Source organism: Tympanuchus pallidicinctus, unplaced genomic scaffold (genome assembly GCF_026119805.1).
Source record: "Tympanuchus pallidicinctus isolate F22 unplaced genomic scaffold, pur_lepc_1.0 scaffold12, whole genome shotgun sequence".
Lineage (NCBI taxonomy): Eukaryota > Metazoa > Chordata > Aves > Galliformes > Phasianidae > Tympanuchus > Tympanuchus pallidicinctus.
In genome coordinates, this window is record NW_026294637.1 from 7,489,019 (window position 1) to 7,555,834 (window position 66,816).

The 66,816-nt window shown below is 50.3% G+C and overlaps 6 protein-coding genes across 8 annotated transcripts; 2 read left to right on the top strand and 4 right to left on the bottom strand.

Moving 5' to 3' along the window:
* Positions 1-5,718: 5,718 nt before the first annotated feature.
* RHCG (Rh family C glycoprotein) lies at positions 5,719-13,692 on the bottom strand. The gene is made up of 10 exons (XM_052672272.1): positions 13,259-13,692; positions 9,737-9,923; positions 9,128-9,278; positions 8,831-8,978; positions 8,274-8,440; positions 7,442-7,579; positions 6,941-7,077; positions 6,293-6,417; positions 6,012-6,085; positions 5,719-5,918 (listed from the first exon to the last, which is right to left on the bottom strand). The coding sequence occupies exons 1-10, from the start codon at positions 13,467-13,469 to the stop codon at positions 5,853-5,855; spliced, it is 1,404 nt and encodes a 467-aa protein (XP_052528232.1). The 5' UTR covers positions 13,470-13,692; the 3' UTR covers positions 5,719-5,852.
* A 4,736-nt stretch (positions 13,693-18,428) lies between these two features.
* Positions 18,429-34,980, top strand: TICRR (TOPBP1 interacting checkpoint and replication regulator). Of its 2 annotated transcripts, none has more exons than XM_052671813.1 (22): positions 18,429-19,158; positions 19,816-20,101; positions 20,666-20,898; positions 21,109-21,352; positions 21,871-22,003; positions 22,258-22,394; positions 23,055-23,264; positions 23,566-23,714; positions 24,427-24,521; positions 24,829-24,922; positions 25,071-25,150; positions 25,434-25,676; positions 26,274-26,370; positions 26,534-26,606; positions 27,300-27,440; positions 27,932-28,022; positions 28,520-28,581; positions 29,236-29,388; positions 30,113-30,261; positions 30,466-32,737; positions 34,108-34,221; positions 34,554-34,980. In XM_052671813.1, exons 1-22 carry the CDS (start codon positions 18,532-18,534, stop codon positions 34,670-34,672), a joined length of 5,802 nt encoding a protein of 1,933 aa, XP_052527773.1. In that variant the 5' UTR covers positions 18,429-18,531; the 3' UTR covers positions 34,673-34,980. The 2 variants fall into 2 exon arrangements, with proteins under 2 accessions (XP_052527773.1, XP_052527772.1); XM_052671812.1 differs by having other exon boundaries at positions 18,430-19,158; positions 29,233-29,388.
* A 943-nt stretch (positions 34,981-35,923) lies between these two features.
* On the bottom strand, positions 35,924-44,982 carry KIF7 (kinesin family member 7). Its single transcript, XM_052671816.1, has 18 exons — positions 44,663-44,982; positions 43,778-43,978; positions 43,267-43,684; positions 41,523-42,054; positions 41,295-41,438; positions 40,981-41,166; positions 40,675-40,859; positions 40,448-40,557; positions 40,190-40,324; positions 39,771-39,973; positions 39,481-39,678; positions 39,153-39,278; positions 38,662-38,838; positions 37,984-38,199; positions 37,614-37,820; positions 37,106-37,304; positions 36,862-37,011; positions 35,924-36,681 (listed from the first exon to the last, which is right to left on the bottom strand). The coding sequence occupies exons 1-18, from the start codon at positions 44,964-44,966 to the stop codon at positions 36,371-36,373; spliced, it is 4,002 nt and encodes a 1,333-aa protein (XP_052527776.1). The 5' UTR covers positions 44,967-44,982; the 3' UTR covers positions 35,924-36,370.
* A 63-nt stretch (positions 44,983-45,045) lies between these two features.
* Positions 45,046-47,863, top strand: LOC128075253 (ras-related and estrogen-regulated growth inhibitor-like protein). 2 transcript variants are annotated; one of them, XM_052671814.1, is made up of 4 exons: positions 45,046-45,994; positions 46,278-46,331; positions 46,639-46,715; positions 46,792-47,863. In XM_052671814.1, the coding sequence occupies exons 1-4, from the start codon at positions 45,643-45,645 to the stop codon at positions 47,203-47,205; spliced, it is 897 nt and encodes a 298-aa protein (XP_052527774.1). In that variant the 5' UTR covers positions 45,046-45,642; the 3' UTR covers positions 47,206-47,863. The 2 variants fall into 2 exon arrangements, with proteins under 2 accessions (XP_052527774.1, XP_052527775.1); XM_052671815.1 differs by having other exon boundaries at positions 46,798-47,863.
* A 190-nt stretch (positions 47,864-48,053) lies between these two features.
* PLIN1 (perilipin 1) lies at positions 48,054-52,497 on the bottom strand. The gene is made up of 9 exons (XM_052672149.1): positions 52,402-52,497; positions 52,197-52,255; positions 51,622-51,820; positions 51,424-51,506; positions 50,824-51,076; positions 50,398-50,615; positions 50,184-50,324; positions 49,423-49,656; positions 48,054-49,153 (listed from the first exon to the last, which is right to left on the bottom strand). Exons 2-9 carry the CDS (start codon positions 52,239-52,241, stop codon positions 48,785-48,787), a joined length of 1,542 nt encoding a protein of 513 aa, XP_052528109.1. The 5' UTR covers positions 52,242-52,255; positions 52,402-52,497; the 3' UTR covers positions 48,054-48,784.
* A 1,593-nt stretch (positions 52,498-54,090) lies between these two features.
* Positions 54,091-58,615, bottom strand: PEX11A (peroxisomal biogenesis factor 11 alpha). The gene is made up of 3 exons (XM_052672150.1): positions 58,501-58,615; positions 58,186-58,301; positions 54,091-57,296 (listed from the first exon to the last, which is right to left on the bottom strand). Exons 1-3 carry the CDS (start codon positions 58,554-58,556, stop codon positions 56,740-56,742), a joined length of 729 nt encoding a protein of 242 aa, XP_052528110.1. The 5' UTR covers positions 58,557-58,615; the 3' UTR covers positions 54,091-56,739.
* Between the last annotated feature and the right edge of the window lie 8,201 nt (positions 58,616-66,816).

The following is a 66,816-nucleotide window of genomic DNA, read 5'->3' on the forward strand; positions in this document are numbered from 1 at the left end:
GGGTTAATCCCAGAGGTGCTGTTAGTGGGAGAGGTTGGAGCACACAAATGCCTCCTACCAGCACCCTGGGGACAATGCAGCCTGTGCCCCCCCGGCTCTGTTTGGCTGTGCTCTCACTGCTCCTCTGCTCAGCACTCACTGGATCCAAACACTGCTACGCTTATTCCTGAAAGCCCAGACAGGAGTCTGGTGGGAGTGAAGAGGGGCAGTGCAAAGGTGGTGCCTTTGGCTGGGAATTGAATACACTTTGGCCCAAACCACGGAATTTACAATCTTTGATCCAAAATGCAGAATTTTAAAATTCAAACACGCCGTTCTGCCTCTCCCTAAGTGCTATGTGTGCCTGAGCATCTTGCCCACATGCCCTGCTCTGCTCCCTAGCTCTCTCACTACCTTGCCCTGCTGCAAGGACTGCCAGCCCAGAACTAAGCCAAAATCTTCCCGTTTGGCTCAGCACTAACCGTGGTTGTCTTGCAGACCATCAGAGGGACAGCTTTGCCTGTGACAGAAAGGAAAACTCCCTTAAGTGACCTGAGCTAATGGAATCCGTTGGCTGGGACACAGGGTACCCAGCGAGCCTAGGGACAGGCTCACGCCCCAGCAAGCTCCTCTTGGTCAGGAATAATTAATTACCTTCTTGAGGATCTTAGCTTCAGCCCTTCCCTGCTCATACACAAGCTCTGGAGAGGAGGGAGGGAGGAGACGGCAGTGAAGAGGGTAGAGAATTAATTGGACATTGTGTTGGGAATCGCCTCCTGGTTGCTGTCAATCTTGGGAGTGAACAGCCTCTTGTCTCACTCAATAGGAACTTTATATGCTCCTTTAATCCTTCAGTCTGCATTGTCAGGGTTTCCCCCCTCCTCCTGTCTCTCCTTCCCACCGCAGGACTTTTGATGACCCCAGCTGTCTGAGGCAATACAAAGAAGTCCCTTAACAAACACCCTGTGATCTATACAGGCAATAAAGAGGCTCCCCTTGACAAGGATTTGCGGGCAGAATGTATGCAAATGCTGGGAGTGGGTGGGGAGGTGTGTCGGAGGAGCTTCTGTGCAGCTTGGCACAGCTCCCGGCCCTGCGACGGGGTGAGGAGGGGACGTGGTGCAGGTGAGGGAGGTGACACAAGCAGGAGCCAGCAGGAGAGGGCCCCGGTCTTCTGGGCTGCATGAGAAGGCATCCAGGGGCATGCAGAGGGGACTCCCAGGGGCACATATGTAATTTACTCCCTGCTGTCCCCAGGCAGGGCGGGGAAAGGTGGCCTTGGGTGGCAGTGGTGTGACTGAGAGCCTTGTGTATGTCTGTCACAGCAGCATCTGACAGCTCATGGATGCCTGCAGCGTAGGTTCCTGTCACTGTCACCTTTTCCTCTATGTCCCCATAGGCTCAGGACAACTGGCAGTGCCAGCAGGCAGCTCAGGGTGTGCATGCCCTCTGCCTGCTCACAAGGTACGAGAGATGTAGGCAGCATCTCTCCTTGTCCATCAATGGTGATACCATCTCTCCCTGCCATCATTCACCACCTCTCTGTCCATGCTGGTCTTGAGGTTTTGTTCCCTCTCCAGAGTCAGAGAGGTGAATCCCTTGGCATGGTAGAGCCCTGCAATGAGATGAGAAGCTCAAGAAGCAGCAACACTATGTCTTCATGTCCATCAGCATGCAGAGACCAGAAGTTCTCGCTGAGGCATGGGGGAGGCAGCAGCCTGTGGACACGGGGCTGGGTGCGGGCACCGCGTGCTGCTCCTCGAGAGGCCACGGCCACCTCCTGAAGTCAGGAGGCCATGCTCCTTCCCACATTAGCACATGAATGGGGCCGGGGGTGGGGGGAAGGCGGGAAGGGGGGCAAGCCCCCACTGTCCACTCAAGCAAACAATTTGGCTAGCAAATTGACATAATTACAAGGGACAGAGAGAAAAGAAAGGCAAGCCCCCTCCCCTGCGCTCCAGAGGGCCCGACCCCTGCCGAGTTACTTAGACCCTTTGTGAGACTCAATGCTAGGTACTGATTAGGGAACGTATGCCCTTTTCAAGGGCCCTAAGTGATTGGCTGCCTTAATCTGATTACAATTTACAGCACTCCTGAAGAAGGGGCTGGAGAGTCTTTTCACACAGGCGTGGACGCACCAGGTCCGACACGCACGCACTCGCACCAGCACAAAGGTGCGCGGATGGCCACGGCCACGATGCGGCCAGACAGCTGGCACGTGTCCCTGCGGGTGTGGTGAAGGGCACACGCACGTGCAATGCCAGCACGCACCCGGAGATGTGCCAACACTTGGCACAGGGCGCTCGTTGTGCCGGGGAGTGTGTGCATGTGCTCAGAAAAAGTGTGTGCCGGGGGTACGGGCATGGGAGATTGCACCCACACACGGCAGCGTGGGCACCGGGACGACTTTGGGCGTGCGGTGAGCCCACAGCAGCCCCAACCTGGGGTGACATCGTGTACCCACACCTACACAGGCACACACACAAGCACAGACATAAGCACGTGTCCTCTTGCTGCAGAAGGGGATCCTTTGCAAGGATGTGGAGGTCCCTGCCAGTCCGCACGGCCGTTCTCCAAAATCTCTGCAGCAGCTTGCAGGAGCGGGAGTGTGATCTAAGCCCACCACCTGCCTATTAAAAGCAGGATTAAATGGTGCCGTTCCCCCCTTTCCCGCCCCCTTCCCTCTCTCTCTATCATCCCCTTGGGGAAACCACCATCTTTACACGAGATTTTCTCTCTTTTTTTTTTTTTAACCTCTTTTCTGCTTCGTGTTCCATAGCTCCCAGGGGATTAGCAGCCAGGCCGGCCCTTCCAGCCTCCTTGAAGGAGGGTTGTTTCAGGCAGCCCCCCCATGGGAACCTGCCCCAGGACAGCTCTGGTCAATGCCTCCGGTGCTTCCCAGCCAATTTGTACCACCTAATCCCCATGGGTATCAACAGCTCCTTTCTCACACCTCCTCTGCCTGCCTGCCAAAGCAGGCCAATCCTCCACTCCCCGTTGAGAAACCCTCTGTCCACCGCTGGGGCCGTGACCACACTTCAAACGCGCTGGCCCGACCCCGGCATTGTTCCTTAGGGAATTAAAACTGCAAGGCCGGCCCCAGAGAGTGATTTAGGTACTGAGACCAGACTGAGCCCCGCGAGAGCACGGGCAATAAAACGCTTCACTGCCCAGGAGTCTGGGCAATTCAGGTGTCTTCCCACGAGGAGGAGGCAGAGCCCAGAGGACAAGGAGTGGGGTTGGGGCTCCCCTCCACATCAGCACACCGGGCAGGACTGTGTCCTGGTGCTCAGAGAGGAATGAGATGGGGGCTAACAGCCTTGCTAAAGCAATGAAGGCTGCTTGGTTTTTTGGTTACTGAATCCTGAGATTGTTTTCAAGCTTTTGGGAAGACAGACCAGAGGCTCTGAAGCCAGATCTGGCAGCCTCCCCACAGTGGGACATTGCCTCCCCAAAATGCGTGGGCTGATGTGTCCAAAAACTCAAAGCTCCTCATTTTCTTGTCCCCGCACCGGTTCAAAGTGGAAAGAGTGATCCAGCTGGACAGTCCAGGGCAGGAGCAAAACTATTCCGGCCAAAGCCTTCTGAGTTACAGACAACATCAGTGCCAGGCATGAGATGGGGAGATTCATAGCTCGCATCTATTACTTAGGGATGCTGAACTGCTACACTGAGTGACGCCCCAAGCTCATCCCACAGGGGGCACAGCCAAGGAACCAGGAATGCCCCGTTAAATCAGCAATTTAGCTGAACATCCTCTTAGACTACAAAGCTGTCTCCCTGCATCCTACGCTGCTGCTGTGCTGGTGATGATTCCTGTGGAGGATTTTAGGCCTTTTCCTTTTTTGTTACTCCTCTTTTTTTCACCAGTGAGGTTGTCTCAGGCTAAGCAAAGACAACCGTGGTTCAGAACAGTGCATTTCCTATGCCTTGCTGTCCCCATCCCCTCGACATGGCGGGGGAACACAGTGTTTCGGCACCTCCTCCTCTGTCACAATGTTTTTCAGCTCCACCAAGCAAAGTGTCCAATTAGAGCAGAGCCTCTTGCTTCCATCTTTGCCGACATTTAATTAACATGCTGCTGCTGGCAGCCGCTGACAAATTCCAGAAACATGTTGTAAAGGGTTTTTGTCTTTACCCAGCATGGAAAATGAGGGTGTCATATCCCAAGGGGATGTGAATAGCTACTTTTGACTCCCCCCCTCAGGTGTGAGAATTACAGCTAGACACGGTGAAGAGACCTATCAGCCCTCCCACCTCCTTTTTTTTCCTTTTTTTTCCCCCCCCCTCTTTTCCTCTCCTGCTCCTCACATATCATGCTGGCAAACACACAGGTTTTAGGCCTGATTTTTACTCCTGTCTCCTTCGACTCTGGTTGAAACCTGATGTTTTTCCTGGCTGGAAGATGGTCCAGTTAACAGATGGAGGCAGTGATCTGTTGTTGGGCCGTTCCCACCAGAATAGCACCATAAAGTGGAAAGAATGGTGTGATCATAGAATCATAGAACAGCTTGGGTTGGAAGGGACCCTAAAGATCACCCAGCTCCAACCCCCTGCCATGGCTTGTGTCCCCCACCAGACTAGGCTGCCCAGATCCCCATCCAGTCTGGCCTTGAGCACCTCCAAGGATGGGGAATCCACAGATTCTCTGGCAGCCTGTGCCAGGACCTCACCACCACCTCAGTATAGAATTTTTTCCTAATATCTAACCCAAATTTCCCCTTTTAGTTTAAAGCCATTTCCCCTTGTCCTATCATTACCAGACCATGCAAAAAGTCAGTCGCCTTCCTGCTTATAAACACTCTTCAAGTACTGGGAAGCCACAATGAGGTCTCCCCAGTCTTCTCCAAGCTGAACAAACACAACTCTCTCAGCTTTTCTTCACAGGAGAGGTGCTTCTGCCCTCTCAGGATTGTTGTGCCCCTCCTCTGGACCTGCTCCCACAGCTCCACATCCTTTTTGTTCTGGAGGGCCCAGACCTGGATGCAGTACTCCAGATGGGGCCTCACAAGGGCAGAACAGAGGGGGACAATCCCCTCTCTCTGGCTACCTCTCTGTTGATGTAACCCAGGATACTATCAGCCTTCCAGGCTGCAGGCACACACTGTGGGCACATGTGCAGCTTTTCATCCACCAGGACCCCCAGGTCCTTTTCTGCAGGGCTGCTCTCAGTGGGTTCTTCTCCCAGTCTGTAGGCATACCTGGAATTGCCTGGAGCCAAGTGCAGCATCCTGCACACGGCCTTGCTGATTCCTCATCAGGTTTTGGTGGGTACTGATAACAAAAGCATGACACTGAAGAAGAGGAAAGGGCCTTGCTGGTCTGCACGCCACACATGAACAAGGCTCACAGAGAGCTGGCGGAGGTCTCAGTAAAGAAGCCAAGACAAAATGATGACGGGCAGCACAAGAATATGGTCTGATTTTTAGGTGGTTCTTTGTGGAGCCAGAAGCTGGCCTTGATGATCCATCTGGTTTCCCCCCCATCTCGGGACATTCTGTGACTCTACAAGCAGGCCTAGGGCAGCACTGTGAGCTCCCACACCCCACGCCATCAACCCCACATCACAGGACAGGGGCTCAGCCCCATCCTGGATGCCGTGCCCCACTGCCCTCCGCTTTCACCAGAGGCCTATACTACGAAAAAGAGCCATGCTTTTATTTTGTTCACAGGAACTAATTACAGAAGTGAGCCAGTGGGGAAGCGGGTGTTCCCCCTCCCCCTCCCCGACCCCTCACCCTCCCCACGCTTTCCCCACGACGCTTTCTCCTCACAGGCAGGGCGGTGCGCCTGACATGGCGGCCGCCATCTTCCCGCCCCCGGGGGCAGCCCCGCCGTCCCGCTGAGGCGCGGCAGCCCGGCAGCATGGCGGCTCAGGGCGAGGCGGCCTTGTCGGGGTTGTGCATGTGGTACACGTCGCTCTCCTCGTCCTCGGGCACCTGCAGCACGGCGCGGCCCGCTCAGCTCCGCCGCCGGCCCTCATGCGGAGGGCGGCAGCGCCATCTTGTGCCGCCCGCCACCCCCGGTCTCACCTCCCAGTAGATGTCATCCTCGAAGCAGTTCTCGTCGGCCGCGTCGCCCCAGATGGGCAGCTTCAGGATGGCTCCTAGAGCGGGGCCGATTGGGGCTGGTTTTTGGGGCTTGTCTCCCACAAACTCCCACCCCATCTCCCTGCGAGCAGAAGTGGAGGCTGTGGTCTGACCCACGCTTGCAACACAAGCGGCAAGGACCCATCCAGCCAAGGCAGAAAAGCGTGTGAATGTCTCCATTTCGGCTGCAGGCTCTCGCCTCTCCATGCTGCCCCCCTGCTTACCCACAAGGGTTCCCCCAGCGAAAGCCATCAGCAGAGAAACGACGATGCCGGCCGCCTGGAACCCTCCTTGAATGCTGGGCGTTCGTGTCTTGTAGCTGCCAGTGAAGTCAAATGCCTTGATAAACCTGCATAGGGTAGAAATTGTGAGGTCTGATTCTGACAGAAGATCTTCAGCAGTCAGAAGAAGGTTGTGCTGTGCCAGGGTACAGGAGCTCTGTTGCCCTGAGCCCTTGTGGACTCCTCCTTAAAATCCCATCCGCCTTCTGCAATGGATTAGGAGAGTGTTGTAAGACATAAAACACTGCTCTTTTCCTTCTTTTATGGTTCATGACAAGGTTTTACCCAGGAAGAGTTCAAAATACAAACACTTATTTTGTATTTCAGAACTTCAGCCTTACCTGAGCCCCAGAGCAAGGCAGAGCTAAAAGGAGCATTTTTGCATCCTGTGTGCCCCAGAATATTACCAAGGAGTAGGGCTACGATTCACTTTCTGAAGACACCAGAAGTCACTAAGCCCAACATAGCGCACTCCATGTGAAAGAGATAACAGTGAACATAGAGCAAATGCTATTAATTGCTTCTCTCTTCCACCCCGAAGAGCCCCAGAAGTCCCAGAAAAAAACTTGTGAAAGTTTCAAGCTGTCTTACCCTTCCTTTCCATATACATCCTCTGTGGCTGCAGCTGCAGTGATGGCTCCCACAATGCCCCCTATAAGGCCTGGCATGCCATGGAGGTTGTGGATGCCACATGTGTCCTGGATGTGCAACTTGGACTCCAAAATAGGCTGAAGGAAAGGGAGGTAGAGAGAAATCAGAAGAATGAGTGTAGTTCTGGGAACAATTAGTTCCTTTCATGGAGGACTGGGATAAGTAGAGAAAGAAGAGTGGTATTATGGGTCCCATTGTCTTCCCATGCTAAGGAGGGGGAATATGTAGAAAAATATGTGAAATGAGCTCAGGACAAAATAAGAGCTCTTCTGTAATCTCTTGCTAGGAGACTGAGCCTTACTTAGCATTTTGAGACAGAAAATGGAGTCAGAAGTGCATCTTCATAGGGGACAATGGAAATCAAGAACCCTCAAAGGGAGGTGAATCCATTCCTGGTCTCCTCAACAGAACAGGGCTGCAGACCTCCAGAGCAGCACTCACCGTGAGGTAGACAAACCCCACTGTGGACACAATGCCACAGATGAACCCAACAATGAGGGAGCCATATGGGGTCAACATCATCTCCGCGCTGGTGCCCACAGCCACTCCACCAGCCAGCGTTGCATTCTGGATGTGGACCTGCAGGAGTAACCATTCTGTCTTGGCATCTCAGAGAAATCTCAGTTGTTCAAAGTGTGTGCAAATGGTAAAGCAGGAGAATCAGCTCTGAAAATACTTTCAGGGGAAATATCGGGGCCCACTTTCCTGCTTGCTGGTGAAAAACAAGAGGAAAAGAACAGGCAGCCTCTGTCTGTAGCACAGGCACACATAGACTCCCACTCTCCATACCACACACATTCTTTGCTTCCACCAATCTGGCTGGGGAGTTGTGATGAGATGGAAATTGTCTCACCCATGTGTCATGCCAGCTCTGCTGTCACACACTGTGCACCCACACACATAACACGTACAAGTCAGCCCCCCGATTGCTCACAAGCTGCTGCACAGGCCCTGCTCAGCTTGCTGGAGAGTGCTGCCAAACACAGCTCTGAATTATGCCCATCAGTAGCTCTCCTGGGAGAGTAAATGCAGCCCTTGCTGTGCCATCAGCACATCACATGCAGGGACAGCACCAGCTTGCACTGCAAAAACATCAGGATTCACTTCCCATCTGCTTTTTCAGTGCAGCCTGAGTTTCTGGCTGGAGGCCGGTTGCACCAACACTCTGTGAAACCCAGTGCAGCAAAGGACGAATGTCACCCAATTCCTGGGCCCTTGGTCAGCTTCACTGTGAGTTCCCTGGCTTGTGTAGGGCTCTCTGCTCCCTGCTTACCATATCAAGCTTGCCTTTCTTTTGCAGCATGCTGGAGAAGGCCATTGTGGTGAGGACACAAGCAGCCAGGGAACAGTATGTGTTAATGGCAGCCCGATGCTGGGCATCCCCATGTTCAGAAATGGCTGAGTTGAAGCTGGGCCAGTACATCCACAGGTATAGGGTACCTGGTGGGATGGGGAGGAGTGAGCATAAAAGAAGAAGGGGAAAGAAATAACATAGACATTGAAAAAAGAACTCTACAGGAGGTTTCTGCAGAGTGAAGTTAAATTCCCTGGTTATGATGCTCCAGAGCTGTGCCCTCCATGATGGGATCAGCACCAGAAGGGGTTTGCAGTGAAGAGGAACCAAAATGCTGCCTTGTCTTCCCAGGCACCACCTCAGCCCAACCATTAGTGAGGGGAGATGAGTAGTTCCCAGGTATTGAAAACTGGGATGCAGATCTTGGTCCCAGATCTGGGTTTTGGTCTGCTTTTCCCAGAGACATTTGAGAGAACAGCTCTCTGCAACTGAGTGGTGCACAAATACCAATGCTGCAGAGGTTATGGCTGACTCACCAATCATAGCAAAGAGGTCAGAGTGGTACACAGAGCCTTCCTTGTCTTTACTCTGCTCCAGGTTGGGTCTGTATAGGAAACGTGTCACAGTGAGGCCAAAGTAGGCTCCAAAGGTGTGAATGGTCATGGAGCCACCCGCGTCCTTAACCTGCAGCCGTGGGAAAACTGAGGTTCATTTCTGGAGTCACTGCTTATTCTGCAGATGAGTTGTGGTCTATGTCCTGCCCAGCTTGTTTACCCATCTGTCTTTCCAATCTGTACTCAATCTTGGGGACAAGGGGTCTGTCTAAAGCTTACGTGAAGCAGGTCGAGGAGGATGTACTCATTCACTGCAAAGAGTGTGACTTGAAACAAAGTCATGATGAGAAGCTGTACTGGGCTGGTTTTGCCCAGGATGGCTCCAAAGGCAACACACACAGAACCCACGCAGAAATCAGCATTGATCAGGCTAGAAAAGGGGAAGGAAAAAGGTGATTTTCTAAGGAAATACTATTTCATAATTACTCACCCTCACCCACACTGAACTCTAGTGATCCCACTGTAAGGCATATAGTCGATTAGGTTTCCCATTGACTTTCCTCTCAACATGACATGTTGCCAGGTATGGAGCTTTCCTCCAAATTGTTTAAATAATGAGTATGAAGGATCTTATGTGCTCTTAACCTTGGGGTCTGTGGTGCTCTGCTTGGGTACTAGGAGATGGCATTCATCTCACATTTCTCATGTAACAGTACCACCATCAGACAGGCACCTGTGGACTAAAAGGCGGAAAGCAAGTGGGGTTATGTAGAAGGAAGACAACATTTTGGAGGCTGCAGTTTGCACATAACACAGGGACAGGCACTGGCTCTCATCCCAGCTCTTCCACTGTACAGTCAAGAGGTGGCACCCCATATCTCTCCTTACTTTTCCACTCCAATAAGGATCTTCCCATTCTGGAAAGAGTGGAACCAGCCTTGCATCAGGAGAGCCCACTGGATCCCAAAAGCAGCAAGGAGGAAATTGAATCCCACAGCTCCGAATCCATAACGCTTGAGGAATGTCATGAGGAAGCCGAAGCCCACAAAGATCATCACGTGAACGTCCTGGAAAGCTGCGCACAGGGAGGGAATCATCAGTTCTGAGGAGAAGGCAGAGCTGTCAATCGAATTTAGCAGTGAAAGGAAACAACATCAGTGGCTGTAAGGAAAAAAAATCAAGGAAAAATGTATGCATTTGCCCTGCGTCCTCCCATTTCTAAGTCTGAAAATGGCTGGCTTTTGGAAGCTGGCTTTTTGGTGAAAAGGTTCAGTTTTGAAACCCAAATATCTTTGTTGCAAGCTGTGTGCAAGAGAAAACTGGACACTAATGGAGTGCATGAAGGAAAACTTCTCTATTCAGATTGTCTTTTTTTCCCATTAAAAAAACAAAACCAAAACCAAACAATTCAAAAAATGTCACGTACCATGAACAGTACCAATGAATGAACCACTCTAATTTTTGTTTTAACCACGATGGGTTAAAACACCTTCTGGGTAAGCCTATGCAATAGAGGGTCCTGGTGGTGGCTCGGTGCAAGCTCTTAGGGAAAAGACAAGAACAAGGGAAGTTTACAGATATGTTTTTATTTGCCACTGAAATCGGCGGCAAGATACTTTTGCCAGGCAGATCCCACCCTGTGGGATTTCGAGTGCTTGAACCAGAGAGACGCAGTTCTTCCAACAAGTGCTCATACCTGCTAACTGGAGCCCCTCAGATGCCCTTCCCCGGGGGAAACTATACCTGCATGAGCCTCTCGAGGGAAATTCTTGGTGCGATAAACCTGCTGTACTTCTTAATGCTAAACGTTTATTTCAGATAAGCATCACTTTGCAATTAAGTGAGCCGAAATGCTGCATAATTACAATCTGAACCATGCAGACCATCACACTGGAGGCCACTCCAGTGAAAAGAGCAGGAGATGTAATAAGCTCAGGGCAGAAGAAATTCAGTGATTAAGGATCTGCTGTGTCCCCTGGCCCTGTGCTGGCCCTAAGGCATGCTGGCCATCCAGGAACCTTGGAGCCCTCCTGCAGGGATGGTGGGGCTGCACCCACTGCCTCTGCTATGCGCTGGCTGAGGATTTGGGTGTGTGCAATTGCAGAAGTCTCAGCTTCTGTCCTCTGGTGCTTTACAAGATCTTGCAACTTGTGTAAGGACAAGCATTTGGACAGGCTCCAGTGATGTAGTGTCAAGTTGAGGAGACAGGTTAATTTGTTTGCTTTCAGAAATGCCCCCACGCCTATGAAATTACTCATGAGAGATGAAGGAGACTAGACTGCAGGTGACCCTGCTCAGCTGAAGTCTCTTCATGTGGACTTCTCTGCACGCCCTAAGAAATGGTCTTGTTAACTCTACTTTTAACCATGCAGTCATACACACTCTCCCTCTGCAGCTATATTTTTTTCTCATCACCTTTCTTCTCAAGCCTAAGTGACATAATACACAGCTAGAATTATCTGCAGCCATGTGCATTATATATATTCTTAATTTCATCCTGAAAGCAGAAATACACAGGTTGGAGTTAGGGCTGCAGACTGTGTGCCCTCTGAAAATACTGAGAATTTCCACCATGTCTTATACCCTGTAAATGCCCAGGAGGAAAAGCAGGCTTTTCTTCAAACTGCACCCAGCCTAAAGCATTTTTCTAAATCTTGCCTTTGTTTTTCCTTTAGAAGAATAATACTTGTGTTGCAAGCAGCCCAGGTGCTGCCATGCTCAAGAGGTATTGTGACCTTGCTTTTGTGGGAAGGCAATTGCAGTCACTATCCAGAGGAGGTGTTTGGGCTTTGAGAATACTACCTGTGCTGAAGGATCTCATTTCTTTTCCCTAGAGAGCAGATGATTCACTCACTATGGAGTATCAATGTGTGATTATAAATTAGAAGAATGTGTCACGTTGCACTGGCAGCCCTGGCAATGGGCACCACTGACACGACCGCACAAACATCCTGCAGTAGCTAATCATCTCAGGCTGTCACTGCTCCCCCACTGCAACGTCTTTGGACAGGTCCTACAGGCAGTAGCAGTCACAGATGTGATAGCAGAAGTGATCCTCGGGTGTTTAGCCATTGCATTCTCTTCTAAACAGGGCTGGATGGACATGGATCAGAATGCTCGGTTTCTACCATCTTACCATTTTCATCTAATTTTTGCAGAGAGATTTTTCTGATTATGTAATGGAGGAAAAAACAACCAAAAGAAAACTGATCTTTGTACACGTGAGCCCTTCCTCAGGTTTGAAACAGATAAAACTCAGCTAAACTGAGGCTGATTTAGCTGCGTGAATCCGCTCAGCCATTTAAGAGGGGAACATTTGGTGCTTCAAAGTGGAGATGGGAGATGAGGACAGTACAGGCGCAGTGTCCCGAGCTCCTACAGGCTCATTCTCGGCCTCTCTGCTGCTCTCCCGTCCTGTCAGAGATTACAGCAGCACTGCTGCTGCTTCACAGCAACCTGTGTGGATACATCCACAGGCAGTTTGGAAGGAGAGCTCAGGGCAGCCATGGCTTATACTAACCAGGCCAGCTGAGCAGCAAGTTTCTGCAGGCAAATCCTTGTCTGAACCAGTTAATCCTCAGCAGCTACAGGTTTCTATAGCTCCTTTGATTTAGCAGGTGTTTTTTAATGGAAATATTCTAAATAGATGCATGACTCAAGCTCGTTGCTTCCTTGGAAACAATTGCCTACAGAAGCAGCCTGTTCCCATCAGCTCACAAAGAAGATGACCAGCCCCAGAGATCAAAGCCAGCCAAGTGTACCACCTGGCCTGAAAAGCTTTGACCACCTGAGCGATCCCCATGGCAATAAGGCACAGTGACCGAAGGACCATGGGCAGCTGGCAGGTTGGGAGGACTCATCAAAATGGCAGCAGCTAAAGAGCTAGTGAGGGGGAGGGCATAGGAAAAGGGGGAAGATGTCACAGGATCTCGACAGCCGTTCCTCTGTATGTAGAAGGAAACCGAGCGAGGGGGCAGCAAGCTGAAACTTGCAGGGTGCTGGGAATGCGTCAGCCTTATTCCTGGAGAAAAGGCATCACATGCTGGTGGCACCCTGTCGACAAATCCCCAGAGCACTGGAGGGCCACAAGGCTCTTCTCTCATTCTTTGGGGCACCCCACAGCAGTGCCAAGGTGAAGCTCAACTCCCCAGCAGTCACTGCAGACTTCACCTCTGACGGATTCTGTCCCAAGCCAGATTTAACTGGGAAAGACAAAAGAATCACTTAGGAACTCAGAACTACTATCCTGAAACCTCTCTATCACCTTTTCCCAAAACCCTTGAGGCAACAACAAAGAGGACAGGATGGGAAGGGGTGGGATGGGATGGGATGGGATGGGGTGGGATGAGATGGGATGGGGTGGGGTGCGGTGGCCAGCCAACACCGGGACTGGGCTTCCTGAATACTCACAGGGGTATCGGAAGTAGAAATCATTCTCAATGTCACTGGTAAGGTTCATCTGATGCTTCTCTTCCTCCCAGTGTGCATCAGCTTCAGGGCCGAAGTGCACAAAGACCCCAAAGAGGATGATCATCGCCACCTCCCAGAGGAGGCAGATGAGTGGCAGCCGCCAGCGCATGTAGGTGTTCTTTGCCATCCCCTGGTGCCTTGGCCGCTCCATCTGCAGGGATGCCGGGGCCCGGGCACAGTGTGTCAGTCCGTGTCCCCTGTGCCCTTGGCGGGTGACATATATATGTTGGGGAGCGCAAGGTGGGGCCCAGGGAGGTGCCTCCAGCAGGATCACATTTCAGACGCGGGAGGCTCCACGCTTGCTCTCTGCTCTAACCCTCCTTGCTCTCTGCGAGGAAGGACGGGGCTCCAGCACCTCTTCTCCCAGCGGCTTGCTGCAGTAATGAGCCCTGCCTCCCCAGGGACTCCCAGCTATGGAGCCTGGGTGTCCAGTCCAGCCCCCTGCTCAGTCCTGCCCCACACCCTTTCCTGTCCCCTTCCTGGACCTGGGCCAGACATCCTGACCATGTCACCCTGGCAGCCTCCCTGCCTGCATCACATCCTTCTCCCCTCACCACTGGTCCTGCTCTCTATGTGCCCTTCCCCAACACCAGAACCGAGGATACCAAGTCAGCCTGAGTCACTGGGTGCAGGTCCTGCTGTTTGCTGATGGGAAGAAAGACTGTGGGACAGTCCCAAGAGGAAGAGGAAGATAGGCGCTTCCAACCAAAAGTCAAGATCATGTGCAGGCATGCAGTGACCTTGCCAAAGCTGCCGTATATCTACAGGGATATAGAACTGACATGTCTCATCATTTCCTGGTGGTTTAACCACCTTGTCCTCTTGGCAGGGCAAGCTAAGCTGGTGCTATGTGGACCAGGGCAGTGCCCTGAAATGGTGACAGAGAGGGGGCTGGAGAGCTTGGCACTACAACCCTCAGCTGCAGGGTTAATGTCCCCTCCTCCAGCACAGGGCTTCCTTTAGTGTTATATTAAACATAGCTTTCCTTTCTCTGTGGTTTTGAACCATGTGTTCCTTCCCCATGAGCCAAGTCCTTCAAACGCATCCCAGCTCCTTCCTCTGCCTGCAGATCCGAGAGAGGCCTGTCAGTCTTCCAGAGATGAAAGACTGCAGCCCAGGCAAGCTGCCCGAATTTGCTGATGGCATCTAATTGTGGCCTGCAGGCTGAGCAAGCAGCACTGATTTCTGTGTTGATTAGGCAATAATTTGAGTTGATTATTATTTCTTGTTTCCTTTCTTCTCAAACTGACAAATGGCAGAAAAATGCTGGGGATGATCCTGAAGAGACTGATGGCTACATAAAATCACTGTCAGATCTCATTTGGGCCCCATACAGGGCTTTGGAAAAAGCCTTGGAAATGCAGATCAGGTGCAAGGAACACTTCTCTATGGCAGAACAACAAGCCAGCAACAGGCGAACCATGTAGGGTCATCTGGGAGTAGAGCAGCAAGTAAGCTGTGCTGCTGCTGAGCTGAGCTATCTATGTGACATTCACTGGGCATCCCATTACCTGTGATTTCTGCAGGGCAGTTGCAGCTGTACACACTGAGACCTTCCGCCAGCAAGAAGCTGAACCCCAAGCAATACTGATTGCCAGAAGCACTGTTGATAGTTGTGTGTTCTCCTAACAGCCAGGACCAGACTTCCACCCTGCCCTGTAGCAGCTCTTAGAAATCTTGAGATAGGAGACATAGAGACACAAAGGAGCACTTTACAACATAAAGGAACTTGCTATATCCTGGTAGCATAGTTGCTAGCAATTACACTGTATAGTTACATTTCAGCAGAAGAAACCACATTGCAAAGCTTTCCAATCTGGGTTCTCACTGAATTGGTGATGTCTCCCAAATGTGCAAAGCCCTGTTTTGCAGAGTCCAGGAGGATCTGCATGGGCCATCTGTGGCAGTAGCTCTGTCCCTGCCTCCTTCACCAACTGCAGCCAGAGCACAAAAGATAATAGCTTTTCCACTGGCCTGATAGTCTCACCTTGCTGCACTGCCTTGCATGGCCCCTTCTTATCAATCTGCAGATCATCACCATGCTTCTACTGGCCTGTTGGAGCTGGCATGCTCTGCTGGTTGCTTGCACTCAAGACTCACCCCTCACCTGCTTGTGCCCATAATTTGGGAACCTCTTTCAGTAGCAGCTACTCTCAGGCTGCTTGAATGGGCAATACTGGAAACTCCACATCAGGGTTGTCCCATCACATCCAGCATCCATAAAACGAAGTTCATTGCAAGCTTCCCCTCCCTCACAGCAATTAACACCCTTGAGATTCAGCCACCACCACTTCCCCGTGAGTATGTATGTGACTGTAAATGAATCTGAGAGGCAACTCCCCCCCCCCCAAGATTTCGTAAAGAAATCAGCTGGGTTGTGCAGGGGACTTGGAACAGGTCTATTTGTCCTTCTGATCTGAGACATGGCACTGGGCAGGTCCCGGTCGCCTTGGGAAGGCTCTGGGTGAGGTTTGTACCGTACTGGTCCCAGCTGGGTCTCTTCCAGTTTCTCAATTTTATGAGCACTAAAAACATTTGAGAGGCATAAACACAAAATCTGAAGTGTGCAGAAATCCCTCCCTCTTGCCCGGAGCACTCTGGGCAGTTTTGCCCAGGAGAGGAGGGCATGGGGACTCCTTGGTTCACTGCGAACTGTCCCAGCAGATCTTATCACCGCCAGTGCTGGGACACAGGCACTGGTCCCAGAGGTGACCTCAGAAGGTATGTGCCAGAGATCACCCTCGTCTGGAGGGAGAGTGGTGGGACATGTCCTGCTCCTTCCTGGATTTATGCTGGAGCTCATGCTGGCAAACAGATGGCAACGGATCTCATCCATTAAGACAGAGAAACAAGGAATTTGCCTCAATTGCAGGCAATCACAATACCGAAGCCATCCCTGCGGTCTTTAATGTCCAACAAGCACATCCAATCCTCTCAATTTGCTCCTCCATAATTAGGAGCAAAAGAACAGCAGCCACTACCAGCAGTGCTGGGCACACAGCATGGGGAAGGTGAGGGGATGTGGGGAGGATCCAAAGCTTTCATGCAGCACAGGGCAGTGCCCAGGCATCGTGCAGCATCTCAGGTGACTTCTTTCTCATGCAGGTCCTTGAGAAGTGTCCTGTAAGCAAAGCATTTGATGCAATCCAAAACAAAACCTTCTGCCTGGCTCGGCAGAACAGAAAACAAACTTTCCTCTGGGGCTGAAGAGAGCGTTCATACAGCAGGAGATCAGGTCTTTCATTTAGGTGTGGGGTTTTGTACGCAGCGAGGCTTACCAATAAATATCACTCAGAAACATTGGAAAAAGGTCAAAATGGATCAAGAATTTTCTAAGTAAAAACAAAAATAAAACCAACTGGCAAGCAAACAAACCAACCAACAAACAAAAACCCCAAACCAAAACTTTTCAAGTCAAAGTGCCAACCAAACGTGAGCCCAATCTACAAATGATTTTTCTGGCATCCTTCCCTTCTTCCCATGAAACTGCATTTATCAGCAAGTAAATGATTGCCCAGCGAGAGCCCAATGGCTCTGCTGGAAAGAGAAGTCAGTGGTGTCCTTGGGGAGAGGGCGGAGAGGGCGAACGATCCAGCGAGCAGCAGGACAGTGTGACAAGGAGTGGTGTGAGCAGCTCCAGCTGCCAAACAAGCAGGTTCCCTGGGGCTCAGCTATCTCCTGTGGCTTTCCTGAGAGCTGGATCAGCCGCGGGAGCAAACACCTGGAGCCGGAAGGGAGGGAGCAGCACAGGGAGAAGGGAGGTGGCTGTCACCAGAGCAGGGCTGCAGGGTGCCACACTGGGAACTGCCACGCTGTCCCCATGCCCTGACTGTGTTTCTGGTCCCAGGCAGCCCACGGTAAGGTGGTTTCGGTCACATTGTGCTGAGTGTCCTGGAGGTTGCTGGGATGGATGCCAGCTGCCAATAGTGGCAGCGACGGCTCAAAAGCTCTTTGTCAGGGCTGGCACATGCTAGTGATGTATGGGGCTGAGAGCAGCCCCAACAGCTCCTGGGGCCCAGCCATGGCTCCTGGCCCACAGGACAGGACTTGGGCAAGCCAAGGAATGGCTCTGATGCCAGCAAGGGAGCGCTGGGGCAGGAGCCAGGCCGGGTACCCTGGGCTGCCCACCTAGCATCCTTCCTTGCTCTCAGTGGGACAGCCCCAGCCCTGTTCCAGCTCATTAACACTGCTCACAGATTTGGAACCCACACGAAGGCCTGTTTTAATTCTGCAGCATTCAGTGCTTAGGATCGATCACAAAGCAGCACTCCCAAACAGAAGCGCATTATTTATGTGTGGCTGTTCACAGATCGGTCCTTGCAGTTTGTAATCGGTTCCACTTTGCTGGGCTCGTGTGTTACGGGTAGAAGATTTGACACGGACAGCTGCTGTCTGGTTACCACCATACCCACAGTTTGGTGTGTGACCAGCCCTGAAAGAACCTAGAGGTCACTTACAGGATGCTTCCTAGGCCACTTATGGGGTACATTATCTCACGTGCGGCAAACTGGTGCCTAAATTGCCGTTTTTTCACTCATATTTGTGATCAGTTGTCTGTATTTCCCTCTCCTTGGCAGACTTTGAACTCTCCTCTCTCAGGCTGTGAACCCGAGGTTTCTGTTTTTTTCTCCTCAGCCGTCCACTCCTGTTGCTTTTTAACAGGCGCTGGTTCTGGGCGGGCTGCTCGAGCCGAGGCTGCAGGCGGGCACCGCCAAGCTCCCATTGCCCCCCGAGGCCTCAGCAGCCAAATCTGCCCGAGAGGAGGTGACAACAGTGACGTCACGGTCACGCGCTCCCTCCCACCTTTAAATTTTAAATTTGCAGCAGCGACCAATCAGCTCGCTCGCACCACTGGTCCCACCCCCCTCCTCAATGCGTCACGGACGGTGGCCAATGGAACGCCACGCTCCACCCCGCTGCGAACGGCCGCTGGCCAACGGGCGGAGAACTCCTCTCCAATGGCCGCCCTCGCTCCGCTCTTCCGCTCCGCCCTCAGCTGGTGGCGAACGGCGCGGGCGCCTCACCGCGCAAGCGCGCTCTCCCCACGCTGCGTCAGCGGTCCAATGAGAAACGAGGAGCGGAGGGAGTGGGCTCGAGGCGGCGGCCAATGAAAGCGCGCGGTGAGAGCGCGCGAGCGGTTGGAGAGGATGATGGCGGCGGTGGGCGCGTAGGGGTGGCCGCTCCGTGAGCGGCTGCGGGCGGGCCGGCCCGCTATGGCGTGCTCACCCAGCGCCGTGTTCTTGTTGGACACCGCCAGCCCGGGGCGGCGGGAGCGGCTGCAGCTGTGCGCCCTGCGCCTCCTCAACCATCTGTGCTGCCGCTTCGGCCTGCCCCGCCTGCGCTGGGCCTACCGCTTCTTCGACTCCCTCGGGGGTCGCGGCGGGGCCTCGCGGGGCGGCGGCTTCCGTCCTCCGGCACCCCGGGCCTGGGCGCGCTTCGAGGAGGAGCTGGCGGAACGGCTGGGAGCTCGGGGCTCCGCCGCGTTGCCCGGCCCGGCGACCCGCCTCGCCCTCACGCACAGCGGCCTGAAGGAAACGCTCCTCGACTTCCAATGGGACCGCCCCGAAATCGCGTCCCCCGCCAAAGCGCCTCGCGGGAGCGGCGGGGCTGGCGGGGAGCTTTCCCCGAGCGACGGCTTCATGAACGCCGTGTTCCTCTTCTCGCCGTGTCCCCGCTCCAGCCGGGAGCTGCGGCAGTTCGTGTCCGGAGGCGGCGCGGCCCCCGCGGGGCCCCCTACACTGCTGGAGGTGGCCGAGAAGCTGCTGCCCCGCAGCGTCCGCGAGCTGCTGGCCGAGCAGAGGATCACGCTGTACTGGGTGGACACCGCCGAGAGCTCGCAGGTGAGGAGCGAAGGGAGCGCGGCTCTTCGTTGCGGTGCCGATAGGCGTTTGTGTGCCGTCCTCCCGTTGGTTCTCAGTTGAGTGGGGGAGGTGTGAAAGGTCTTCGCTTACTGCTGAGTGATTCTGTTCTGCGCGAGGCTTAAAACGAGGAGCGATGATCCCTGTGGAGGTTGAGCTGTGTCAGCAGTTTATTGATGGGCTGTTTTGTGCTTGGAGTTGGGTGGAAGTTACAGGTATCCGGAGTGGCAGCCCAACAGTTTGAGTACCGTAATGCTAAATTAAAAAGCCCTTGAAAATACTTTTTACACCTTAATTCAGTGGCTTTTTTATCTTTGTTGGATTCCTGAGAAAGTTTAAGTCCCTGAAAATACTTGGAAGATGCTGCATTGAGATACTCTGTATGGATTTCTTATGCTGGTTCTTCTAAAATGATGCAGTGCAGTCCTTGTTGTTTGTTTGTATGGATGTAATCTCACTGTTATCATTAGAATCATAGAATCAGAAGGGTCATTTAAAGATCTAGTCCACTTCTCCTGTAATAAACAGCTCGGGTGCTCAGAGCCCAGTCTGGCCTGACCTTGAATGTTTCCAGGGGTGGAACATCCACTGCCTCTTTGGGCAGTGTTAACTCGAGGCTTTTCTGTGTCTTCATTTCAGCTGATTAAATCCCCAGATCATGATGGATACTGGATAATGCTCCAATTGCTCCAGCAAATAGGAGGCACCATTTTGCCATCTGAAACCTTTGTGCAACGTCCAAGTCACCACAGGGCAGACCTTGCTGATGTCTTTCTCAGAGACTCGGGTTCCCCACTGCCACAGACTGTGCCATGGACAACACTTCTGCCATTGGACTCAGCCTTAAACAGTTTGTTTTCAAAGCCCCCTGTATTTCGTGCAGTGTTCCCCCAACAAGAAGGGACATTATTTCTCAGCATGCCTGGTAATCTTTCTTCTTTTTCTAAGACAATATAATTGGTGTGTGATGTAGAGTTCTTGATGAGCTTCTGTTGTGAAGAGTATGTATGGCAGAAACTTCATGTATTTAAAGACCTGTTTTTTAATTATGGTTAACAAAGTTATTGAGGTGCTCTAATTGCTTTGATGCGAGAGTTATTGGTCTGCATTCCTCGTCTGCTCTCTATGTACCCAAACTTTGGGAAAGCTTAGGAGTCTGATGAGCTCTTTGCACACACCTCTATAGTGTGGGTCCAGCACTCTTTTACATGCTTATTTCAGTGTCTTCAGTATGGTTGAACTAAAGAAACTAATTGAAAGGCCTGTCAAAAGAAACAGATTACCTTTAAAGCAGCATGTTGTGTGCATCTGCTCTTTCTTTAGTAGGCCCTTTCTGCACTCTTCTTGTTCGTGAGAGAAGCTGGAGGGAACTCACTGTGGAGCTGTGTGATGTTGCAATTCATTTTCCTTGCATTGAAGTTATCTTCACATAGATGAGAAATACATTTTGTACTGCTCTAAACTTACATTTTCTTTTACCCTTACGCAGAAGGAAAGAAGGAAAGCTGTGCTGTGATTCTGGAACCTCTAGCCATGAGCCAAAGACAACTGCATTGTCCACTCAACATCATCCTGAAAGGCAGCACGATGAGCTGGAACTGGATGCAGGCTGTCAGCTTTCTCACAGAGAGCTGGATACTGAGAAGCTCTGAGACTGAATGCACAGAGCAGAACTGGTTCCATCAGCTGCTACGGAATCTAGTGATGAAAGAACTGCACATGGTAAATCTTTCCCTTTGCCATCAGCTAGTAGCTAGTTCTAAATGAACTGTGTCAGGAAAGGTGACAATCTCACACGTCGTATCATAAAGACAATAGCAGTGGTATCTGTTATGCAGCCAGTTGGTCATTTGGAGCTAAATTAGAACATCCATCTGATTAAGTCTCTGTATATTTCTAGAAAATGTAGATACATTTTCTTTTTGAATGTAGATTGCTGAAATGTCTCAAGCTAAATCTTCGTGCCCCTGCACTGCTGTTTTATCACCGCTTTCTGAGAGTACTGCTGTCCTCACTCTGCTCTGTGCTGAGAAGACAGCTGAAGTTCAGCGGTGCAACCTTGAGGGAGCTGTAGTGGAGACCTCTTCCCAGGATGGTGCTCTGCACCTCCCAGATGTTGTACATAGTGTGTTGAGTGAAATCGACATGGCAGTGGAAGACTCTCTGGCTACTACAGGTAGGTGTTAGGAAATGCAAAGCAAGTCTTCTGTTCATCTCTAGATCTGATTTGGGGTGGAAGACTCTGGCGCTTATGAGCTCCTTAATGAGTTATGAGTTCCTTAATGAGGAGTCTCATTTCCTGGGGCTTTTTTTTTTTTTTGTGGCTCAGGCTTTGCTATACAGAAATCTGCTCTGATGTACTTTACAGTTTTATTGACAGTGTTAGTTTTTATTGGCTTATAGGTAAAGCACAGCTGCACATGCATGGGTGCAGGCTTTTATAATGAGGGTTCCTAAAAACTGTCACGTGGATCATCCCTGGCCAGTCAAAACTTTACAAGTGCTTTCAAGATAACTGCATTTGGCTCACCTGTTTTGTGTTGTTGTGAATCTTATGAGTCTCTAAGCCTGGCGAGTAAACTGCCCCTCCATGAGCAGAGCTTTGGGAACTGCTGCCTTAGAGCCTTTGTGAAGGCCAAGCTTTCTACCATTTCATTTAGAGCTTTGTTCTGATATTTTTATTTCTCTATTCAGAAGAAAGTCCTATGCCAGAGTGGGTCAAACGAGAGCTGTGCAGTACGGGGGGCTGGCACCCTTCAGTGCTTGAAGCGTGGTATTCTTCTTCAAATGCTTGTGGAGCCAGCTCAGATCTGATGGATTCATTCAGGTACTTTTCTTAAACAATGCTATGCTTCTTTTTACTTTGGTGCAGTCCTTTTAAGGTTGCTTTTTGTTTTTCCTCAGTGTTCCTAGGTAAGGCTTTTAGGCTTTGGAAGAATACTGGCATGTATTACTTGTGGTATAGAATTGTTTTCCCTACTGCTTGGATGTAGGAAAAACAGGTCCTGTGGAGTAAGGACAAGTAGTGTGCTTTCTTCTCCATTGCTTTTCATACCTGTGTTGACTTGTCCTTGTCTGCAGACTCCTGCAGGTTCCATGTACTAATGTGAAGGATGATGCAGACCAATCTGAAGTGGAACTTTCAGAAAGTCTGTCTGAGCTGTACCAAAGAAAATCAAGAGAAATATCTGCTGGAGCAGGAAATAACAAAAAAAGACGTATGTACAGTGTGTGGTTGTGTGTATTTTGTCAAGGAGTGATGATAGAGAAGCCTTAGTGCATAAACTGTAGTGCTCTGTGCTCAGGATCTCAAGTAGTGGCATGCTTTAGGTTTTTTCTCCATTGTAAAGGCAGCGTAACTTACATACCAGTATTATTGTTTAGAACAATCCAAATGACTCCTAAATGCTCAGTGACTGGCAAATCTGTGAAGAGAGCAGAGCTCTGCAGTTTCACTGGTTCTTGGAACAGACCGCTGCAACTTCTGAATGTTGGAACACTTCTACTTCATTTGAAAGTGGAGAAATTTCAAATAAGAGTTTCATTGCTTTTTAATGTGCAAACCAAAGGTGCATATGAACTCATCTGATGTATACTTAAGTCAGCACAAGATTTCTTTCCTATATATACAGCTGCCAATTCTACTTGATAAGCAGGGTAAAAGCCTTCATCTGCTTTTGGCTTTAAGAACTTGCTGCCTCCTGTGCTGCTTGTACATCTGTTTTATGGAGAAATAAAAACCTTCTAGAGTGTGTTCTTAACTATTGATTACTTATCTTGCTGGACTGCAGTGCAGAATTCTATGTTGTATTCTATCTTGATAGAATAGTTCCTAGCCCACCCAGTGTGTCTGAAATTCCTTTCTCGTGGTGTTACAGGTGGGGTTCCTCGGACTCCAGTCAGGCAGAAGATGAAGACCATGTCCAGATCCTTGCAGATGCTCAACGTAGCAAGGTTGAATGTAAAAGCACAGAAGTTCCAACCTGATGGTATGCCAGCAGTGAGCGAGAAGGTTCCACAGAAGCTTCCAGCAAAAAGATTGGAAGAGAAGTTGGAAGGGAAGGAAAAGGCACTTAAAACATCAGTAGGTGTGTACTGACTTTCCCTTTATTCTGATGTGGGGTAAGGCTTCTCCTTGCAGCTGCCTGGGGCTGGTGCAGTGAGCAGTGAGACATTACAGTAGCCTAGAAGCTTGGTGAAATGCTTGGATCTGAAGTTTCTATTTGTTCTGGAGCTAAGACCACTTCTGTTAGTGTTCTGAGCCTTGCATGTGTATTTGCATCATGACCTGTATTCCGTTCTTCAGCTGGAGTGAGTTGGTTTATTTTTTTTCTACCAGTAATGTGTGGTAAGCTGATATTTGGTTGACATGGACCATTTCCCTTTCAGACTTGAAAACTGAAGAGGAGCTGCAGTCTCACTTAATTAGGAGCTATCAAAAGGTGGTTGCTGAGGAAGTGCTTTCATCTGTGTGTGCACAGAATATGATCGTGGCCATTAAAAGGTTCTTGAAAATACAGGATGCCAAAGAGAAAGAGGTAGGTAAGAACATGTGAGCAGAGCTGTTACTGGTTTGAGTATGAAGCAGCAAGGTCTTTAAAACTACTTTTCCTTCAATGTAAGTTATTTATGTGCACACTTGGTGAAAACCACAACATGTTGTTCTATCTGTGCTGAATCAGTAGTAGAAAGTATGAATAAAGAACACAGGATAATCCATTTCAGCTAGTAGTTTACACCTCTGTGTAACACATTGAAACAGATTTTTTTTTTTCCCCTGTACATTGACCTCCATCTGGATTTTAATTTCATTTAAAGACAGTGTTTTCAAAAAAGAAAGTTCTTAGAAGACAACTCTTAAAATATGGTGTCTGTTTTTGCTTTTCATGGTTAATCTAGGCAGATTAATTCTCCAAGGGAGAGAAATAGTCAAAAGTATTTGAGTTTGAGTAATGTTATGGATTGTAGCTGGCTTAAGATAGAATTGGTAAGATTGTCACTAGTCAAAGCAAGTGCTTTGAGAGACAGATCCATAGGTACTGAAGGCCTGAAGCTGCAAGCAACCCTGTGCCTCTTGTCATTAGGCTGTATGTTTTTCTACACCTTGCATTGTGACTTTACTACCGGAAGCAAGAGAGAATTCCTTCCTTGTTGTTCTAAAAAGACTGGGAGAAGAGAGGGGTGGGAAGAACCTGTCCTGCATACAAGGAGCAGACTTGAAGTTTTTGCTCTAATTGTGTGTATCTGCAGGTCGCCTGTGTGGAAAAGGTCAGAAACCATCTCCTGAAGACAAGCAAGTTGCTCAGACAACAGCATGGCTCAGAGAAGGAAACCAAAGTCAGAGAGTACGAGACACCCTACTTCCTTTAACTCCTGAGATGCAGTGGAGTTGGTTGCACTTCTCAGTGGTAGCTTTTTTGTACAAGTGAAAATACTTACGGTGGTGAAATAGAAACATTAAATGCAAATACACGTACGTTACATGATAAGCATTGCAGCCTAAATGTAAGATGTGGCATCTCTCCTGCTGCCAAAAGAAGTGCCAACCAAATTATGCTGTCCAGACCTTACTGCTTTATGAGCAATTGTTTTGGGGTAAATACCCTGTTCCCACCAGGGAACTGGGCAGTAAATGACTGCTTCTTTCCTAAGGTGTCGACTTCAGGTTTTTTTGCGGCTTGAGTTGTGTCTTCAGTGCCCTTCACTGCAAAACAACGCTGATGAAATGGAGCAGCTGTTAGAAGAGGTAAGTATACTATAGAGAGCAGGAACTTTGACCCAGGACTTGTAATTTTCCCCTGAATCTATTGTGACATTCTATGTTCCTTGCTAAAAACGTGGTGTTGACAACTGTTACACCTTAATCCTTTTTCCCTCTTGATGTTCTCTTCCAGATGACGGATATGCTGCGCATTTTATGTCTGACTGAAGACCCAGGGTACCTTACAAAGTTCTTAGAGGAAATACTGGAATTGTAAGTTCTTTGGGGTGCCTTGAGTGTTACTGGGGACTGTGGGTTTTGTCGCATACCTTTTTTGAGAGAACAGCAATGTACAGATTTGATTTGGAGTGCTATTGTGACGTTGAGAGTTTAGACTATTGTTTGCTGCTAAACGTAGCTAATGAGCAAGTAAACTAATAATGCTTTATGTTTTGAACTGATGCTTAAAAACAAAGCTTTGGTTCAAGCCTTGGGGCTGTTAGTGTTGACTGTTTTGTTGGTGATTGTATTTGATGTGGGTTTTCTGATGTTCTAGGTATATGAATTCTATACCAAAGACCCTTGGAGATCTTTACTACAGTCTGGGTACACAAATACCCCCAAAGCTGGCTGCAGTCCTGCCTTCAGACTTCTTCAGTGATGATTCAATGACTGTGGATAGCAAATCTCCAGGCCTTCCACCATCTTTATCATCAGTCCTAACTCCCACTGCTGTTTGCCTACGCAGTGAGAGTGATCAGCTGGAGGAACTGCGCACTCGATCTGCCCAAAAGAGAAAGTAATAATCCCAAATAAGGGAGCCAGCTGGTTGTGATCTGACCTGTGTTGGAGCTATCTAAACTATAGCTCAATCATTCTGATTTCTGTTGCTGAATAGCTAGTTAGGGTGAGCGCACGCTTGCTGAGAACTCTGAGCCTGAGGAACATAGAAAGGACTCTTGTTTTTCACGTTAATTGCTTATTGTTACTGTGTGCTTATTGTTAGTGTGAACTTGGTGGGTTCTGTGTGTCTGCTCTGTGCATTAATAGAGTTTGTAAGTCTTCTGTAAGAGGAAGAGGATGTTCCAGGATGCACGAAGTGACCCTGTATCACTGAAGTTAAGACTGAGATTTGCTGCGGACCTCTGTAGTGGGGATCCTGTGTTCATTTCTGCAAACTATGAGATGAGTTTTAATACCAACCTTAAAGTTAGCTACAGCTGTTTATATTGCAGATGAGTTGTAATGTAGGCGAGGTACTGCCACAGAGAATTTGCAGTCTGAGTTCAGGTTAAGATTTTCTATCTCTAGAGTCGAGCCGGTGTTGAATCGTCAATGAGATTGATAACTCCATTTCTGATCTTATTTTAACTGAATCTTTGTGTAACTTCTAAAGGAATAATGTATTAGCCAGACACAGGAGCATGACAGAAGCATCGCAGAACTTGCGTCAGATTGAGATTCCCAAGATAGACAAGAATCTCATCAGAAAGGTAAAACTCTCCCAGAAGCACTGTGGGTGGGTTGCTCATGCAGGGGTGTAGCAGTGCTGTGAAGTGACACGAGTGCAAAAAGAGATCTTGCTTTGTAACTCAGTAGGCATATAAGAACTACTGATGAGTCTAATTTAATTATCACTGTTCTTTTTATTTCTAGGAGAGCTCACGTTCTTACCTTGCTACTGAGAAATCCCAACCAATGCCTCTGCTGCAGAAAGAAGCAGTGCAAGGTATATTGACTTCTAGCTTTTCTGTGGAAAGAAAAGATGTGCGCCTTCAGCACATTATCCCTGCATCCCTGTAAATTTCAGTGAGCTGTGGTGCAATCATGCTGAAGCGTGCTGGAATTCTGAAGGAAGTTTTGCTGAATTTTGAAAAAAGAAAATAAAATTGAGAGTTAAAAAAGTAGTTGTTTTGTGTGCTTACACACAGCAAACTTGTGTCATGAAAAGGAAATGCCTCAGGTCTTCCTTGGTTCTTGCAATTATTTCCATCTATTGGAAAAACAAAAAAATTGAAATTTGAGGACAGGAGTAAGCATTTACACCTGGAAACACATCTCTCCTCAGAACGTTTAAGAGAATTAAATCCTGTATGTGTGCCCTGAGCCCAGGTGTACTTCATCTGGGTAGTATACTTTCTGCTGGGATGCCTGCTAATAGCATATTCCTGTAAAGAATGAATGATATGAACTTGTAGGAAGTCCAAGATAGATTTAGGGAAGGATGCATTCTGGTAATAACTATTCCACCTCAAGACAAAAAAACAAACAAACCCAAACAAGCAGCCCCTCCCAATGTGCCTAATTTTTGTGGTGTTTTTTTTTTTTCCTACGCTGGTATCTGATCCCATTTCCAGTGCCCTGATTGAAATATGTCTTTTTTTTTTTCCCTTTTAATTTCTTGCTTTCTCTCTTCACACAGAGGTTACGAAGGTAAGGAGGAACCTCTTCAATGAAGGGCTACGTTCACCATCCAAAAGAACTGCAAAGAAAATGCCCAGAAGTCAGTCAGTATCTGCTGTGGAAGGCTTAAGATACAAGTGCACTGATGAAGGGGCTAAAGGTAGGATGTGACTTGCAGGTGTAGAACAGCTATAAGAGCTGCATTGGTAACTAATTTGTGCATTGTTTTCAGTAAAGGAGAAAACATTTTGGATCACAGTTGTTACTGTATAGTGAATAGGATGGTTCTGAAACAGAAACCTACTTTAGTTAAAAGCTGATACGCCTCTCAAATGAAATGTTAAAAATAGTTACAGAAATGATGTGTGAATGAAGGATGAGGAATGAAAGTTACCTCAGTAGGCCTATTATGTCTGTCACATCAAAGTCAGTACCATTAATAAATAATACTGAAGGAGTAGGGGATATATTTCACAGTCCAGTATGTATAGCTGTGATTATAGCTTGTGAGTGCTGGGGGGCTGATACACATTGATTCTGTATTGGCAGGCATTCTTAAGCTGAAACCCATGTGAAACTACTTGTTCTAACTGCTTTATAATTATGTGCTGTTATATCCATTGCTTCCATTTATTTACTTCTGTTCTCAAGATCATCACAAGTTACTGACCAAGAGAGTTGCAGAAACACCACTACATAAACAGGTCTCCAGGAGACTGCTGCATAAGCAGATTAAAGGCCGGTGAGTAAGCTCTTAATTTCTTCATTAAGTGCTGGATGTTTAATTAATGGCTATGAGCATGAGAACCAGCTCTCCTTTCTGTGGTCAAAGTGTTGTTTTCACCTAAGGTAGCAAAGAGAATCCGTGGAGGCATGTCCTATTGTATGGCTGTGGGGAAAATCTGCTTGCTTCACTGTGTGTCCAAGTACTTCAATTCCTGCAGCAAGGTGCTGTTTAGGTTTAGTTTCTGCTTTAAGGACTTCCAAAGAGAAGGCCTGTGCTGGAATCTGTGCAGGTCAGGCTAAAACTTGTGTTTGCTTCCATTTAAAACTGTTACTTCTAATACAGCTAGAAAGACCAGAGTATGAACTTTACCTTCTATTATGCTAATTGCTGAGAGTACCTCACAGAGCAATATGTTGCTGTAGAATATGGTTCTGCTTCTCAGTTTTCATGGTAAATTTTGTTTTTGTAAATGTGAATGGTTTGATGAGTCCAACATTGTGTTGTTTCTTAAGGTCGTCTGATCCAGGCTGTGAGACTGGTGTTGTAGAAGAGTCTCCAGAAAAAACCATAAGTGGTAAGCACTAATTTCTTTCTTTTGTTTGTGAAAGGTGTTCTTGCTGTGTTGAAGCACTCAAAGCACATTCATTCCATGAGCTACAATTTAGATAATACACAAACAGGCAATACAACATTACTATTGGTGGAGCACAACATCCCCAGTTATCTAAAGGATGGGTATCAAGAGGATAGGGCCAGGCTGGGCCCTAATAATGCTCTGATTTGTATTGTAACAAGCAAGTGTTCTGCAAAAAAGTTGGCTGCTGCTGTTTCTTATGTGCAGGAAGGAGGAAGAGAAAGAGTATAGTTGGGTAAATAGGAAAGTAAGTCTCTAGTAAAAAGAGACAGGAGAACTAATTTTGTAACCTGGATGCTACTTGAACTGAATATGGATTTTTCTAGTATTCCTTCTGGTGTCATTGCTGGAGGGGGAGGGAAGTAATCGTGACTTAGAGGACAGAGTGCTGTGATTTGGAAGGAGGCTTGCATGCATTAGCATTCCAAAGCCCCTGAAAGCTGAATCTTCACACAAATGCCTCAGTATGTGAGATGTTAAGCGTACAAAAGCTGCTGCTTAGAGTGTGCCTTTTTCCACTGTGATCTGTTCCTAAAGATGTCCCCATCATTGAAGGAGAAAGAAGGCTCAGTCTGTCATATTACATTTCAGAAGCAGGTTTAAGAAGAAGTCCTCGCATCAGACAGCTGACTTTGAATAGGACCCACTCTGGTGTTTTCTATTCTGCTGCGCAGTCCAGCTCACAGAACTCACAGCAAGTCCACTGGGGACAAGAGGAAGAGAGCTGTACTCAGCAGGATGTAGCAGGTACCAAATGGATTTTGAGTAGGCTTATATTGCTGCTTTGAAAAGCTGACCTGGATACCTCTAAGTTTGATTTGATTTGGCTCTACAACAGACTGTGAGGAGCTAAGAGCTATTATGTAATGTCATCTTTAGGCAGGATTAGTAATATTTGAATTGAGTAATATTAGTATTGAGAATTAGTATTTGAATTGAGGATCTGAATTTGGAGGATGGAATGGCAGCTTTCTCTATAACGAATAATATACTGCCAACTTAAGAAACTAGTCAGGCCTGTCTAATAGAACATCACTGATTGTCAGTCTGCATTCCTTAAATGCAGTGAAATCCCTGTAAAATGTGGGACAGAAATCCTAAAGTTGCCTTCAGTCTCTTCTGGCAGCATAAAGCAATGACTGATGGCATCTTTGCAGGCTTTCTCTGTAGGATTTATCAGCTATACATGGTGACACTTAGTTCTTTATATTATATCTACTAGGATCCTTAGTCATGAACCAAATTTTTCTGATGCTGTGAACTATAAAACAGAATAGGAAGCTGAGTTATCTAGGTGGGTTTTTTTCCTCTAGAGCACCCCTCCTATGGATGGTTATTAGATTGGGAAATAATTCTATTGAATCTTAAACATCAAGCAAAAAAAACCTGCTAGGGCTGTGAGAGGCTACCTGTCCTTACACTGTGAAGTGATTGAGACAATTGTTTGAATTGTACCATTCCACTTTTCTAGGTGCCAGGCTGCATTCTGGGTGTCCAACTCCCAAGAGATTTTTTTTTGGTGCAGTCATTGATGCGTGTAGTCCTGCAGTGAAGCATTCACCTGGAAGGAGGAGAACAAGAAAAGATTCCTTGAACTTAGAAGAGCTGACTAGCTGTCAGGTAGAGACAAACGCTTGCTTCTCTCTCTTTCTTCAATCTGTTTATTCTGTTAATGTTTAGTGGGACTTACATGTCTTAAACTTAGCGCTTCTGCAAGTCTAACAAAACAGTTTACTTTTTATTTACTTCTCAAGATTTGGAAGAATAAATAACAGTACTGGAGCAGAACAAGCTTAATTCTTTTTTTTTTTCTCCTCTCTGTAGACTCCTAGAAAAACACCTCGTAAGTCTGCACAGAAACTACTGAATTCTGCCAGCAAACCGCCAAGGAGATCACCTCGTTTTCTTCACAAGACACCACAAAAGGTGGAGAAGATTCCCAGCAAAAGTCCAGCTGCTAAGCAGACTGTAGCTAAGTGTTTGGGAAAGTACTTTTCTCATCCTGTACAAAGGATCAGCTCACCATCTGCGTTAACAGAAGGCAAAAAAGCTTGCTTACTGCAAGTAACTAAGGACTGTTCTCCAGCTGAAAAACTGTTATCTCCCTACAAAGATACTGATTTACAGATGCCAGAACACAATGAAATATTGAGCACTGGGAATCCTTTATTACCTCTGCAAGACTCAACTCCAGCTGCTGCTTCCTTACCTGACACCCAGAAAAGCATTTTTGCAGAACTACGAACTCCAAGACGTTCCTTGAGATCCATCTCCAAATCAGTGTCTCCAGTTGGTGCTCGGAGGGAAATCCTTCCAAGAGAAATTGAGATGCAGCCAGAACTGACGTCTGAAGCCATGGAAAGTACTCCCAGGAAAGCTGAAGATTCAGGTTCAAAGCTCTCAACCAGCCCGCTGAGTGATGTAGAAATGTCTCAGCTCACCATGAAACTGGAATCTCCCTTCAGTTCTCCTCTCTCTGAAAAAGCTACAGATGCTTTAGCAATCAGCTCTCCTTCCCACACAGAGACTAAGGAGTCTGACAGGGAATTTAACATGCCTGAAAAATCTCTTCTGAAATCTCCAGGTGTCAGTGGCTCTTTGCTGGAGTCCCCCCTTAACACTTCCAAGCAGGCCAAAGGTGAATCAAATTCTGGAGGGAAGAGCCAAACACACGTGTGTGAAACACCTTCCAAAAGTAAGGACAGTCATCACAGTAACAGTGATGATTCTTGTTCAGGAAGCCTCCAGTTCTGTAAATCCCAAATTCCTGGAAATACCCATGTAGTGGGGAATAAACAAATGGATGCAGTGGCTCAAAACTCTTCTCCGACGAAGGAAAACTTGGAAAAGCATTCCTCTCCAGAGCTGTCTGCTGGAGAACATATGCTGGATGCTGAGATGGAATGTGAGCCATTGAGTAAGGAGGGCAACTCCGGTGTAAGCACCTGTGAGTCCTTCTTAAGCAGTTCTCAAACAAGCATCGATGAATTGGAACCAGAAACTGTGCAGAAAGAAGAATGTACAGGGAGAAAGGCACCGAGTCTTAAGAGATGCTCCAGATCTGCCCGCAGCGCCTCGCGCCGCCTGCCTCAGGCAGCTCCTGCCTATTCCTTACGCTGTACTGCAGACAGGAGGCAACGGGAGGCTGCAGCGCGGATGGGAAATCCAGAGCTTCCAGCCAAGTTCTCAACTCCTAAACTTCACTGCCAGCAGCCTTCTGAGAGCTCAACGACTTACGAAGTTGAGCTTGAAATGCAAGCTTCAGGCCTGCCCAAACTTCGCTTTAAGAAAATTGGGTCTTGCTCAGCATTAGATGTTCGATCTGAAGCAAATGTTAGCAAACCCAAGGGAGGGGAAAGCCCTTTTGGTGATCTTGCTATGACCTGGTGCAGCAAACATCCAGGAAAACTAGCAGCTGCCTGTGTTTCACCCTCCTGCTTTCGCTCTTTCCACGGTACACCTGGGAAGGGTGGAGGACAGACCTACATATGTCAGTCGTACACCCCGACAAGCTGTGCTTCTAACACCACTTCCCCGTCCCCCTTGGAAGCAGAAGTTCCCTTGACTCCTCCAAAGCTGAAGGGGAAGACAACTCCTGATGCTATTAAGGACTGGCCTCGGAGAAAGAGAGCAGCAAGCAGCACTGCCAATAGTAGCTGTGGTCAAAGTGAGAAAAATGCAGATGAAGCAATGGCAACAAGCAGAGAAGGAAAACTGAAGGACTTGGAGAACTGCAGTAGCAAAGTAATGTGTGGCTTTGGAGAGTTTGGACTGGAGGGGATTTACAGACTGCAGGATCAGGTGTCTCCTAATGACACAGAACCCAGAGATGAAGAGAGATCTGCCATGGGGGCTTCTGGCTTGACATCTCGTAAGCGAGTCTTTACCCATCTGTCACCGGAGAAGGAGAATCATGAGGCCAAAAGAGCTTGCACTGCTAAGTGCAACATGGTTCTCAGTGCCTTTTCCCCAGAAGAGGGCAACAGAAACAAAGCAAGGACAGACTCGGTGCTTCCTGAGAAGCCCAGAGCGTGTTTGCTTCTAACTCCTGTGCGGCACATTTGCATAGGGGATGATGATGTCTTCCCTTTGTCAGGTAATTAAGTGGAACAAGTGACACTACTGAAATTCAGAGTGGGGAGAAAAAAAAGACAACTGTTTTGTCTGACTATCTGAGGGAGGCTAAGATGGAAGGGGAGAGTGGGTTGCAAATGGAATGTAAGCTAATTATGTGGAGAGGCTGATCAGGTGTGAGGAGTTCTGCTGTTGTCATCACCTGTGAGCATTTAATCAGTGGAGTAATAATTAAGAGGCTACAAACAGGGAAGAGTGGGAGGCTGGAAGAATTGAAATATTAAGAACTTGGTTTTGTTTAAGGGAGGATCTCTGTTACAACCAAATGCTATCTGTAGGAGGAAATAATGGAAACTTGAATGGGGGGAAAAAAAGATGCTGTAAGGTAACTGCAGTGCTCAGGATGGAATGGAAACCATGACTTGAGGGACTGGCAGCACTACACTGCAGTATGTTTTGAAAGTTTACTGGGCAGCAGATTTGAGTTTATGTGGATATTCTTGGCTGTTTCTGCCCTGTTTCTATCCCTCACTGAATACAGCTGTCTCAAGTCTAAAGCCTGGGCTTCTTCAGTGTAGATCAGCACCTTGGGGGTTGATGTTACATGATGTTGGTATTTATTGGTGCTCCAGTTCTCCCCTGGGCCTGTGGCAGTGTAGCTGTTGAAAGCATGTATCAGAAACCTTTGCTCTGTATCAGTGATATTGTATCAGGCGTTGAAGTTTAAGCAAGGTCTCTGCTTTTAGTTTGTGTCTGACCTTGATAAAGCTATCTCTTGGAGCAAGGCCCTGTGAATTTCAAATACTTCTAAAACAGTATTTATCGTCTATAACAACCTTCAGCTTTACAGAGGAATATGGCAGATGGTATTTTATAGTCATTGTGTGCCCTGAAGTGCCAGATCTCAGTGTCTTATCTCTTAGAAGAAAAGTTTTGTTCACAGAGGGCAGTGCCTTATGTGTTACAACAGGTATCACCAAGAAAAAAAATGAGTGAACTTGCAGGCAACATTAGGCCATATTCAGGGTGTGAAATAACAGCAGTGCTTGACCTCGAGTTGGTTCTGTAGAGGACCATCTGTACCTACAAACCTTAGTTTTGCATTTACAGACTGGCTGTAATGGTGATTTTTCATTCAGGACACTTGAGCTGTGAGCAATGATACGTTTAGTAAAAGTGGAGTGCTTGCCTACTAAGCTAAATCCTTCAAGAGCTATTGCAGACATCTTTTGGTGGCAGAAATGCACTGTGCTAGCCTGGGCTATGCTGGGGATGAATACCAAGTATTGTGCTGATGGAAGCTTCGAGGCAGAGTAAGGGCTGTGTTTGAGACTTGACTGAAAGAGCTCTTGAGCTGTCAGTTTGCTGCAGTCTGTCGCTGTGCTTCCCCAGGTGCCACCCCTCCAGTGAAGAGCTCTCTGTGTGCCAGCAGCCTCCTGGCACTGACGCAGTCTCCGCTGCTGTGTAAGGGACAGACGCCGCCATCTCGGAGAAAGGGTGTCCAAGGTAACCTCTGGTGCTGGAAGGAAGGGCTGGGCTGTGCTCTGCGTGCCTACAGCTAAGAGAGAACTAAAGCAGGCTGTGCTACGGGTTGTTCTTTGTGCAGAAAGCATGTGGGTGTATTTGCCATTCCTGTGTTGTACCGTGTCTATCTTGCATGCTTCCAATAAGCTTTGCGTGAGCTGGGAAGTTGAGGGGGGTGAGGCGTAAGCAATGAATCAAAGAGTAGCTTAACAAGAAGTGCAGTGTGCTGATCCTGTCTGTGTTGGTTTTCTTGGAGTCACTGGGAAGTGAGTTGTAATAAATTGTGGCTTTAATTTCATCTTTGCATTCTGTAGATGAGGAGTCTGATGACCTTGAAGTTCTTACCAATCAGGAGCTGTCTCCATTCCACAGCATGGCTTCCAGGAAGCGTTCCCTCAGCAGGACTTACTCACGGAAAAGGTTGCTGAGCTGAAGTCTGGAGCCAGAACACTATGGGAAGTACTGTGTTATGTGAGCTGTGCAGTATGGATTTTTACAAGGAACTCTTATTTGGTTCTGGCCTGGAGCTGTCTGCAGTGGTGTGAGATGGGATGGCAGTGGAAATAAGGACTACTCTAAATGTTTTAACTTGAATTGCAGCATCTCTCCACCCTTTCTGGCTCTTCTCCTGTGTATAGGTAGTAGTTGAGTTCTGCAGTGAAGGGTTCAATCCTGCTAGGTAAGGAGGGGGCATTGTCACTCTTCTACTTTACTTATAAAATAAACTGATGTGGATTCTCATGGTGTCGCTTCATCAGAAATCTGGCTTGTCTCATCCTGAATCCAGGCATGGCAATTCTGAAGCTTTTTGATTGGTTTTAAGGCCTTGAGGGGCTGATGGTGTCAAATGGAACTTGCTTTTCATGCAAAGGTATTTGCTTCGTGGAAAATCTATTTGTTCAGAGAAGGAAAGCTGGCTGTTTCCTTCTTCAAGTGGAGGAATGGTGTCCTTAAGTGATAGGTGCACTTCTCTTATGAGCTTTGGGAAGTATTGAGCTCTAAGACTAATTATTTCTGAGAAAGTAGGATGAGTTTTCCCTTTCTCTACTGAATATCTCTGTAGAAAATAAAGGTTCTGATCTTAAATGTGCAGCTTAGCCAAACCTAGAGTGCTCAATAATGCTAAGTTCCTGTTTCAAGCACCAAAACCAGCCCTGCAGCCAAGATTAAGTGTGCAGGAAGGTGACTGTGCTTCAGATGCTGGCTCTTAGTGTGTTATGCCTAGAAGAGTAGTTGTGGTAGTGCTCATGATTTCAGCTGAAACAGAAGGGCTTGTTTTTAGAGTCAAGCAGAGGGACGAGCGCCTGCTTCCCTCCCTCTTGCCCTCCTCAACAGGTACTTGGGCTTTTATTTCTTGTCTTGCAGAAGCAGAAAATGGTGCTGCACCAGGGCTGCTTTTATCCTGGATTTTTCAGGCACCTGTGTTGCTGTCTGGTGGTGCTTTGCCTACTTACTGTAGGAAGCCTTCCACATTTCCTGTGAGTGGAAGAAATGCTGAACTAGTAAATGAAAAGCCTTTTCATGAGAAGGTATTTGTCCAGATTATTCTGAGCATTTACAGAACCAGATACTCTAACATGAAGGCACCACTGTGGCACTGCATGGCTGAGTTCCCATGCAGTGAGCTTTAAACAAAGCATCTTTCCTACATGCCATGTCCACGAAGTCTCTGACAAATGACTGCTTCATAGAACTCACTCTGCTTTATTAGAAAAGTTACAGTAGGAATGTATTTCTTTAGAAAAGTTACTACAAAAAAAAAAAATCTATGTACAAATTCTCCAGAACTGCTGAGCATCTCCCTCTCAGGCTGTCAAAGCTGAGAAGGCCCTCCAGCAGAGGTTTCCAAGCTGTAAAAATGTTCTTAGTGTTAGAGGACAGGGTGGGAGGTGTCTCCTGCTTCCCAGCATTCATGCTGAGGGTGCAGGAGGAAAAGTGTTGGATCAGTGCTGCCCAGACAGGCAGCAACACAGTGTAAACTGTCTGTCCCACACCTTGCACACTTGTTGCAAGTGAAAAGTTGTATTTCTTTCTTGGGCCTCATCAGGCTGGTTTAGAGGGCAGAAAGGCTTCTAATCTCACACCAGCAATATCCTTCCTGCCCTGTGCTAGCTAAGCATTAAGCCTGTGCCTAGAGGGGATTTTTCCTAACATCGATCATTGCTGGGTGGTAAGGCAGGGGGGGGACGTTCAGGCTGGCTCTGCGGGGCTCCCGGCGTGGCTTGGCAGGGCCCAGGCTGCGGGGCAAGTGCACCTCGTGCCTCGGGTCTCCGGTGCTGTCGGTGGGCAGGGAGGAACGTCTCCATGTTGCAGGCAGAGGAGCATGCACCAGGTCCCTGCTCTCATCCCTGCCCCTATGGTTCTCTTCTGCAGGAGGCAGGGGCAGCTCCCCGTGGCTGAATTCCTCACAGGTCCCTGTGAGTGCGTTTCTCTCCATTCCTGCTGGGAAAGAGCGAGATGAGTTTTAGGATCTCTACTGCTACATCAGAAGTGCTTCCTGGAAAGTGCTTGCTCCCTGCCGGTGCTATTCCTTGGGGGCTCAGCTGTCTTCCCACTGGGGAAAAGAATTTAAAATCCTGTCTTGAAGTTGGTAGGAAAAGCACCCCCAGTGCCTGTTCTCACCTTTGGCTGCTCCTGGATGGAGATTAATGCTATTAAGCCTCTGGCTCAGCTCCTGGTTTGCCCGCATGTAACGGCTCAGCTCCTTTTCCAGCACCTGGATCCTCCCCTCGTACTGCAGCTTGCTGCTGGCCAGCCCCTCCTCCATGTGCTCTGCAAGGGAAAACCAGGTCATTGCAATCAATACTGCAAGCTGCGAGCCCTAGGAAAGGCAACAACAGTGCTGTCCTGGGAACTGGGCCTTTACCACGGCTCTGCTGAAGCAGCAGCTGCATGCTCTGCTCGTGCTCCTTCTGCTGCAGGGTGAGCTGCCGGTCCATCTCCAGGCGCTGCCGCTCCACGGCTGCCTCCAGCCAGTGCACCAGCTGCTGCTGCTCCTCCAGCTGCATCTCCAGCTCTGAGAAGGCAATGTGCTGCCGGTGCTGGTCTTCTCGCAGTGTCACCACCTGGCCAGGGCACAAAAGCAAGCTCCTTCAGAGCCTGGGCAGCTTTCCTCACCCTGCTGTGCTTCACCAAGTTAGATTTTTAGTGTATCATATGAAAGAAGAGCAATGTGTGGCTACACTGGTGTGGCAGAGCCCTACAGGGATGTATGCCTCCTATCCCTGGTATTTAAACCCTGTTCCCAGGTGTTGGGAGAAGCAGGGACTTAAAGGGTCACGTAGCTCTGTAAGGTGAAAAAAAGGCAGCAGAGGAAAACAAGAGGTTGTTCACACACTACAGCTCCCTCCAGCACAGACAGCCTTCTCTCCCACCTTGTCGAAGTACTTGCAGAGCAGAGCTCTTGTCTCAGAAGAGGAGAGGTAGCTGAGCTTGGCCATGAGGTTCATCTCACACTGGGACATCAGGCTGGCTGAGGCCCGCAGCACGCGCTGCCGGCATGTGATGGATTCATTCTTGTACTCAATAGCTGCATCCAGAGCCTCGATTGCCTCATCCAGCTGGAACAGGATCCTCTCCTCCTGCAAGTGCAGAGCAGCAGTTAGTAGAGAGCAAAGGATTTCCCGTATGACCCCCATCCCTACCTCCTTTATCATCTCACAGCCAAGACAACGCTGGCAGGAAGGTGGGACATGCACCATTTGGGGGCGTGGAGGAGCATCTGCCCAGCCAAAGAACAGGTACCTCTGGGGACAGCAACGTGCCCTGGCGCAGCTTGTTGTCAAGCTCTAGCCTCTGCTTGAGCAGCTGGTCCTTCTCCTGGCGCAGGTTGCTGATCTCTTGACGGATCTGCTGCTGGTCGTGGGCGCTGCCGTGGCGCAGCTGCCCGTTCTTCTCTGTGAGCTCCTTCTCCAGGTGCTCCAGGCGGCTCGACACACGGACTATGTCATCTGTCAGGGCCTGCAACAGATGTTTCAGGTTGGACATTATGAAAAAAATATTATCAGGGAGTGGTGAGGTGCTGGTATAGGCTACCAAGGGAGGTGGTGGAGTCACCATCCCTAGAGGTGTTCAAGAACCGTGGGGATGTGGCATTGAGGGTTGTGGTCAATGGGCACAGTGGGGTGGGTTGAGCACTGGACTTGGTGATCTTAGTTGTCTTTTCTAACCTTAATGATTCTACGCTTGGCTGCTCTAATGGGAAGTCAAGTCCCCAGCCCCTTTCTACTGTACCATTAAACCAAGCACTATCACAATAACTTGGTGAGGTGCAGCACAAACAGATTTCCTTCCCCCTTCCCAACACCATCACCTTATCCCGACGTGCAGCCTTCTGCCAGCCACAGGTGGCACCGCTGTCTTTCAGCCTCCCACCTTTGCTGACAATGAAGCAGGGACACAGGTGTCACACTCTTGTCCTACCTGGCTGGAGCGCAGCCTCTTGCTTTCCAGGCCATTCTTCTCCTGCAGGAGAGCCTCCTTTTTGGCCACGATAGCTTCACGCTTCCTCAGTTCATCCTCCAGCTCATCTAAGGCCTGGCGCTGCTCCAGCACTTTATCCATCTCCATGTCCAGCCACTTCTTCTGTTCCTCAATTTTCTGAAGGGAGAAGACGTAAGTCACACACATGCGTGCATACAGCAACAATTCCAGGGACTGCTAGACTCGAGGGCAGCAGAGTTGATTCCATCTCTGCTAACCCCCGCAGCCCTGACATCGCTACTTCTGTCATGCTCCATCTCCCACAACCGTTCTGCAAATGTTTTGCAGCTTTTTTATTGATGTTTTGATTTATAAGAAATCCTGGTCCTGGAAGCAAGATACGATTTGAGTTTTTTGCTGTCAGATTTGAATGACACTGTGAGCTGATGGGCTGCTGCAGGAGCTCCTTTTGGCCAGGATGGTGCCTGTACCTGCTGCTGCTCCAGGCTGATGACGGAGCCATTGCTTCCACTCCGCCTCTTCCTCTGGAAAGCTGCAATTTCCTCTGTTTTGATGCGCAGGATTTTCTGGTGCTGCTCGTGCTTCAGTTCCAGTTCCTACAGGGGAAGGAGCTACCGTCAGCCATCTCAAAGGGGCGTGAGCTGTTTCTATACAACCAAGGGCTGCGGGTTGATGGGCAGTTAATGTTCTCACAGCAGCGCCTCTTTGGCTACTCTTCAAAAGCACAGTACCCCCAAGCCCAGTGCTGCGCTGACCACAGTCACCCCTGGAGCTGGCCCTGCTCCTGCTGGTTCCTACCTTGACACGGTGCTGCCGCTTGTTCATCTCTGCTTCCAGCCGCCTCTTCTGCTCGCTCTCCTCCCGCAGTCGTCTCTGCAGCTGGCCCTGCTGCCGCCGCATCAGCTGGATGTTCCTCTCCAACTCCTGCACTCGCTTCTCGCTCTGGGCCGAAAGCGACACCAGCCTCTCGGTTGCCTGCTTCTTTTTGCTCAGAACCTGCCGAAGGACCAAAGCTGCCCCTGTGCTCTGGGCAAGAGTGTTGCCAGCTCCCATCAGGGCAGAGCCACGTGCTCTCCATCCACACTCACCCGTGCCTTGCTCTGGGCAGCTGCCACGCGTGTGCGGTACTCCTGCAGCTTGTGCTTCTCCCCAGGGTCCCAGGGCTCTTTGCCCTCCAGCTCCTGGAGCTGCTTCTGGCTGTCACTCAGTTCAGCCCGCACCTGCTCTGCTTCCTGCTCCAGCTCACCGATCTTCTGGCAGTACTGCTTGTTCAGAGCCTGCGCGTCCCTGCCTGTAACACAACCACTCATGCTCACCTCTGGGTCCCTGCTGTCCCAGCCCTGCAGGATGGCAGGTCCCCCCCGCTCCCCAAGGCCTTTGGTAGGTAGCTACAGAAAGTGCAGGGGTGGAGCACACCAGGATGTGAGGATGGAAGCAGGGACTGAATATCCCACATAGCAGCTCCCTAGCTGCCCGCTGCACACTCTGCCCACCAGTAGCTCTGCACCTGTCTTGATGAGCTCTGTGATCAGCTCCTCCTTCATGCGGATGTTAATGGCCAGATCCCGGATCTTCTGCTGCGCTTGCACCAGTCTCCACTCCGAGTCCTTCCCTGCAGGGCGCTCCTGCTTCCTGCACGCCTCTGCAACACAAACTGCTGGGTAAGGATGCCCAGGGGACAGCAAGACAATCACACATAAGAGCTGCAGCCAAGGACCAGTGCAGCACCAGGAGAACTGCCCTTCAGCCTACAGCTGCCACTTGCCTTTGGGCAGCTTCAGCTGCTCCTCCTGAATCAAGAAGGGATGGCCTCCGCTCGGCTCCTCGCTCAGCTTGCTGCTCACCTCTCTCCTGCTCCAGCTGGGAATCCCATTTCTACAAAGATGAGCAAATTGATCACTTGGGTCTAGGCACCCCCTTGCTGGAGCACTGTCATTTCTAACTTGCTCAACTGTCATGGCAGTGTGCAGTGTTGGCTCAGCCTCAGCTCACCGGCGCTGATACAGGGACCGCCTCAGCTCCCATTCTTCATCCTCTTCTGAGGACAGCTCGGCTGCCTTCTCCAAGCCCTGGCTGTGTTCCCTCTGCAGGGCCATGTCCCTGAGCTCTGCACTGCTGGGTAGGTTTGGGTGACAGCTGACCGAGTCCTCCTTTAAGGAGGAACTGCTGCTGAGCTGCTGGGGTAGAGAATTGTAAAGAGATGAGATGTGCTGCAGGACAGCCAGAATTAAGGAAGGCAGCTGACTCCTGGCTGGGCATTGCTGCTAGGTACAGCAAAAAGGCAGAGCTCCAACTCACCTTCTGACAATGGCCCCTGAGGCTATGGGGCTTCGTGGCTGTCAGCGGGGCTGTGTGTGGTCGCTGGGTGGCAGTCACCAGGTGCAGGTTCTCCAGCAGCTCTGGCACACATAGATTTGGCATCGCCATCTCCAGGCGCACGTGCAGCTCTGAGATCTTATCCTGCTGCTCTTGCAGTTTGTCACTCTAGGGAGGCAGTGAGAAAAATGTCACAAAGTAACACAGATCCCAGAGGTCCTGCAGAAGAACTCCAAGGCTGGATTGCACCCTGAAGCGGGGCAGGTTTCGTTTAAGAAAGCACATCCCAGCAATACCTGCAGCTTATACTGCTCCATGGCATCCTCCAAGGCAGCCAGGAAATCCCGGTTCTCCTCCTCCAGGCGCTCCACTTGTCTCTGCAGGTTGGCCACGTGCTTGTCCTTGATGGCCTCACAGCCTTTCTCAGTGCTCGCCTGCCCCTGGGATACAGAAGAGACATCAGTCTGCAGATACAGGACAGGCAGACAGTGCGTCCGAGCCCAAACCCCCCAGCCGTTTGCTACCTGAGCTTTGGGCAGCTTGCACCCCTGTGCCTCGAGGCTCTGATCCTCTGCAGAAGTGCTCTCGATGCCGCTATCCAGCCCGGCCGAGGTCAGCTCGCTCCTCTCGCTCTCCACCGCGCACAGCCACTCCTTCACCCGCAGGATCTGCTCCACGGTCAGGTTGCTGTCCTCCTGCAGCTCCATCAGCAGCCGGTAAGCGGCATCTGTGCAGGTGCGGTAGTGCGCGCACTCAGCCAGCAGCCGAGCGTTGGGCTCCTGGGGGCAGCGCTTGGTGGCGTCTGAGCGGTTGATGATGCGTGTCTCGGAGCGGTGCCGCTGCTCCAGCGCCTTCTGCAGGTTCTTTATCTGCAGGTGGAGCTCCTCCACCTGCTCTGTTTCCTTGCGGCAGTTCACCACCGCTTTGTTCTGGATATTCTGAGCTCGGCTGGCGTAGTTCAGTGTGTTGAGGCTCTCGTCGAAGTCAGAGGAGGAAGGGCTGACGCAAGCTATCATCACAGTCTGGGCATTGCCCCCCAGGGAGTCCTTCAGGATCCTGCACAAAGCACAGACAGCGGTGACTGAGATGGCTGGGATGCATGGTAACAAGGCAACCAGAAGGTTTCCAGTCCTTTCCAGAGGCTAAACCCAAAGAGAATGATACACGTGCTCTGCACTACTGAAGAGAGCAGAATGATTAAATAGAATCATAGAATTGTTTGAGTTGCAAGGGATCCCTAAATGTCATCTGGTCTGACTCCCCCATACCGAACAGGAACACTGACAGCTGATCAGGTGCTCAGAGCCCTGTCCAGCCCAACTCTGCGTGTCTCCAGGGACGGGGCATCTACCACCTTTTTAGGCAACCCGTGCCAGTGCCTCACCATCCTTACTGCTAAAAAAATATTTCTTCCTTATATCGAATCTACATGTCCTCTCTTACAGTTTGAAATAATTTCCACTTGTCCTATTACAACAGACCCCACTAAAGAGTCTGCCCCCTCATTCTTACAGCCCCCTTAGGTACTGAGAGGCCACTCTCAGGTCTCCCCAAAGCTTCCTCTCCTTCCAGACTGCGCTGCCCCAGCTCTCAGTCCTTTAGATGTGTTCCATCATTTTTGTGGCTCTCCTCTGGATGTGCTCCAACAGGTCTGTGTCTCTCCTGTACTGAGGACTCCACCTTTGGATGCAGTACTGCAGATGAGGTCTCACGGAGCAGAGGCAGGATCTCCTCCCTTGCCCTGGTAACCACTCTGCTTTGGATGCAGCCCAGAATACAACTGGCTTTTTCAGATGCAAGGGCGCACTGCAAACTTATGCCTAGCTGCCATCCACCAGTACCCCCAAGACCTTTTTGGTTGGTCTGTCTTCCATCCTTACATCCCCAGCTTGTACTGACAGTGGGGTTTGCTGTGACCCAAATGCAATACCTTGCCCTTGGCTTTGTTGAGCCTCATGAGGTTCTCCTGGGTATAGTGCTTGAGCCTGTATAGATCTCTCTGAATGGCAGAGGATAGAGGAGTAACAACTTGCATCGTGACCAAGTTTCTACCTGAACAACTGTTGGAGCCAGGTACCACCCAATTCTGTGCTCACTGGCGTGAAAGCAGAAGGGATGACTTGCCCTGTGAGCTTCTCCTGTTCAGCCTGGGGTCTCTGCCAGCAAACCAGGTAGGCTGGGCATGAGAAGGACCACCAAGACGCCTCACGTCCCTGCTGCCGGGCCACCAGCCCATGGGATGTGTGGAGTCCCATTCCCCATCTGTACCTGGTGATTTTGGAATCCCTATAAGGAATGTGGCTGCCCTTCCTCCGAGGGTCCCCCAAAGCACTGATGACGTTGCCCAAGGCCAGCAGCCCGCTGTTGATCTGGATGCTCTCCTTCAGCCTCTCCCCAGTGTTTCCTGTCTTGATGATCCGTTCTGAGCCTGCCAGGTCCACAAAATGGAACTTGGAAACCAGGACCTGCCCCGAAGCAGGGATGGTGGGCTGGTTGGAGAGGGCAAGGCGAGTGACGCGGCCAGCGCCGCGCCGCTGCTCCATCGTCACCGTGAAGATGGTGTGTGAGCGGCTCGACTGCGCGTTGATGTGCGTGGCGCCCGTGTGCTTGGCCGTGTTGCCCATCTCCAGCAGGCTCAGCACCTCATCCAGTCCTTCCACCTCAGACTCCTTCACACCGCACAGCACTGCAACGGCAAATGGATAAGGGACCCAACAAAATGACAAAACCAAACAATGGCCTTTGAGGAGAAAAGGAAGCCCAGGGCAGCTGCACATACCGATGTTGCCCTTGTCATCCTCTCGGATCTGGATGTCTTTGCTGGCCGTATCCACCTGCAGAAGGTCCCGGAACTCCTCCTTGTACACCTCCACGTAGGACACGCGCACTGTGTAGTCAATGAGGTCGTTCTCGTCGATGAGCTGGAAGGTCTCTGCCATGGCTCGTGGGATGATGCCCTGCTCATCCTCATTGATGGAAGCTGGCAAAGAGACATGGACACGATCATGGGTTATGGCTTGTGCCTGAAGCCACGCTGGCTGGGGACGGGCTGGAGCCAGGGCTGCAGTGTAGGTTTCATCAGAGGGGAGCAGCCCCCCTGGCCTTCCTAGAGCCCTGCACTGCCTAAATTCAAACTCCTGCAAGGATTTTAGGACTTGGGGAAAACCTCACCACTGCACAGTGGTGGTGGACTCACGCAACAGTTCTTCCTCAAGAAGAAAAAAGGACGTCAGCGTTCCCACTGATAACAGATATTGAGCGCAAAGCTAAAGAGTGCTGCCCTTAGGAGCAGCATTTCCCCATCAGCTCTCCCAGCTCATTATCTGCCTGCTCTGCCATTGTGATTTTAAGCTGTTCTGCTTTTGTCTCCAGCAGCCATGCAGAACTGCAACTCCACACCTGGAGCTACAGCCTGAGCTGAGAGCGAAGCAGAGACGAATCTCAAAGTATGGACATAACTCAGCGTTCCCAAACGGCGAAGTTAACCAAAGCTGACCTGTGGCCACACTCACTAAGGTAACTATAGATCCAATAATACCACTGAAACATCTTTGGAAAGAGGGATGGGTGGGATGGGGGCGATGGGACGGCGGCAGGGGATGGGATGACGGGATGGGGATGTGATGGAGATGAGCTGGGCGGGAAGCCGCTGCCCGCCACTCACCGACGCTGGCTTCCCCGATGGTGTAGGTCTTGCCGGATCCCGTCTGCCCGTAGGCGAAGACGGTGGCGTTGAAACCCTGGAAGAAGGCCCGCAGCAGCGGCCGGACGCAGGCGCCGTACACGGCCTCCTGCCCCGCCGCCTCGGGCAGCACGGCGGCGAAGCGGAATCGGCGGCGGTGGCCCAGCGCCACCTCCCCGGTGGCCGCATCCCCGCGCAGACAGGAGCGGTGCCCACGCAGAACTTCCTTGGGCAGCAACGGCCGCACCCGCACCGCCACCCGCACCGCCGCCCCCTCCGGGCCCATGGCGGGGCGGAGCGCTGCTCGGCGCGCTGCGATGGCGTCAGGCGGCTCCGCCCGGCGGAGCGGTGGGTGGGATCGGGGCGCGATGTGCTCCGCCGCTCCTGAGGCGCTCGTAGAGTGGTGCGATGGCGTGGGTCGCAAGGGGTCTTAGGACCGTCCGGTTCCGTCCGCTGCCGCAGGCTGGTTGCCGCCCACCGGATCGGCTTTGCTTAAAACCCCATCCCACCCGGTTGGAGCATCCGCAGGTTTTTGGGCAGGCGGTGCCGGGGCCTCGCTGCCCCGTGAAGAATTCCACATCTGCTCGTACCCACAAGTCCATCACTTTTGAGGTTCTCCATCACTTGTGCTGTGCTCCATCACGATGCTCCCCACCCCCGGAGGTGCTCAATTGCAGGCTGGATGGGGCCCTGGGCAGCCTGAACTGGTGGGTGGCATCTGGCCCGCAGCAGCAGGGTGGAGCTGGGTGATCTTTAAGGTCTTTTTCCATCTTAGTCACTCTGTGATCGATCACAGCATGCTCCATCAGCCTTGAGATGCTTTATCATCTATAAGATGATCCATTAGTTGTGATGCACTCCATCACTTCTGAGACGCTTAATGTGCTTTGAGACACATCTTCCATTATGAGATGCTCCGTGGGTGATCCTCCAGCCTCCATGAGAAGAGACAAAAGGACCACATGTCCCAGCTGAGGAGCAGCAGCGTGGGCAGCCTCCTGGGATACTCTGCAGCCAGCCCTGCGTGCTGGGAGGTGACAAGGCCAGCCCCGGCACTGACGTACTGTGGGGATGATCCAACCCATAGCAACATTTTGAATCCCGCTGCCTGCAGCTGCAGGCAGTACCCCGTAGCCCTGGCAGGTCCTCTGGGTGCACGTGGAGGAGCTGGGAGTGCTGCCATGGGGCTTCGGCTGCGCAGGAGTGCCAGCTTCACCCCCGAGCACCCGGCCCTCCTGGAGCTGCCCAGCCCTGTCGCCCTGAGAGCAGAAGCCAATGTGCTGGTGATGGGAGCAGACAGCGTGGGGAAATCAGGTGAGGAATGAGAGCGAGCTGAGAGCTTACAGGCAGGGAAACCCATTTCTACTGCAAAAATAGGCTGCAGACTGCAGCGGGATTTGTAGAATGAGCTGCAGAGAGCAGTCCTGCCTCTGCTGGTGTTCAGAAAGGGGAAAATCAGAGGTTGGTCCCGGCAGTGGGAGTTTGTGGGGGGATGCATCCTGAGTGTGTTCAGGTCTAAGCTGTGTGTGGGCTGGGTTTAAGATGAAAGTCTCAGAGGTTCAGGATTATTTTGTGATCCTTGTTCTCCCCTTTGCAGCCCTGACTGTACGTTTCCTTACGAGGCGCTTTATCGGGGAGTACGGAGACATGGGTGAGTGCTGACCATGCCAGCCCCGTTCCATTCCTGTTAGGGACAGGGAGGTTGCAGGGCGAGCCAGATCCTCCTGCAGGGTTTGGTTCCTTCCTGTCCTCTCCCATATTATTCTATAGCTCCCCAGAGGCTTGATGTTCATGTTTGATCAGGAGCTGTACTGTCATTGTACTGGGGTGCAGAAAGTGCAGCTGTGCGTGGGCTGAGTCAGGGACAGCCCTGGGTCCCTAAAGGTTCTGGAGGAGATCAGCTGTGAGGGAACTGTCTGTAGAGACAAACAGTCTCAGACTCATTTCTTTTTGGGCAGAATTCATCTACAGCCACACGGTGACCGTGGATGGCCGAGAGGTTCTCTTCCACATCTGGGATGTCCCCAGCTCACAGGTGAGAGGGCTCCTTCCCATTGTGTGCCCTCCTCCTAAAGAGGAAACCCAATCCGTTCCTTTTCCCCGTTCCCCAGGACCAGGCTGATGATGGTTCCTCGGAGGAGAAACGAATCCAGTGGGCAGACTGCTTCATCCTGGTCTACAGCATCTGCGACCGCGCCAGCTTCAACCTCCTGCCCCTCAAAGTGCAGTTCATTAGGGCGGCCAAGGAGGGACAGGAGCAGGTGCCCATCGTCATCGTGGGCAACAAGCGGGACCTGCAGCACCGGCGGGCTGTCTCCAGCGAGGAGGGACGGCTCCTGGCCCTGTCTCTGGACTGTGGCTTCTATGAGGTCTCTGCGGCCGAGGCCTACCACGGGGCTCTCATGGTGTTCCATGGACTGGCTGAGCGCATCCCCGACACCAGGCTGAAAAGAGGTGCCGGCATCCGAGGCATCGTCAGGACGGTGTCGGCAGTGTTTGCCCGTAAGCGGACGGACTCACTCTGAGCAGCGTCTTTGTTTCTTGTTGTGTAGCTGGATGAGGCCTCCTGTGTTCTGTGCAGATTGGATGTGTCCCAGGAGCGTGGCAGGTTCTCCAAACCCCATGATCTGGGTCTCTGGCTGTACGTGACCAGCAAGGCAAGGGCCTTCCTCTGCTCAGCCCTCAGCTCTTGGCTCTGTTATTGTCTGCAGCATCCCCAGCTCCTTCTGTGGGCTAGCAGGGAGGACATGCAGCTACGTCCTGCTCCGTGTCCCTGTTGTCACCCTGGCATCCTGGCCGTGCCAGTACTGAGCCTGGAGGACAGCAGGCAGAGTCCTTCACCCTCCATCCCATTGCATCTCATCCTCTCCCACCCCATCTCATCCTATGTGACTCCAAGCAGTACTGTGCTGCTGACCTCCCTCCTGCAGCCTTTTGGTGACAGCCCAGGCTCAGCATGGGAAAGTCAGGCACTGGGCTTTTTCCCAGGGTGTGGGACTGTACCGTGTGTCTCATAAATGCAGACCTCTGAGCCTGCCTGTCCCCGGGGAGGAAGAGGAGGGGGGCAGGGAGGCCTTTCCCCTTCTCTGCTGTTCCTGGGAATGCAGTGTGTAGGAAGGAGGTTGTGTATGTGCAGTGCAGACAGATTGCTCTGCACTGTTCTGCAAATGGAATAAATCTTTGGCAGGAAGCCCCTGGTGGCTCTGAGTTTGTACTCCAGGCATAGGAAGGGGCACGTACAATGTTGGGCACTGCCCAAGCACTGCAAAAAGCCCTCTGCACTGTCAGTGCTCTCCCTCCCTCAGTGTTCCCAGCCCTTTAAGGCTCAGCAGCCAGTAGGCAGCTCTTGTAAAGCAGACTATGCAAAGGGTGATGGGGAATAAGGGGGAAGGTTTATTACTGCAGCAGGTACAATCACAAGTTGTGGGAATGGGGCCTTCCTGCAGGAGGCTGGGGTACTGGTGCTCTGGTCTTGTCTCTGACCCCAAAACTGTGGAAAGAAGGATGAGGACCCAGGATGCCCCGAGCTGTGGGTGCCCCATCCCTGGAGGTTCTCAAGGCCAGGTTGGATGGGGCCCTGGGCAGCCTCAGCTGGTGGGGGCAACCAGCCCATGGCAGGGGGGTGGGACTGGATGGGCTTTAAGTCACTTCCAACTCAAGCCATTCTGTGATGATTCTATGTTGTTCTGCGATGTTTGATGGTTGTGTTCCCTCCGGTCCATCTCAATGCTCTGTACCTCACCTGTCTGACACTGCTTGTTTAACGAGCAGCAGCTGGCCCAGTGTCAGAGCTGGCTGGTCCCTTTTTCTCCTTCACTGTTTCTCCTTCACTCATCCCCTCTTCTCTACTCCTCTAACAGCAGCCCCTTGGGCTGCCTTTATTCTCCTCTTGGCCCCAAGGAGGGGACATCCCCTGGCACAGCTGTCACCGAGCCTGGAGCAGAGCAGGGACCCTCAACCACAGATGGGCAGATGGACAACCCAAGATGGACAACCATATCTGTGCCGTGTTGGGGATGTGGGTAAGCAGGCAATGTGGGATGTGGGTACGTGAAGGCAAAGCGTGCTGGGGGCAGTTTGGGGCCGAGGTTCTCCCACTCAGAGTCACTCCTTCTTGAAGGCTGGGCTGTAGAGGTTGGCATAGTAGGCCCGGCTGTACATGGCCTCGGGGCTGAAGCGGTAGGAGCCCTCGCTCACGCGCCGGCTGTAGGGCGCGAAGGCCGATTTCCGCGGCACAGCCTCGGGCTCCAGGGCTGAGCTGCGGTACAGATTGCTGCGTATGAAGAGAGGGTCCTCCAGGCCCAGGAAGGACAGCGGGTGGTGGCCGCGGTACAGCCGCCAGTCACCCCTCAGCTGGGCCTTCTCCTCGGCGCTGGTGCCCACTGGCTTGCTCTCCTCCTCCTCCTTCTGCTCGGCCTCAGGACCCGGCTTGCTGCCCCGCGCCGCCGCCTCGTCCTTGGACTGCCTGCGGAGCTGAGGGCTGGGCTAAGCAGTAGGGCTCTCCCTAGGGAGACTTTGGGACGGGAGGTTTGTCTCCATGGAGGCCCTCAGAGTAAGGAGTAGGTGACCGTAGGACAGCCCCAGGGGAGAGCAGGTAGGAAGAGGATGGGTGGAGGAAGGGAATGCGGTCCCAGTATTAACCTGTGCCTCGCCTTTATACAGGGAGTGGACCAGAAGGGGTTTTGCTGGAGGTGGGTGGGACCCGATCCCTGTGTGTCCCCATGGTGCTGGGATGCACTCACCGGCACGTAGCTGTACAGGCTGCCCAGCAGGTGCTTAGGGGCACTGATGAGCGTCCCTCCCAGGGCATCCACCGTCTCCATGGCCCTGGACAGCCTGCGGGGTGTGAACAGGATCAACCCCTCTGCAGCGTCCCAGGCCACAGCAGGGACCTTCTTCATGCTGGAGATGCCAGAGGCACAGGCACTCTGCAGGTTGTGAGCCACGCTGCCCACCAGTCCAAGGCCATCCCCTGCCTGCAGGCAGAAAACAGCGTCACTTATGGTAGCCCCCCCAGCCCTTTGGGACCTCACACTTCTGCTGCAAGTGAAGGTGAAGGGCACCGACCCTGACCCGCAGCTTTCTGTCCCCATGTCCCAGCAGAGCTGCTACCACCAGGGAAAGTCCTCCAGCCCGTGTGCTGTCAGCAGAGCCCCCCCAGACCCAGGGTCCTCCTGTTCACTCCTGGGACCACAGTGGGAGTATGTTTTGTATTGAGACCCCAAACCAACAACTGGGAGCTAGGTGCCAATTCAGAAATTGGAGCACTGCCTGGCCCAGAGGCTGTTGCAGCCCTGTTTGGGAGTTCAGAGCTTTTTCTCCTAAGGCAGACTGAGCTAGAGATGCCGGTTGCTGGGTCCTTTGGATCGCACCCAGCCCCTGGGAGAATGCCAGAAGGGAAGTGCCTTGATTTGGTTTGCTGGAGAAGAGGCCGAGAACATGGTGGGATCGAGATGATGCTCTGGAATGACCCCATCTCACCACTACCTCCATTTTTCCCTACCTCACCAGCATGGCCGTCCTCCTTCTCTGTCTTCTCCTGCTTCTGCTCCGGCACCCTGCTCTGCCTCCAGCTGCCTGCAGTGCTCTGCCTCTCACCATGGCTCTGCGGCACCGTAGGTGGGCTCGGCTTGGCCAGATTGCCCTGCAGGGGAGACAGAAACCAGTGCTCGGGGTGAGTTCCAGGCCCCAAGGCTTTGAGACAGGCTGGGACTCACCAAGATGGGGATCCAGACGACCAGTTCCTGTCCTTTGGCTTTGGCACGCTGAAGGTTCTGGACGGTGTGCTGGTAAGCACGGTGAGAGGCGGTGCTGACCAGGGCTCCAATCCGGCCCAGAGTGCTGGGAGCACTGCTGGGAGCACTGGGAGCCCTGTATATCCTGGATTGCTGCTGGGAGACCTTTGCTGGTCCACAGGTCTTCTTGGGCTTCAGATCTAAAGGTAGAACAGCACAGGGAGAGTGTGGGATGTTACAGCCTGGTGGGACAGCCCTACACCAGGATCTTTTTCTTTCCACCTACACCCCATCAGTGAGTCCCCATCTCCATGGGGACCGCTTTGGGTGCTTCCTCCACCCCAGCAGACCCCTGCCTTACCAGGACACCCCTCTGCAAACACCCCGAGGTGATCTTGGCACCAATACTACCTGCTTCCTCCTCTTCTGGCAACAGGTATTCCATCAGCTTCTCCAGCCCACCTAGGGCGGTGTCCATCCCGGCAGCTGCCATCTGGCTCACTGAGTTGCTCCTCGTGTACCTTGCTGTTGTCTCCACTGTGGTTCTGGTCGTCTCATAGCCACCCACCGCCAGCCCCAAGATCTTGTCCATGGAGTACCCGATGGTGCTCTTGGCACTTTGGATGGGGGTGGAGATGGTGTCCTTCAGTTTGGAGGCAAGCTGCAGGCAGAGAGATGGAGAAGAACCCTTCTGATGTGCTCTGGATGGCACAGAGCAGCTGGAGAGACCATGGGCCATGCAAGAAGACATTCCCTAGAGCAGCAGGACGATTTCCTATAGCCTGGGCTGCAGGTAGCCAGCCACGCAGGACCTGCTGGCCTATATTTAGGAGCAATCCAACCACATCTGTGCTAAGTCCTTGCTTTGAGGTACCCTCTGGAAGCCCCTTGCCTTCACTGGTTGCCAGGTGAGAACCAGGATTTTGGCCCAGAGGAGAAATCCTGCGGGCTCTGCAGAGGGGCTGGAGTGTCTAGAGGATCCCAGAGGCTTTCCCACCCATGACTTACCTTCTCAACAGGATACTGAAGGGCTGGGATCTTCTCCTCCAGGTGGTCCAAGCCCCGACATGCCAAATTGTTGGCCACAGAGACTGCCTTGGGCAAAAGCATGCAGGGTGGAGATTAAGGCTGGGGGCTGTGCCAGGGGTGAGCGCAGGTGGTGTCCCACTGTTGGATACCCCATCACATCCCTGCTGATGGACTCACACTGAGGCTCCAGCCTGCGTACCACAGGCTCCACGCTCCACATGGCCAAGGCGCTGGCGCCCTTCACTCCCTGCTCATAGACCTCACACACCGAGGCCACAATTGGGTGGATCTCTTTGGTGCTGCTGTAGGTCCGCTGCAAGCTTTCACAGGTTGAGCTCACCACCGGCAGCTGCAGGACACGCTGCAGCACGTTCTCCTGTGCATCAGATGGGGACCAGTTAGGGGCCAGCCAGCAGAAAAGAAAAGCACTCCTCAAGAAAAGCTGAGTCTGGCTTCATGGCCCGATTCGTCTGTGAATCTGCATGTTCAACAAGGAAAATACACCTCCTGCTAATTTTATCTTGACGTGGAGCCAGCTGACCCAGAAATCCCATGGATAAATACTGATACGTGCTGATAGGTCCTGTTAGATCAAGGTTACCTTTGTTGATTCTCGTTTATTTTATTTCAGGCATGTGAGTGACGATACTTTGATGGCTGCTCTGTATTATTACAAGCAAAGATAACACACAAGACAGCACGGTATGAGCTATTCCCCTCCTCCTGTTTCCTCTCCCTCTCCCCACACTCACCTTGGCCCTTCCGTTCTGCATGGGCTGATTCTTCTTCGCCGTCATTGTGCCACGTCCTCCTGCAAAGCAAAGTGCAGAGCTGCAGAGTGTGCAGTGAGGTCTGAGCCAGGCTGGGGCTCAGAGCATGATGTGCAGGAGTTGGGCTGGGCCACACAGCTCCCCTGGGAGCTGTGATTGTGGCATTGCCCAAGCTTTGACTTTTGACCAGTTAAACCTTAGAGCCAATGCTCCACACGCTCTTCCTCTGCTGGGGCAGCCCATCCTCACTTGGGTCCTGTGCCTGGGCTGTGTGGTGTTGGGGCACTACTACCCCCAGGCTCCACCTCCAACCTGGGCTGGGCTAGGGGGGCATGAGTTGCTGGGGAAAGTGGGCAAACAGCTCCCCAAAGGCTCCCATCATCCCTGTATGTCAAATGAGGAGATGATGAATGCAGAAGAGATTAAGACCTGCCTGTGTTTGTGCAGTACTGTGGCAGCGCACCAAGGCGCTGAGGAGGAGGATAGGGTATAGAATGTATGAGTGTGCAGCTTGGGTTTGGAGCAGCACAGATGATGGAGTTGAGGGAGGGATGGAAAGGTGGCTGTGGTGTAGCCAAGCAGCAGGACAGGAGGGTAAAAGGACTTTGAGTGGGGATGAGCAGGAGCACTTTCCCTTATCACTAATAAAGGAAGGGATTGTTGGCACAGGGAAAGTAGACCTGGCTGGATCCTTACTCACCTGGACCAGCAGGACAGGCATATGGGCAGTATCCTGTGCGAGGAACAGGCTGCCCAGGGAGGTGGTGGAGTCACCATCCCTGGAGGTGCTCTAGAACTTTGGGGATGTGGCATTGAGGGATGTGGTCAGTGGGCACGGTGGGGGTGTGCTGATGGTTGGACTGGGTGATCCTAATGCTCCACGACTCCTGGAAGAGCCTGGGCTTACCCACAGCCCTGCATTAAGGGGCTCACCCTGTGCAGAGGCACACAGATGTCTGTCAGGGTTTGGCACAGTGCTGCAGTGATTCAGGGCTCTCCAGACAGTGGGACAAAGGGCAGCAGCCTGCTCACGGGTTTCCTTCTCGGCCACGGTGAACAGGCATGATACCAGGGGCAGCGTCAGCCTTCCCTCTGCCCAGTGAGAGCAGGGATCAGCAGACAGCACAGCCTCTGCCCTTCCTGTGGGGCTCTGTCTTCCTGGGCAATCTCTTCAGTGTTTTGTTTTACAGAAGTTTCAAACGTCATTGCCCACAAGATTTAATTCTCCTTTGTGGCAACAGATACGTATTACTCCTTGGGTGGATTGGAGACTAATTTATTGCCTTCCACTTGACAGAAAACCCTCCACACGCCCTCCCTCAGTCACCTTTCCTCTACAAAACAGCTCACTTGATCCCTCCCTGGAGATGTTGCTTTTTAGACCTTTGATTGCTCCTGCTGCTCACCTGGGAATGCTGAGCAGCTCACTCTTCCTGAAATATCATGCCAAGTGCAATGTTAACATTAGGAAAGCCTTGTCTATAAGTAGATTACTTATCTTGCTTACTATTCTGCTGTTAATTGCTGCTATTATGAAATGAGTGTAAGAGCAATTATTCAGAAGGAAACTCTTGCTAAATTGTTACTGAATGCAATGCTTTGTGTGTTGTTCAGGGAAAGACATTTTGGAGCCTTCACGTTTGTAAAGTTCTTGCTGCAGGGGATAGGAGTAAGCAGTAAGAGCAGTGAGCTACCAGCAATTGCTCACTTTTACTGGTTATCCCTTCTCCATCTCTCCCCATCTCAGCTGGAGATGCCATCCTTCACTCTGCCCTTAATTCATCATTAAACATCTGTAACAGCTTCAGAAATCCCAGTGATATGAGAGGGAACTCCTTCAGAACCTCTTTTCCCCATCCTCAAAGCCACACACAGATGCAGTGTTATATGCATCAAAGTTTATTGCTTGTGTTCAAACAGCTCTCCTTATTCCAACTGTCGTATGAGGAACATACACAGAAAAGGCACTAAAAGGATTTTCTCCATTTGATTGCAATTCTATGGCTTCAGTCACATTACATTAAGGTACATTAAACTGTTAGCCCCCAGCAGGGGAGCAGAAAGGCAGTATTAGTGCTTAACATCCACTAAAGTTACTCCTATATGCTCTGATCCATGTTATGCCAAATGGAGGTAAGGCTGAGGAAGGCTGAAAAGTCATTGTCCCATGTCCCAGGTTAAGTCTGTACTTGCTGAGCCACCCCAGCCCCTCCAGGAGGAACACCAAGGTCTGCTTTGTGACTTTGCACAGCGTTTGCTTGGCACAGGGATGTGCATCTAGCCAGGGCCACATCAGTGTGTGAATCCATTCCCCCTTGCCTATGAACTACATAGGAAAAAGAGGAATCAGTCTGCAGACCAGTGTAAGATCTGTTTTGTACCCAAGAGGTCTCCTGAGAGCAATTCTTAATGCGGCTCTTGCAAGAAGAAAGATTCTGTAGGCAAAGAGTGCCCAGGGCTCTGCTGATACATCACCAAGACTCCTCTCCTTTCCTTACTGGGTTGCTGACACTGGGATAATGCTCAAATCTGACCAAGGGAGGGATTGGCCTCACAGTGCCAGCAACTCAAAGGCACATTGTATAAAGAAACTAAGAAACAACAACAAAAACCCAACTGCTAAACAAGTAGCAAGAAAAAACCCTTGAAGACAACAATGCATTCATTATGGCCTGGCCTGCAGAGTGCTCTACTTTTAGTGGTATTCATTTCCATATTAAAAAGAAGAGCTGCTACAGGCCATATTCGGTCTTCAGGCACACTTAATTACCCTGCTCAGCAACCTCTATTTTCAAACACTTCATTGGCAGCCTAATGCTTCAGGTTCAAAGTGGAAGTAATTCCAAGCAGGACCACAGTGACTTCAGGTAAACTGGGACACTGCATTTCCATGCCTGCTCAGTTCCACAGCCTCCTCCTTTAATAAAGGTGACTGGCACCTTTTAATTCTGCTTACAGAGAGTATCAGAAATCATAATCAAGTATGTTGGTCCTGGTTAGGATAATCTCTATTCGCATCTCCTGACTGATTAAACAAGCAGCCCTTACAGTCAGAAAGCAACAGAACACACAGGCTCGGCAATGATGAAGAAAAGCAATAATTTTGTGTCCTATGCCACGTGCAAGTTTTTCTCAGATGCTGTTAGAACTGATCCTCTGCAAAGTCAGGAGCAACAAAGACAGCACATCGTGTAAGCTGTTAGACTGCTGGACACAGCATTTCTCCTCTAACCTCGCTCACAACCCAGGCAATCATTCCAGCCAGAAAACTGAAGAGCAGTTATGCAGTCGCAGGGCAAACATAAGGCATTTTCAAACGGTAGAACCAGTGAGAGAACACACAAGAAATCTTGCTGTCATGATGGAAGAATAAGAGAATCAGGAAAGAAAATCTGAAACGTGAATGCCCAAATCCAGGTAATAAGCTTCTCTTCTCGAGGACGTTCTGGTATCTGATCAAGTGTGACTCCATCCCCTCTGGGAGCTTACTCAACTGGAAACACCCTTGCAGCTTTTCTTACTTGACAAGCTCCAAGACGGCCTTTTCTCCTTAACTGCAGGTTCCAAAGCTCCTTATTACACTGGACTTTTTCAAGTAAAATTAAAACAGTAGAACAAGCTGCTTATCACACTGTCATTAATGTAAAATGGCTCACTTGGAATCACAGGAATTAAGGTGTGGATGTAATGGGAAAGGTAGTGCTTATGACAGGTTCCAGATTCACAGCTTCACTGCACTCAGATCCATACAAATCACAGCATTAGCAGCAATGAGATCAGCATTTCCCACACGCTTTTCTTCACCAAAATCCTCAGCCATGGCCTGCTGGAAGAGTTAATTGGTGGCCAACCCATCCTGGCTTGTATAATCAAAGGAAAAGAAGTTTTTGATTTCTTGAGATGTAAATTGGCACTCACCAAACTGTAGGACCAGAGTAAGCAGTGCATGTTCATGTTACAGAGGGATCACTGAAAGCTCAGATGACACCCCTTTCCAGTTATCATCAAACCACTGCCTACAGAAATCAGGATCCAGCAATCCAGTCCTGTCAGAACACTCAGGCTTTACTTAAGGCTATCTAACCACTGTTTCTAACTTGTCTGAACATATTACAGAAAATTTGGCTATAGGAATGTTTGATTGCTGAATTCTGGCTTTCCTTAGTAAACATGATTAGTTATGAATCATACACATACTACAGTAGTCTAGGCAGCTATTGCATAAAGCTGTACTAAAATACAGGACCATCAATATTTCCTTATCTAGCAGCCATGTTCCAAGTCCTTCTGTCTGTGCAATCTTACTCTGCCTTCTTCCACCTTCGCTCTGTTGGGCACCAAACTCATCTGCCAAGGCACAGGGAAGGACATAGGGCAGAAGTGGCTTACTCGGAGGGAAACAAACTCATTTTGAGGTTAAAGTGAGACATCTTCATTTTTAAAGTGCCATGTGGAGAATAAGAACCTGTCAGAGGATCAAACCTGCTGGCTCACTGCGCACTGAGCAGTTCCTCTTACATCACTCCTACAGCTTCAGGTTTGGGCTTGCTAGAGTGAGGATCCCCACCAGAGAGGAGAGGAGCCCACAGAAACCAATCACGCCTGGGTTGGTTTTGTAGATCCCCAGTGTGTCCAAAGGACCTGAGAGATCACAGAGGTTCTTCACCAGATCTAGCAGCAGAGGAGGATGACTTCTGAGTATTTGAAACAGCAGGGAGAGAAAACCATGCAAGCCATTACATTTGGAAGAGTTTAGCTGCTGATGTTGTTTGTCCCAGAAATAGTTCTTCATCTTTTCTTCCTGTACAGCTTGTTCCAGCCTCCAAGAGACCTCATACCAATCCCTGGCCAGGTTCATCAGCAGTGAGAAGTAGTAGCACTTGGTAGCCCAGTTCTGCCACTTTGCTTTATTGATGTCAGACTGGAGTCCAACGTTCTTCAACCACAGCACCATGTCGCAGAAGAAGTACAGAGCATGGGTCAGGTTGGAGGCTGTCAGGCAGATGCGAGGAAGCACTTCGGGAAGCTCTGCAGTTTTCCTGGCTGCTACCAAGGCGTGCACCACATTGCCCAGCCGGAGCACTGCAAGAAATGCCACGAAGGTCAGAATGGCTACTGCAGGGGCACAGCTCTGTGCACGACCCAGAACGTCACTGCTCCATGTGTACATTTCAAAACCTTAACAGGCCTTGGGCATTTGTATGTTTAAACAACTCCTGTCTTCAGGAAAATTGTGAAATTGTGCCTCCCCAGCCATGAATTTGTCAAGCAAACAGGAGCAGTATCTTCCATTTTAAGCCTTACCACAGGGCAAGCTGGATTTCATCCCTCCTGCTGGTTGGGTTTCAACCCCACAAATGTTAATACAATAGTATGCAAAATACTTTTTATAACCTGCAGCACTACAACAGTGGCAGATGTTGGCAGCACCCAAGGTTAGTGGAACTGCAAGGCTCTGGATTTAGGCCTGAAGTCTGTTAAGAGATTTGTTTTGCAAGCGAATTGATTAAGCAAGAGAATTACAGCTGTGCTGATTCTCTCTCCTAGAAATGATGATCCTCCAGAGTAATTGCAACAATAAAACTAACCTATGGTAATGTATTAAGTTTGCGTATTTCCCTCTGGAAGTTGTTCTGGAATTGAGCAATTGACAAGTAGGTGTAAGGTCAGCCTGAAAACAAACTGCAACAGCAGCAACAGCACAAGGGGAGCAAGTGTGACATGGGATGGAGGGATGCATTCAAGTTAGAGTGCGAGGAAAGTACAGAACGGTGCATGACTGAGCTCCCAGAAGCAATAAATATCTTTCTGGCCCTATTGATTCTGGCTGGTTACTGCAGGGATAAGGACTGTGGTCAGTTCTGGGAATACACTAAAGGGGGTTCTGCAGCCCAAAGAAAGCCCCCGAGGCCAGGAGTTGTTTGGATGGAAGGGGCACGTGGGAAGGACCCCTCTGCACACCGGTACTTACTTTTACGGCCAGAGCTCATGCTAGATTCCAGCTGCTTGAGTTTCAGCACCAGCTTCTTGTTATCAGCATGACGCTCTACGACATAGCTAAGCAACATGCATGTGTACTGAGTGGCTCTGGAATGGAAAAACGAGGAAAATGGCACGCGGGTGAAACGTGGACAGTTCGCAGGGATGGCAGAAGGAGGGCAGGGCGGCTGTGGGAGCCGGGAGGGGGAGGGAGTAGTTATTGGGGACGGGGGGGGAGGCCCGGGAGCTGCGGGGACAGAAAGCGGCTGGGAGCCCCGAGGAACCCGGGGTGGTGCTGAGCACTCACCGGAAGATCCTCTCCCTCCCCTGGCTGCGGTTGGTGAACTCCACGAAGCCCTGCATGGCGGTGGCAGCTGGGCGCCCCGGGAGGTGCGCGGCCGCTCCGCTCCGCCCCGCCCCGTCTCACGGCGGAACCCTCCGCTTCGGAGCGCGTTTCCGGCCGAGCGGCGCCGTTGCCATGGCAACCCGTACACAGTGGGGCGGGATGGGGGGGGTGCGGGCGGTGTCACCTCTAAAAGGGTCCGCCCGGGAGCGCCGCGCTGGGATAGCGGCTCTCGGGGCAGGCAGCTGCGTTCATTTGTTGTCTTTTGCCTCTCGGTTGGGTTTATTCACTGCGAAGGATTTTTCTTTTGTCCTCTTCCTTTTTTGTTTTGTCTTTTTCCTTTTTTTTTCCTCCCCCCCCCCCCCCCCCCTTTTGTCTCTTTTCTCTCTCTTTTCTCTCTCTTTTCTCTCTCTTTTCTCTCTCTTTTCTCTCTCTTTTCTCTCTCTTTTCTCTCTCTTTTCTCTCCTTTCTTTTTTTTTTTCTTTTTCTTTTTTTTTTTTTTTTTGACGTGTAGCCCCCCAGTATCCATGTGGCAGGTGTCCCCAGGCCATGAGTAATGCATGTAACAAGCAGAAATGTGCTGTATCTAACAGGCTTGCCTACATTGCAAGGAACCCCATTCCCACTTGGAGCTCATCGATCACCTTTCTCTTTTCCCCCATTACCTCATGAATGCTGATACTGTACGGCTCCTTGTTCTGCATCTCCTCTGGGGGCTGCATCTGTGCTGTGCTTTGCATCTGGAAAGGCAGAAGGATGTCTGTGCGTGTTGGGCAGCATCCCCTGGTGATTCTTCTGCCATCTGAACAGGTCTGGAGGAGGACGAGGAGGATTTCTTCCCGCAGGATCCCAACCGGCTGTGTGATGCCGCACCTCAACCCCTCAGGATGGTCAGCAAAGTGGTGGTGTTGGTCTCTGACAGTCGCTGAGAGAAGGGAGGCACTCCAAGAAGCACAGAGATGGAAGGCCTGTCGCACCAAATGTTTTCCTACAGCTGAATTCCAGATAGAGAGCACCTCAGAGCGAGGAGAACACTGATTACCTTAGCAGTGTTTCTAGAGAATATCTACTGAATTGATTTTGCATCCCTCCATCCATCACCTTCCTCAGAATGCACCACCACCCCACTAATTCACTGCAGCTTCTCAGCTTGCCTGACAGGTTCTGCTTCTCACTCATCTATCACACCTCTCTGAAAAGAGAGAAGCAGATGCTAAACAGCACTAAATTCACCTTCTGCTTTTCTGCCTGGCTCCGCCCTTGCTTGCTCAGGAGAAGGTAATTAGTAGCATACAAACGAGTGAGCTCAGAGTTGTGTTATGGTGAATATTAGAGAAAAGGGCTGCTCCTGGAGCCACAGGGCTGTTTGGAGCAGAAGTGCTGCCTGTCTCATCTGTCCCTTGCCCCTGGGAGGTGCTGGGGTCACTGTCCCTGGAGGTGTTCAAGAGCCATGGGGATGTGGCACTGAGGGATGTGGCCAGTGGCATGGTAGGGTTGGGCTGACATTTGGAATTACGGGTCTTTTCCAACCTAGGAAGCTGTGTCCGCTGCTAGTTGGGTGCACTTATCTTTTCCCTTCCTTGGTAGGTAACTGGGGTAGCCAATTGCCTGGCAGTGTCTGGAAAATACATCTTTGTTGGTCTGTGAGTGGGTATGCTGCCTTCAGGATGTTTGACTGTAAGCAGGTCAGTGCTTGGGATGCAATCAAGACAGAGGTTTGTACCATCAGCTCCACAAATTTAGGGAATGAGAACTGCACAAGCTGTGGATGAAATTGGTGAGCGGGACATGGGCTTCCCCATCTTGACTGGTGGGTCGCTGTGCTGAAGAGTTGGCAGCTACTTTATGGAAGAGTGCTAAATCAGGAGGAGTGTGAATATGGCTGACAGGTTTCCTAGAAAGCCCTGCTGAGAAAAGTGTTAGATAACAGATTGTAGGGTGATAGAGTGGCCCTAGGGCCTTGGGATTAGAAAAGGGTGTGGGTTCGGTGTCCGACTGGAACAGCAAAGGCAGATGTGGAGCTGAGGCTGAGTGCAATATATTTTAGGAATACATCGGACCAGACAGAAAAAAGCATTGCTAGGTGTCACCTCTCGCCTCTGCTTTGTTTCAGTACCTGGAATTGCACAGTCCTGTGGTAAATAGGTTTGTTTCTTGATTAATCTGAAGCCAATCATTTCTGGTAGAGATAGCTTTCAAATCCATTATGCATCACTGAGTACAATCGAGTGCTTGCTGGTGCTGACATAAAGAAGCCAATGAAAGTTTATTGCTGGAAGCAGTGGGATATTCTCCCACCTGCCCAGGAAAAAAATATAGCCCTGTTCACACCCCAGCACGTTGTAACAGCCCTCTCTCAAGAGCATGGCTGCCATCTGCTCAGTTTCCTTCTGCTACTTCTGTATTTTCATTGCAGGGCTTGTTTGGCTCTTTTGCTTTCACAAGGAAACTTCCTACTCATTAAAATCCTAAACGAGGTGGTAAGTACCGAGTCAGTTACCACCATCATGGTATGTCTTGGGTTGAAATGGACCTCAAAAGCACCCAGTTTCAATCCCTCTGCTGCAGGCAGAGTTGTCAACCATGAGACACTGGTCAAGGGCAGGCATATAATGTCATCAAGAGCACTAATTGCCCGTGACAGAATTTCCTGAGGTCAGCAGAGAGCCTATTCACTAAGCCAGTAGCATGCAGGTAGTTTTGTGATGTGATGTACGCTTCCTGAGTGCCAAGCTCATTTCTGAATGTCAGATCTCAGGGGTGTATCTGCAGCAGAAGCAGCTGCTGAAGGTCCCTGATACCTTCCATATAGGACCAGAGGAATCAGCCTGCCTTTAGACTAGTCTCGGGGAAGTGATTTCCACTGCTTTTCAAATATTCCAAGCATTCTAGGTGCCTAGGAATCCTGTTTCTAACCTTCCCCATTCCTCTTCCAGCTTAAAGAATTTCTTCTGTCACTCCTTGTCTTCTCCAAAAGGCCTGGTGTGGATCAGCGCTGATCCCAAAAGTTGGCTCCCTGGAACGGGTCAGTGCAGTTTCCAGTGCCAGAAGGCTCCTTGAAGCAGCTTTCCTTCCTGTGGTGCTCATGGGACGTTGGGAGGCTGAGGAGGCTGTGGTGTTGGTCTCAGTCATGCACATGAATCCTTAAGTGAGAGGAGAGGTGGACTGCAGGGATCTCACAGGGATTTTGTATTTTGAAAAATAGCCACATGTTTTAAGGATGTAAGACAATGGAGGCTGCTTGCTTGAGAGACCTTTCCTCCTTGCTTCCAGTTGCTCAACAAGGTTTCCCAATGCAAGCAGCTCAAAAGTTTGGCTGGAGGTCTAAGGATTGCCTAAGGATTCCTGGCTGAAGGAGACAGGAAGGAGTTCAGGGGCCCCAGCAAGGCTGACGTGTAGGGAAAGGAGGTCAAACACACATCTGCAGTACGGAATGGTTCCCCACTCTCTGTGTAACTTCTTCTTATATCCTCTCGCCTACAGGTCTTTCCCCAGGTCTTGCTCTTGCAAGCAGTGACAGCAAGATACAGGCTGAACGAGTCTGACAGCCCAGAGGGATGTGTCTGCAGCTGCTTCAGCCACCCAGCCCACATTGCACAAGGCCTTTGTGCTATTGGGACATGTGTACTCTCCCTGGACATGCTTTCCAACAGGATTCCTTTGGTCCCAGGGCCAGCATTCCTGCTGCTCCTCCCTGAAACTGCCTGCTCCTTTCCCAGCAGCGTTGCCCCATCCACCCTTGTCCTGTGCAAGGGTATTCCCAGAGCTTCTCCCTTGTGTCGCTCAGGGAAAGTGAAGGAGAAAGCAGGGAATCAGACCTTGTACCTCCATTGGAGAGTCTGGTCCTGGTAAGGACAGTGACTTGGGTTCATGTTTTAGATTGCCTCTGAGGGGAGCCTGGTGGGTTCATAGCTGAATCCACCCTGGCACAGAGAACTTGTTGGGTCTGACCACTGTCGCTTCTGTTCTTTGGCAGAGAAGTCTGGAGCAGCACAGAGGTGATTCTGCAGAGGTGGTAGCTGACCTCAGTGAATGTTCCGAGCTGTTCTGGGGAATTTTAAATGCTGAGTCAGTGCGAAGCCTTCTCCTGTGTCACTTTCACCCTCTTAGGTTTCACCTCTATCCACCTGAGGTCTCACCTCTTCCTTGTCAGACATGGTAGATAATTTAACCAGAACTTCTCCGTTTAGCTGAGTCCTTAGTGTGTGTTAGTGTGGGGGTGGTGGTGGGGACACAGCAGTGCGGCTCCCTTTAGGATTTTCTGTTCCCAGCAAAGCATGCCTATGAGCTAAAGCCCTAGGCTCTCTGAAGTCGAATCTTTCCTTGCACTCATCAGTACTCTGCAACCTTTAGTCCTGCTTCTGCAGCTTTATTTTTTGTCGAGTCTTCATTATTCTGTTGCAGGAGTCTCCTGTGTCTGCAGACAAAATTGATGTAAAGCTGAGTCTCTGAGTGCTGCTGCTGCTTAAAGTGAAGCCACCCAAACCCATTACAGGTCAGAGGCTGTTTCTGTACTTGGAACACGCAGGTGGCAAAAGAATCATGGCCCTTAAGTCTACAGAACAGCCAGAAAGTTTCGGAAATGTCCTCCCTCCTTCCTCTCTGTGCTGTCTTTGTGGTTACCTGCAATCTTGTAGTGGGAGCTACTTGTTGCCCAACCATCTCACGTGTAGCTTTTGTTAGCAAAAAATACTTCAATGTGTCTGAAATCAGATGTCACATGTCCTTGGCTTCATTGCCACCAGAGAGAGAGGAGGCTGCTTCCTAGATTCTGGCAACCTGACAGCACCCTTATCTTATCTCTTTGATCCTGGATTCATAAGAATGTTCTCTTCTGCAGATGAGATGGGAAGGGAGCTAACCTTGTACTGAGATGATGTCAAAATGCCTCAGAAAGGCAAGGTGAGCTGGGTCCTCAGATGACTTCTCCTAATTTCTCCCTTCAAATACTGGAAAATGGGCTAGTGATATGTAAAGTCCCTAGTGTATGTTCTTAATGGTGAACTACTTCTACCAGGAAAATGCACTGTAGTCCTCTTCAGGACAGTGTCTCCCTGAAGATGGGATACTGAATGTGCATCTGGGTTCTTCTCCATCTCCATAGTGTCTGTTTCCCAGGGCTGTGACTCTTTGCTTTACGTTTCTGATCTAGGAGCAAATTTCCAAGGCCCTTTGGATGCCTTGAAGAAAGCAGATGATGGCAGCATGCTGGGTTTTGGGCAGAGTCACCTGAGTGAGGACTTCTAGTAGGAGAAGCAGGAGGCAATTTTTGCAGCACTTACAGGGGTATCTGGAGGGTGAGGGTGAGAATGAGAGCAAGGATGAGGTCCTCAGATGAGTGGGAGTCCCTGTCAACATTCTGTTCCATGAAACTTCAGTGTGGGACATGTGAAGTGCAGATGGAACTGACTTGGTTCTCCTGTTTTCATCCTAAGGTTTCAGGAGAGGGGATTAGCATCATTCCAGATCCTGTTGCAGTGCTAGCTACTTATCAAGGCCTTTCTTTTACATAAATTTCTTTCTTTTCTTACTCAGACATGCTATTTTTCATTTTCTCCTCCCCTACTGGACCCTGTAGGTACAGCATTACCCTGTCAGGTAATCCAACTGGGCTAAAAGCTGTTGACATGTGAACTATGTCACTGCATGACACTGAGCTCCAGTTAGAGATCAGTGACTCTGGGTTGGGTTGACTCTGTAAATTCCACCTTCCAGAACAAAAGTTTGGCTTAAACTGTCAACCCTATGCCAGCATGGAGTCAAACAAACTTTGCTCCTTGGTTTGAAATAAATGAGAGAGCAGTAGGCAAAGTTAAAAAAAAATATATAAATCACAGGTAAGGGAGGGCTTGTTGTGTTCTTGTTTGTGGGAGCAGTTCCACAGCAGTTGTGAGAGCTCTAACAAAAGCTTTCTGGTGGGGTTTTGGTGTCCTGAATTGTTCTTTTCTTCATTCCCTTATCTTCTTCCCACATTTATTGTCCCCTTCTGCATGCTAGATGTTCCAGCTGGTACCAGTGTGCACTGGGATGGGAAGCACAATCTCTGCTTCAATCATTTGGGGACAGAGTAAGAACTTCTTGCTTTCCCTCTCAGAGCACTCTGTGGGGGTGGCAGTGTTCAGAGGCCAGTAGCTGTCACTCAGGCAGTTCTTCACGATTTGAGGAAATGAGGAATGAAGAGGAGAGCAAATCTGAAAACAGACTTTTTAATGCCTCCCACTATTTGGCTGCCATTCTAGAGGATTGTCCCATCCGCTGCATCCATTTTCTGCAGAGTGCTGCAGCTGCCAGCAATGGGGCATCCTGCCCTGTGGTATAAATTCTGCCTCTCCCATTGTGGAACTTTTAGTGCTGGGTACAGTGGAGTCTTTGTGTTTGGTGAGAGCACGCGGGGCCAGGAAGTCCAGCATCACCATGCACGTGTCAGACAGGTGAGGCAGCATCTGGTAGATCTCAGTCCGAAGAGCAAGGTGTTACAGTGCCTGGGTCCAGCTGGGAGGCTCAGATTTTCCACTAGTTTCACCCAGATAGCTTTGCCATGCCACACAGCTTGGTTTTGCAAGGAGTCGGTCCCGGCCCTGAAATCCAGTGGTTATGCCAGAACTACAGGTATTCCTGCTCCAGGGCTGATGTTCAGCTGGTCAGCTCTCTGCCAGGTACCCAGGGCACTTTTTTCTTATTCCTTCTGCTCTTGACAGAGTAACTTCTACCTGGAAGAAAGAATAAGTGTCTCCTGCCATCTTTCTATCAACTCTGCTGCTCTGGGGATTTGTGGTTTCCTGCTTGCATGGCAGATGGGACTTGCAACTCCAGCATCATTCTGAGACAGGTTTTGGGGGCTCTTCTTCAAAAGGAACAGGCTTTGTTTCCATAGGGAAGGAGATTGGCTGGAACCTCACATCAGCCCCTTTGCCACATAGTGCCACTGCCATTATTACAACCTGCTGGTACAAAAGACATGTCAAGCAGTGGCATAATCCTGAGTCAGGGGAATGTCTGAGAGGAGGGTGGGAGCACAAATTCTCACAACATGACCTTGTGGGTTAATCTACAAGAATTGCTCAGAACTGACTAGCTGTTATATACCGGTACATATTGGTACATCTCTACAGTCCTTCACTGTTGTCTCTGACCCAGGGATGGGCAGCAGCAGCAGGCAGATGCATTGGCACAGAGCAGAGCCAGTCACAGCACCATCTTCCTTTCTCACGTCAACTCCTACCTACCGAAGGAGGCTTTTCCAGAGAAGCCAGATTTGCCTTTCAAGTCCTTAGAGAACCTGTCATTGAGAGATGTAACATTTTCTTAAGTGATTTGTAAGCGCAGAGATAAGTAAGGTAAGTGCATTATTGCAAGCTGTGGTGTCACATCCATGCAGGTTCTCATCTTGGAGCTTGTGGGCTCTTCTGTGCACTGTGACACAGACATCTGTCTGCATTAGGTTGATGTTCAACTAACTGCACCCCTGCCAGCGGCCCAGAACGTGTGTCCCTTCCTCCTCTCCTTTCTGTCCTCCCTAGGATAACTCACAGCTGTAAATCTGGGTGCCTGGGACGGGCCTCTCATTCCAGGTAAAGAGCGTGCTGGTTCTAGGTGGATTTGTGCAATGTAAATCACAGTGCAAGGCTGTCAGATAACAATGCTTAACTGCGTGCCTCTTCGTTTGGTCCCCACAGCCAGGCAGAACTGGGATCTCTTTGTACCACGCTGCTCCCCACCATTCCTAGGTGAATTCCATACTTAAGCAGGTTTGTGTTGTGGGTTTTTTGGTTCGAGGGGCGACCTGGCACCGGTTGCAGAGCTCAGCAGGTGCACTGAGTTCATGCTGTCACTAGATGGCAATGTGATATCTCTTATTGGGTCACTTCTTCCTTCAATTCTTAACCTGGAGCCAGACCCACGTCAATAACATTCTGTTCATTCTTATCATTAACTTTTAATTTTCCAATCTGAATTGGAACAGATGGGCACAGGTATGACCTTACAGCACTTACTACCTGAAAGGCTTCCCTAAATTCCTTGTATCCAGAGTGAATCCTGTGGTGTTATCTGCTCAGTTAGGGACTGAAAACTTTTATCTCATGCCAACAGCTCTGTTCCTTAATCTTAAAAAGCTGGAAAGGATGCTCTTGTCTGTATTATGTCAGCTGGGAGAATAGCAGGGGCTGTGCTAACACTCTCCTTCCCTTGTGAGGCAGCAGTGACTGCTAGGATTCAGGGAGCATTATCTGAGCACTGAAGTGGATGCAGGTATGAGCAGCAGGGAAAGTCAGAACATAA

Coding starts and splice junctions, on each gene's coding strand:
- RHCG (XM_052672272.1), bottom strand. CDS start 13,469: ATGGAGCGGCCAAGGCACCAGGGGATGGCAAAGAACACCTACATGCGC. Junction 9,279..9,736: donor ATCCTTATTGGAGTGGAAAA/GTAAGGAGAGAT, acceptor CCCCTTTTCTAG/CCTGATCAATGCTGATTTCT. Junction 6,418..6,940: donor GATGTATATGGAAAGGAAGG/GTAAGACAGCTT, acceptor TACCCTATGCAG/GTTTATCAAGGCATTTGACT.
- LOC128075253 (XM_052671814.1), top strand. CDS start 45,643: ATGTCCCAGCTGAGGAGCAGCAGCGTGGGCAGCCTCCTGGGATACTCT. Junction 45,995..46,277: donor AGACAGCGTGGGGAAATCAG/GTGAGGAATGAG, acceptor TCCCCTTTGCAG/CCCTGACTGTACGTTTCCTT. Junction 46,716..46,791: donor GGGATGTCCCCAGCTCACAG/GTGAGAGGGCTC, acceptor CCCGTTCCCCAG/GACCAGGCTGATGATGGTTC.
- KIF7 (XM_052671816.1), bottom strand. CDS start 44,966: ATGGGCCCGGAGGGGGCGGCGGTGCGGGTGGCGGTGCGGGTGCGGCCG. Junction 42,055..43,266: donor AGGGATTCCAAAATCACCAG/GTACAGATGGGG, acceptor TGCTTTGTGCAG/GATCCTGAAGGACTCCCTGG. Junction 41,439..41,522: donor GCAAGCTGCCCAAAGCTCAG/GTAGCAAACGGC, acceptor TCTGTATCCCAG/GGGCAGGCGAGCACTGAGAA.
- PEX11A (XM_052672150.1), bottom strand. CDS start 58,556: ATGCAGGGCTTCGTGGAGTTCACCAACCGCAGCCAGGGGAGGGAGAGG. Junction 58,302..58,500: donor GGGAGGGAGAGGATCTTCCG/GTGAGTGCTCAG, acceptor TTTCCATTCCAG/AGCCACTCAGTACACATGCA. Junction 57,297..58,185: donor CATGAGCTCTGGCCGTAAAA/GTAAGTACCGGT, acceptor CATTTCTTGCAG/TGCTCCGGCTGGGCAATGTG.
- PLIN1 (XM_052672149.1), bottom strand. CDS start 52,241: ATGACGGCGAAGAAGAATCAGCCCATGCAGAACGGAAGGGCCAAG. Junction 49,657..50,183: donor AGGACGGCCATGCTGGTGAG/GTAGGGAAAAAT, acceptor TTCTGCCTGCAG/GCAGGGGATGGCCTTGGACT. Junction 49,154..49,422: donor GCCTGTACAGCTACGTGCCG/GTGAGTGCATCC, acceptor CCCAGCCCTCAG/CTCCGCAGGCAGTCCAAGGA.
- TICRR (XM_052671812.1), top strand. CDS start 18,532: ATGGCGTGCTCACCCAGCGCCGTGTTCTTGTTGGACACCGCCAGCCCG. Junction 26,607..27,299: donor GCAGAAAGAAGCAGTGCAAG/GTATATTGACTT, acceptor CTCTTCACACAG/AGGTTACGAAGGTAAGGAGG. Junction 29,389..30,112: donor TACTCAGCAGGATGTAGCAG/GTACCAAATGGA, acceptor CCACTTTTCTAG/GTGCCAGGCTGCATTCTGGG.